Genomic DNA, 70,586 nt, shown 5'->3' with positions numbered 1-70,586 from the left:
GTCAGGATGGTCCGTCAACTAGCGGGTGTGCACCGTCCCCAGTGCCGGGTCACTGGGGGGATGTAAAGACACATAAAGGCACACTCGCTGCTCCCAGGAAGTGAGCTGGGGAGGCTGAGCGAGCTGCAATTGAAAAAGTATTCACTGTTCATCTGTGCTGGACCGTGAGTCACTGTCACTGACCCACCTGTGGGGACTTAAGTTAGAGAACGGACAGGGAACAGGTGTGGGGCAGGTTGGGAGGGCGCCAGGCAAGAAACAGCGTTTTGTCTTCTCTGCTCCTCTTGACCTGTCCTCTCTCACATGCGACGGCTGTGGGAGGAGAGTCATCACTTTGCCCCTGGCTTCGAGGCGGTCTCATCATTTGTGGTTGAGATAGCAAGAGCTCTCGGTACCTTTGAGTTATTATAATAAGAGTTAACATTCATTAGACACCTAGCTTAAGCAACTGGTGTACTGGGTGTTTTATTTTATGCAATTAAATCCTTCCCATACTCCCAGTGACGCTGGTATTGCTATTAATCCCATTTTACAGATAATGAAACTGAGGCTCAGATTGGTTAAGTAACTTCTCTGGGGGACACAGCTAGTAAGTGACCAGCCTGGGATTCAAGCCCCGTCCGAGCACGTGGGTGATCCTTGCCGACGCCCTACTAGCCTTCAGACTCAATGCAGTAGTCCTTTCCTAAAAGAGAAGTCTGTCCTCTGAAACAGCTTCCTCTTTTATAACATCAGATTCACTGAGCTGTGACTCCCAAAGCCTTTGGGTTCTGTCTCTTCTTCCAGCACAAAAACCCCAAATAGCCCATTTTCCTGAACTTCGCATCGGTCCCTCTTTTCAGAGGCTTGTTTGTCTTATAGGCAAAAATTCCTCTGGTCACTTTACCACCCAATTTTACATGGATGATGTTCTTGACTTTTTAAAAAATAAAAGCTGTTGTTCCCTTGTCCTCCACGTGGCCCTCAGTGTCTGATGCTGCCAGTCCCACATGGGATGAAGTTCCAAGTGCCCACAGCAGGCACACGTGGCAGCGCTGCCTACAGGGAGACAGGTCCCCTATCTGAAGAACGCCGTCTCCTGGAGGGGAGGCAGCCTCTCCCCCTGGGGACAAGTAGCGCAGCTGAGGAGCAAAATCACCTTCAAAACGTCCCGCGGAAGCGGCAGCAGGAGGGGCCGGCCGGGACCGCCCTCCCCTCGGCTCTCGGACCTCTGTCCGCTGCTTCCCCTCTCGGAGCTCCGGTACCCTTCTCTCCAGATCAGCATCAGCATGGTACAAGATTTTTTAAAATTTCTGGCACAAAATAGTCACCCGGTAAATGTTAGATGACTCCACACTCCTGCATAGCACGATATTAGGCTGTAGGGGCATTTAAATTATGGCCCTCAGAAACTATATCTTCATATGAGACATTTAAACATAATATTTTTAAATCATATGGTGTGCTTTAGATGCTGTGGAGCAAATGTATTTATTTCAAAGCCTGGATTACACAGCCTACAAAACGTGTTTTTTCAGACTTCAGGAATCTGAGTGTCCTAGACTCTGGCGTGCGCTGGGCTCCATTAGTAGTTTTCAATCTGTGATATTTGAGTTCTTAAAGCACTGAGGTTAGAGGAGAGGGTAGAGCTCAGTGGTAGAGCACGTGCTTAGCATGCATGAGGTCCTGGGTTCAATCTCCAGCATCTGCATTAAATAAATAAACAAACCTAATTACCCCCTGCCCCCCAAAAAACCATTTTAGGGGACATCTTGGAGAGATTTGGTGGCTGGTCTGTCCCCTTCAACTGGGGAGCTCTAATTTGATCTCTTTCCTACCCTGAGGCTTATATTAGATCTTTGTTGTGAAAAGATGTCCAGTGGAAAAACCAAGGTTGGAGCCACTGAGTAGTGTAAACGCTGTTTGCTTCAGCTTCTCTGAGCGTAAGGAGATCTTTCAAGTCCTCTGAGCTAGCCTGGTTTAAGCTCATAGCTGCCCCGGGTTAGAAAGAGCTTTACAGGAGCTACTTGGATAATGCAGAGCCATCCTGCAGAGCAGTGTGGCCACACGTGGACACTGAGCCCTCGGGGTGCTAACTGAGATGTGCTGGAAATGCAAGTTACACCTTGGATTTCGAAGGCTTAGGATGAAAAAAGAAGGTAAACTATTTCACTGATAATCTTGTTATATTGATTACATGTTGAAATAATATTTCAGATCCATAGGGTTAAATAAAACGCAATATTGAAATCCCTTCCATTTGTTTCTTTCTACATTTTTTGGTGTAGTTACCGAAAAATCGAACATTTTCCAAAGAAGAGTTACAAATAGCCAACAGGTCCATGAGAAGGGGCTCAATGTCAATAATCATCGGGGAGATGCAAATCAAAACCACCAGGAGATCGCACATCACACTTCAGATTGGCTGTCATCAAAAAGGCAAGAAATAAGTGTTGGCGAGGATGTGGAGAGAAGGGAACCCTCACGCACAGCTGGCGGGAATGTAAATTGATGTGGAAGGTCCTCCAAAAATTAAAAATAGAACTACCATATGATCCGGCAATTCCACTCCTGGTCATTTAGCTGAAGAAAATGAAGACACTGACTTGAAAAATTACATAAACCTCTATGTTCATTGCAGCATTTTTTACAATAGCCAAGACATGGAAGCACCCCAAGTGTCCATCAACAGACAAATGGATGTAGAGACAATGGAATACAACTCAGCCATAAAAAGAAGGGAATGTTACCTTTCATGACAACGTGAATGAACCTTGGGGCCATCGTGCTGACTGAAATAAGTCAGACAGGCGTAGGACAGCCACATGATTTCACTTCTATGTGAAATCTAAAAAACAAAACAAAACTCATAGACACAGAGAACAGATTGGTGATTGTCAGAAGCCAGGGTTAGAGGGGAGGTGGATATGGGTGGAGGTGGTCAAAGGGTACCAACTTCCAGTTGTAAGATTTAGAAAGATGACATCGTTGGGGGGGAGGGTACAGCTCAGTGGTAGAGCACATGCTTAGCATGCACGAGGTCCTGGGTTCAATCTCCAGTCCCTCCATTAAAAAAATAAATAAATAAACCTAATTACCCTCCCCCCAAAAAAACCACTTAAAAATAAATAAAATAAAAAGACAAAAAATGGTGGCTCATGTTATACTTCCTTTGGCAGCATAATGTAGCATTTTGTCCTCTCCAAAGGGCCTTCTGGAATACTCTTCCATTTGACTTGCAAACAGCCCTGTGTAGGACTGAGCTGTGTGAGATGTGTGCTGGGTTCTCACAAGCCGTGTGGACAGAAGGCTGAGGTCTCGTCCTGCTTACGATCCCTGTGACTTCAACCAAGTCTATGTCCGTTTCTGTAAAGTGAGGACTCCCTGGCAGCCCCGCATGATTCTTGTAAAGCTCAGGCTGGACAGCGAACGAGACCCCCGGGTGGAGTGTGGGTGCCACCTCCTTGTAAGAGGATGAGAAGGCTTTTCCACGCGGAGCACGACACTTGTCCCTGCTGGGCTGGCGTCCTCTCCTCCCTCCTGCAGGGAGTCCACCAGGAGCCTCAGGGCTACACACTCCCTCCCAACCTGCTGCTCCAGTGAGTTGTCACATTAATTTGAGCAGAGAGTCCCCTGCAAAGGGCAGGTTTGCCTGTTGGCTTACCCTGACCTTTTGGGATGGTGAATCAGGAAAATAAACAAAACGGACCTCAGAGAATCGTGCAAAATGGGCTCTGGGTCAAGGAGCTTCTTCAAGGCAGTGGCTTTTCTTGCAAATAACTAGTGGGTTTTGAATCCTTACCAGACCACTGTTTATAGTGACTCCTCTGCCCCATTTGTCCTCCCCCAGGGTGATGCCGACCAGCCTTTCCAGCTTCCAGTTGAAAAAACAGAGGAAAATAGAGGTTGAGTGTTCTGTTCACAAGCACCCAACAAACAAGGGCAGAGCCAAGGGCGGTGTCCAGGGGTACGAGGAGCCAAGGGGGTGAGGCAATGGGGGCTGGATGTGGTGGGAGGAGGGGGAGCAGCTGGCCGAGGGCCACCTGTGGGGAGGACAGGCCGTCGCACAGACGAGAGGTGGTGACACTCGTGCCCCGTGAATGAGGCCGAACACGCTCCTGTCTTGGAGAGGTCAGCAGTCCTCTTCTTGGCTGGGACCCCTTCAGCCTGGTGCACCCTCGCCGCCTTCCCCCGCGTCTCATGGGACAACCAGTGTGGGGCCGGGAGCTCCATCCCACGCAAGGGTGTTCCGTGGGTTTGCGTGTTGTTGGATAGCAGGGTGGAGCGACCCCGGGAGCAGCCACACCCTCTAAAATACAGCTTCTAAAAGCGTCCCTGAGGGCTCAGAGCTGGGTGGGGAAGATTCGTGGAATCACCAGCCCAGGGGTCCCGAATCCTAGACCTGAGCGCCAGCGACCTTGGGTGCAGGGTGCACCCACTCCACACCTCGCTCTCCTTCTTTCTGGAGCACAAGGGTGACATCACTGGTGTCTCTGACCTTTGCTTACTGGGGGGCCCTCGCTGCTGGGTCCCACCTCCGGTCTCAGCTTGGGGAGTCACAGGGAAGGATGCAAAGGCAGGGAGGGGGTGGAGAATGGACTCTGGAGGCACATAGACTGACTCCTTCGCAGCCATGTGCCCTGAGGGTTTCCATGGCCTTTTTCAAAGGTTGTACGGACCTGACAGGTTTGCTGAGAGGGCTGGCATTGCAGTTAATGCAACGGACTGAAGCATCGTCCTTAGGGACTCGGGGAGGCGGCAAAGGAGAGGGGCAGAACGAGGCTCCCCCCTGCTGGGTGCCTAAAAAGACGGCACGCAGCCAACTGTCTCCCCGCGCCCTCTCCCAGCCACCACCTCCAAGCTGACACCCAGCCCCCTCAAGAGGGCATGATGGCTTTTTGCAACTTTGTTTCCATTTTCAGGCTGCTCTGATGAGCCTTTCCTCCGCTTCCTCCCGCCTGCCACCTTGCCTGGCAGGCACCCCGCAGAGGGTTGGTGGCCCTGCACTGCCATTTCCCTGATGCCCAAAGGCTGCCACCACTGAGGGGTGGCAGGTGCCTTCTCTGGGCCACGCTGAAGTGCCCCAGACATGCCAGCCCCCGCCCCTTCCTGTCCAGCTCTGCCCCGTGTTCTGTGCCCGGCAGGTGCCAGGGCTGGGGTGGGGGACAGGGACTGTGGTGAGAAGCCCAGGGTTGGTCCCCGCGGACTCTGTCTGCCTTCCACGCCCTGCACACCAGTTCCGCTCACCTGGGCCCTGGCCCCCCTCCGACTTGGGGGCTGCTTCTGCAGTGCCCTGAGACAGACAGTGCATCTCCAGGGTGCTGTGGGCGGCAGGCAGACAGCCATTTCCTCTGGAATCGCTCACCGGGTGTCAGCTTGCATCCCCTTACCCAGCTGATGCTGACGCAGGGTCTGGGGACCAGTGGGGCTCTGTGGCATCTCTCCTCGTCCTCAGTGCCACCCTCAAGGCCCCTGGGGCCCTAGGTCCTGCGCACCTGCGTCTAGGAGACTGTTGGTCCATAAACGACCCACTTTCTAGAACCAGACCACTCACCAAAACCGTCTCCTACCTGTGGTTATCTCCCCGGCCAGGGGCGCAGGGGTGGTCTGCTCCTATGACCTACAGGAAAGAGCTGCCTTTTCTAAGTGTCTTCTTGTTCAGAAAGCACCTAAGACATGTTCCTTAACCTTTTCTGTTCTCCAGGTTTCTCATCTGCACTTGGGGTGAAGTAACAGTTCTGTGGGGACGAAGTGAGGAAAAACACAAAGCAAAGTCACAAACACTCAACGCGAGTCACCGTCACGACTGAGCCTGGCAGTAATGCTGCCTGAAGTCCACTCTCGGGAGCTTTTTCTCACCCTGAAATGTTGTGACCTCTATTTCCCGTGGCTTCGATGATTGCTCACGGCTTCACTGTATCAATTGTAATCTCACGCAGCAAATGCAATGCAGAAACACAGCTAGACGCCTCACACGCCCCGGTGCTGGGTCCCTGACGAGTCCTTCCTTCCCCGTAGGGGGCTTCGGCCACCGGCATCTGCCCTGAAGCGCTGTCCTGACGGGTAACTCATTTTCAAATGTTCTGGATTCAACTTTAGTAACACTCGATGTGGATAACAGTCTCTGCTGCCTGTGGTCTTTTTTTTTTTTTAATTGAAATACAGTCGGTTTACAATGATGTGTTAATGTCTGGTGTACAGCATAGTGATTCAGTTGTACATATATATATATTTCTTTCATTATAAGCTATAACAGGATATTGAATATAGTTCCCTGTGCTGTACAGTAGGACCTTGGTGTTTATCTATTTTGTATTTAGTAGTGTGTATCTGCAAATTCTGAACCCCCAATGTATTCATCACCCCCGGTAACCATCAGTTTGCTAAGTCTGTGAGTATTTCTGTTTTGTTTTTAAGTTCATTTGTGTCATTTTTAAAGATTCCATGTATAAGTGATATCATATGGTATTTATCTTTCTTTTTCTGGCTTTCACTTAGAATGAAAATCTCTAGGTCCATCCATGTTGCTGCAAATGGCATTATTTTATTCTTTTTTGCTATTGAGTAGTATTCCATTGTATAAATATACCACAACTTCTTTATCCAGTCATCTGTCAATAGACATTCAGATTGTTTCCACGTCTTGGCTATTGTAAATAGTGCTGCTGTGAACATTGGGGTGCATGGATCTTTTCGAATTAGAGTTCCCTCTGGATATATGCCCAGGAGTGGGATTGCTGGATCATAGGGTAAGTCTATTTTTAGTTTTTTAAAGAATCTCCATCCTGTCCTCCATAGTGGCTGCACCAAATGACAGTCCCACCAACCATGTAGGAGGGTTCCCTTTTCTCCACACCCTCTCCAGCATTTAATGTTTGTGGACTTTTGAATGATGGCCATTCTGACTAGTGTGAGGTGATACCTCCTTGTAGTTCTGAATTGCATTTCTCTGATAATTAGAAATATGGGGCATTTTTTCATGTGACTATTGGCCATCTGTATGTCTTCACTGGAGAAATGTTTGTTTAGTCTGCCCTCTGTGGTCTTAAGAATTGAGTCATATTGTGACCGACCTGCGTGCTAGGACTCTGTAACCAATAGGAATTGACAAGAGGCCAGATGAGGCATTCAGGCAAGGCTGTACTGGGACTCGTGCTACAGCAGGAGGGAGTGAAAACGAGTAATAGGTGCCCTTGCTCGCTTCCCAAGGAGGGGTGAGTTGGTTCCTTAAATGGGGTGAGGGTGGGGGCAGAGGGGTGACTTAGGGGGTCTCATAGGGGTGCTGTGTGCAGGGATCATGTGCAGTGCTTGCTTTTGCTCTGGGCATCTCAGAAGTGATAGCTGGTTTCTGCACTTTTTTATCTTGTTCATACTTTGCCCCAACTGTGCATTCATGCAGTTATTTTTAGTCTCTTATCATTTCTTTGGATTCTTCTGCTCCGAGGAGGATTGTCTGTTTGTCAGGTGCGAGCCCTGCAGTAAAGGGTCCCAGGTCCCAGCCCGTCTCATTAGTAAAGCAAAATCACCTTCCTGCTGCCAGTTAAAAGCATCCTTCACCTGCCCGTCCCCCAGACTAGAAGCTCCTTGAGGGCAGGGACCCCCCTGCCAGTCTTGTAGCGTCTCCAGCCTCCAGGCGGCATGTTTCTGGTCACCTGTCTGCTGACAAGTCGCTGCAGCTCTTCCCTTTTTCCTGCTGCACGTCCCTCACCCCCCTGGTGGGGGCGGGCGGCTGGGTGGTCTCTGGCAGGGGCAGCCTGCACATCTGCTGTCTGGATTGCGAAGGGGCTTCCCTGGGGTCGGGGGGCTCTCAGAAGGGGGCTTAGAGCTGGACGTTAGAGCTGGAAAGGGAGTCATTGATCCTTGAAGGCCTTCGGATGTGTTGGAGGTTGTCCACGGCTGGGCAGAGGGATTTGACAGCCATCGTATGGTTGAAGTCAGAGTTAGAGAAAAACTAGCCCTTCTGGATTGTGCCCAGGCTGCTATTTGGGCAACAAACAAACAAACAAAACCCTACTGTCCACCCTGTGAGCTCCTTGTCTGCGCCCACTGCTCACCCAGCCATGCACCTGCATGGAGGCAGCAGCCTTAGACAGCTGGCTGGTGTCTGAGCTCTGACCCACCCTGAGCTACCTAGTGGGCATTAATGCAAACCATGAAGGTGGGAGAGGGCCTACCGGGAGCGCTTAAGACAGCTGTGGATGAGACAGAGTGACCATAGAGCCAAGGAAGCTTCCAGTCTCCGAGGAAGCCCCGCTGGCCCTCTGTAGGCTCTAAAATCCATCAGGCAGACGGCCGCGGTACAGCGAAGAGAGGATGCCCGGCTGCAGTCCTGCTCTGCATGACACTGGCCAGCCGCCTCCTCTCCATCCACAGTTCCAGGGAAACAGGGATGGGGTTTAACCTGCAGCCCAGAGAGGGGCTCTGGAGGAGGGGGGAACTCTCCAGAATGACACGCACACTTTGTGTGTATGTACATCTTCCAGAGGAAAGGGCCAGAAACTATTCTTTTTTAGGTTCTCAAAGGAGTCCCTGACCCAGAAAAATAGGGGCCACTATGCAGGGTGACTGGAGGGTCCTTTGCATCACAGACAACCTTGATTTCTAAATGACAGGCTCTCAGTCCTGTCAGCAGATTTCTGACATGGATAGAGGTATTGTCTGAATCTGACCCTGGGTGTGACTCTGAGGGGACAAGGGGGTGACGACTCTGAGGAGAAGCTGGGATGGGACAGTCTGGGGTCACAGTTCTACTTTTCCCAGCACTGGGGAAGAGACACGCTCTCCAAAGTGCTGTGTTCTTCCTAAGTAATGAGAAGCAGATGCTCCTGGTAGAAACATTTCCTTTTGTTCCCTGTCCACAGGCTCCTGGGCGTCTCGGGCGGACAGACCGCTGGCCCCGCCCCACGCCGCCCTCCTGTGTCCTGGATGTCATCTGTTGTGGTTCCTGCCCCACGGCAGGGGGCGGCTGCCTCCTGGGCCCCAGGACTATTGCTGGGGGACGAAGACGCCCCCTGGGGTGTTTCACAGCCACCCTGGCCACGCCAGCTTCTAGGTGCACAGTGACAGTGTTGTCAATTTTCTGTACAAAACTGTTTTTCCATGTTTTTCCCTGCTGTCTTTAGGACAGGGCAGAAATTCATAAACAGAAGCCACCTGGGGCCCAGGGAGTCCATCTCACAAGCAGGATGAGGTGAAGTGCTGAATTCTCAGCTGCACTTCTACTTTGAGACCTCCTGGCCCCATACCTCCTGCCCTTTCGAGGGGACCACCCTGGCCAGGCCTCCGCACCGGGTCGACCACCAGGATGTGGAAGCGAAAAAAGAGAAATCCTTGAATCTCCAGAAGGGAATGATCTGATGTGTGAGTTCCTCAGGCTTTGGGGAGAAAAAATTCCCCCTGGCAGGCCTCATATGGGTTGTCTCTGGAAATCCAGGCTGAACCAGCCCTCAGCCCACCCTCCCCACCGGCCGCTCCCCAGCAGCCGCTGCTCCGCTTCGAAATTCACACCATCAGACAGCTGGTTTTTTATACACATTTTTCTTTATCCTGCCCAACTCCAACTTTAAAACAGGCCTGCCAGTTTGAGTAGCCTTTTGGCAGGAGAGGTGAGGAGTTCCATTCTCCACCCGAGGGCCTCGTGGTTAGTTCTCTGCCAGGTGCCTCCCCAGCCAGCCAGACCCGGCTCTCCCCGAGGAAGGAGGCAGTGTTTCCCTGAACGAGAGGAGCCAGGAAGGTTTTTCTGGTGACGTCCAGGTTCCTGAGCTTGGTGCCATGAACTACGTCTCTTTGATGACATGGCCTCCCCCTCAGCCCTGCCTGGGCCTGGCCGAGCCTCAGGGGACGGATGCGGAATTGATCCTCCAGACCACGGGGACATCTTAGACCTCAGGTGGGGTTTCTCATCTTCATGGTGAAACATCGTGTCAAGACCTTGAAGAGACAATTCCAAGCGTCCTGCCACAGGGGGTCCCCTGACCCAGGGGGCGTGACCCCCACCCCTGATGTTGCTGAGGGCCTCATGTTCGCCAGGACCATGGCCCCTGTGACCTGACAGTGCTCAGTGGGCAGAGGTATAACTTCCCACAGTGAAGGTGCCCCCCCCGCAACTGCCCCAGCCACATCCTCCATCCCGCTCAGCACCGGGGGTAGGGACTCTCCGGTTGCCAGGTCCTTGGCCTTCTGCTGGGTTACTCCCCCCACCCCTAGCACCATGGGCACATTTTCCTTCACTTTAAATTCCTTGGCTGTGGGAGAGCCCTCGAAAGCTGAGGCCCTGAATCCCCCCTCCCCGCCAAGTGTCTCGCTCCTGCTTCTGGGCTGCTGAGCAGGGCTGGGACTGCCCTGTCCCTCGGAATTCCTTCTCTTCGGGACGCCTGGCCTTCCTTCCCACAGCAGCCAGTTCACATCACGGCTCTTCCTAAGCCCTCATCCCTCCGCAGCCTTCCCTCCGCGTTTCTGGAAACAGAGTCCCTGCCTGGCCTCGGCCCTCCTCCCCTCTTCTCGCCTTCTCAGTCCCCAGCTGGGGGTGCGGGCGAGGTGTCCAGCTTCTGGTGGCAGGCTTTCCTCACCTGTAATGGGGGAGTGATGACAGGAGCTGCTCCTTGGGCTCCTGTGCGTGTTAAGTAGTCAGCACAAGGCTGAGCTGGCCCACGGTAACCGCTCTGTCCCCCAGAGCTGCTTTGTTCTGGCACTTTCGGAGGCAGAGGTGTCTGTGCAGAGCTTGTCCTCTGCTGGTCCTGTAAGCTTGTCCCTCTTACCCATGAGGAGCAGCTACTCCCTGCCCCCCCCCCCCGCTTCTCAGCCAGGGGGCATTGGGACATTGGGGTGACCAGGCCACATGCCTCTCCTGACCCCCTGGGCCAGCCCCAATGTTCTGGTAGCAGAGAACTAGCCCAGCTTCCCAAGTGCAACCTTCAAGACTTCAGTTGGGTCCCATTGGCCAACATAAAGCCTGTCCCGGAGCCATCCAGGGTCAAGGGTGAGGGCCTGGGTCAGGGGCGGGAGAAGTGGGGCCCTCATGCAGTCCATCCAGCCCAGACAGCATGGTTTGTCCACCAGCAGGAGAGCATTCATCACTCTGTGTCGCAGTTGTGTGATTATTCACCTGTCCCTCCCCACCTGGCCTGGGTTCCAGCTCCTGTAGTGGCAGGAACTATGTCTAATTCACCCAGCATCACCAGCGCTTAGCACGGTGTGGCCCCCAGAAGGTTCTCGCTGGCAGTTGACTGAATTGAGTTGGTTCTCCCATCTCCACCTCAGCCTCAAAAAGCTTGTTATGCTCTGCCTTTGATCAGATGTCCTCTCTCGTCTTTAATCACACATCTTTCCTTGTCCCTGCTGCCCACTCCGGCCCTCACTGTCACTGACGGGTACAGTCTGGAACAACCAGTCTTCCCCACGCCCTGACCCCTCCAGGCCGGGTCACCTTTTATTACATTCAAACCACTCATCAGCATCTCAAAGCCCCTCTCACCTTTTAATAACAAATAGTTGTCTCTTGTGCAAAACTTCCTCCTCAGGTGGTACAGGACCCTGGACAGAGCCTGGTCCTGCACCTCAGAAACACCCAGACTGAGCCCCGACTTAACACCTTTCAGCTGTGAGACTCTCACCCCAGGAAGGCAGCATCTCTTCACTGTACAAGAGTCTGTTTTCCTCTGAGCCTTAACTAGCGACTGGTTCCCACTCCTCGCCTGTGACCCGAGTCAAACTCCTGTTCTGAAGACCTAGAGGTTTTCTGCACGTCCAAGAGACTTTGGAGCCCAAGGAGAGGGATGGCTTGGGTTGAGGGGCTACATTTTTGTTCTGGAAGTTGAGATGGGAAAACAGAGCTTCAGATTCAAACCCCTCTCTCCTCCAACCCACGGACCCCTGGGGTCACGCGATACTTCTCAGTTCTCTCTGATCGTCTCCTCACTTTTTTAAGAAAAGCTTTTCCTTCTTTCTGTGTCATAACATCAGGTTTCTTTAGGGTTCTAGATCTTAGGTGCTCTCTTTTTACACTTGTATTTTTATAGAAGCTTGACGTTCAACAGCTTATCTGAATGGACACCTTCCAAATTCCGTCACCAGCTCTGAGATCTCACAGTCCCACGTCCCATGTCTTGTCCAGATCCTTCCATACTGAGATGCTAAAATTAGTTCAAATATCAAATAGAAGCAGGCTCCTCATCCCAATTCGCCTGTTTTCCATAGCAGGGCCGTCTCCCCGCTGTCCGACAGTCACACATCAGCCGCCCGTGTTTTCTCCCTCCTGTGATGACTTCTGCCCCTTTCTCTCTTCCGTCAGCGTTCAGACTGGCCCATCGCTTTACTCCAGAAGGCTGTGGGGACGCTAGTAAGTAATCCCTTCTTTGTACCCTTTCCATCTTCTTCCAAGGACAACACCACCATTCCTGGATTTGTGGAAATCCAAGGAAATGAGGCCCCGATGGGTTTTGATTTATCTGGGCCACGTCAGCAGCAGGGCTGCGGGTGGTGCTGGATAGTCCAGATGTGAGGGGAGCGCAAGCATTGGAGGAACCAGATTTTCTGTGCTGCTCCTTCTCCCTCGCTGAGGGAGGACCAACCCCACACCCTTGGTGAATGTCCTAAGAAGTCTTGGCCTCCGACCTTTTAGCATCTTCCGACCTGTGAAGGAGGATAGGACTTCTTCCCGGTCAAGTTCTTTCCAAGAAAATGATCTCATTTATCTTGGTGAAAGGTTTATTTTTAAAGTGCACATTTCATTTTCCATTATTTAATAGACACATAATGTGTTGCAGCTTCTTTCTAAGTGATTTCATACATAACAATTATATGCATAGTTCCAAGGCATATATGAGCCTCAATAAATCTATTTCTTTCAGTACCGTGGCCATAACAGTACACTGCACAACGTGTGCCAGTGGTATGGTTTGCTTTAGGAAAATTGTTAGTCTTGAAGAAAAAATCCTGGGACTTTGGAGCAGGGCTCAGCAGGCACGCTGTGCAGCAGATGCAGCTGGGTCTCTCCTTCCAGGTGGAGTTAGACTGGGTGGGAGGGGCTGAGGAAGGAGCTAGAGTTAAAAAAAATGATTCCTGACACTCAAGGTAAGGCAGACTTTCTTCAGGCCCATTGTGAGGGCTCACTGCAATGGGGCTGTCAACAAAAATAATCAATAAACAATCAATAATGGGGAGAAGGGAGATCATAGTGGTAGAGGGCATGCTTAGTATGCACAAGGTCCTGGGTTCAATCCCCAGTACCTCCATTAAAAACAAACAAACCTAATTACATAATCCCCCCAAAAGAAATCAATCAGTTGAAACTGACCCAAAACTGACACAGATAATAGAATTAGTAGACAAGGACATAAACACTGTTAGTATAACTGTATTCCATGTGCTCAAGAAGCTAGAGGAAAGACTGCAAATGTTAAGTAGGGACATGGATGATATAAAAACCCAGACTTCTAGAGATGAAAACCAGAATGGTTGAGATGAAATAAAAAGTACACAGAATGGGATTAACAGCAGAGTAGACACTGAAGAAAAATAATTAGTACCCTTGAAGATGTTGCAAAGAAACTATCCCAATAAAACAAAGAGAGAAAAAAGATGGAAAAATATAGAACATGTAAGCTATGGGACAACGTCAAGGTGCCTTGACATGCCCAATGCAGAAAGCGGATGAGGAAACAAACATACTTCTAAAAATAATGACTGAAAACTCTCCAAAGTTAGTGAAAACTATAAACTTGTAGACCTAAAATGTTCAACAGACACTAAATACAGAGAAACTACTAAGGCACATCAATCATAATCAGCAATAACAAAGAGAAAATTTTAAAAGAAGCCAGAAAAAAAAAAAGACACTTTATATACAAAGGACCAAAAAAAAGAGATGACAATAGTTTCCTCATCAGAAGTATTGCAAGACTCAAATTACTAGAATCAGCAATGAAAGGGGAACACCACACTGTAAACCAATTAGACTTCAATAAAAAATAAAAATACAGAAAAATGGAAAAAAATGAAAGGGCGGACATGACAACAAATGTCACAGAAATAAAAAGGATTATAAGAGAATACAATGAGCAATTGTATGGTAACAAACTGAATAATCTAGGTGAAATGAGCAAATTCCTAGAAATGCTCTATCAAGGTTGACTCATGAAGAAACAGAAAATCTGAGAACTCTAATTAGTAAGGAAATTGAATCAGTAAACAAAAATCTTCCCAAAAGAAAAGCCCAGGACTAGATGGCTTCACTGGTAAATTCTACCAAACATTTAAAGAATATCCTAATCCTTCTCAAACTCTACCAAAAATTGAAGGGAAGGAACACTTTCTAGCTGATTCTATGAGGGTAGCATTACCCTGATACAAAAACCAGACAAAGACATTATAAGAAGACACTGTAAGAAAGAGAAACTAGAAACCAATACCCCAGGTGGATATTGATGCAAAAGTCCTCAGTAAAATACTAGCACACCGAATTCAGCAGCATATTAAAAGCATTATGTTCCATGACCAAGTGGGATTTACTCCTGGAGAGCAAGGATGGTTCAACAAATAAAAGTCAATTAATGTAACACATCACATTAATAGAATGAAGGAAAAAAAATTCACAGATAATCTCAGGTGCAGAAAAAACATTTGACAAGATTCAACATAATTTTGTGATAAAGACACTCAATAAATTAGGAATAGAAGAGACCATCCTCAATGGGATAAAACCATCCATGAGAAATTCACATCTAACATATTCAATGATAAAAGACTGAACACTTTTCCCTTAAGATCAATAAGAAAAAATGTCACCTTTCACTAATTCTATTCAAAATAGTACTGGAAGTTCTAGTAAAAGCAATTAGGCAAGAAAAAGAAATAAAAAACATCCAAATTTGAAAGGAAGAAATAAAATTCTCTCTCTTGCAGATGACATGGTCTTGTACATAGAAAACCTTAAACATATTGATTGTTATATATTTCTACCAAATGTAATAATAAGTAAAGATAAATATAATGTGAGATTTCTGTGGGAACCTTTTCTCACTCTTCCAGGGACTTTTAACCAATTGAATGCTGCTTGGATAGGTTGCTTTTTAAAAATATTATAATTATTGCATACAGCAGGCATTTTCTGTGAACTGCCTCATGATTCTTTTGTGTAGGAAAAGGAACTTGCCCCTGTTTTCTGTCAAAGGTTTTTACCATAGTGCTCATTGCTTCAGTGAAGGCCCTCTGTATGCTGGAAATGTCTAGTATCTGGAAGGCATGATGCAGTCTCTGGAGCAGAACACCCTGGGAGATTGGAGCTGTGGCTGAGCCAGTGTCGAGGGCAGAGCCAGCAAAAATGTGCAGCGAGCAGCACTTCCAGCATCCACAAAGCCAAGTCTCTCCTGACTCTTCAAGGGGATCAGAGGGGCACAGAAATACATATACCGGGTCTGATGCAGGAAAATAGAGTGTGAGAGGTTGGCCCAGCACCCCACCAAGTGAGGGTCCTTGGCTTCACACAGGAAAGAATTCAAGAGGGAGCCATAGTAGAGTGAAATTAGATTTACTTATTCAGGGAAATACTCACTCCGTAGACAGAGAGAGGCAGCAGGTGAGAGGCGGCCCCAGAGCATGGGGTCATCTAGGATGGAGACGGGGGTGGGGGTGGTTAGTTTTTATGGGCTTGGTAATTTCCTATGCTAACAAGTGGGAGGGTTATTCCAACTACTTTGGGGAAGGAACAGGGATTTGCAGGAATTGGGCCACCACCCACTTTTTGGCCTTTTATGGTCAGCCTGGGAACTGTCATGGCACTTGTGGGTATGTCATTTAGCAGCTATATTATTACAAGCATATAATGAAGCTCAAGGTCTACTGGAAGTCAACCTCCCACCATCTTGGGCCTCCAGATCTACTAGAGTTTGAATTTTCCGCCATCTTGAGCCTCCAGGTTTACTGGGAGTTGCATCTTCCGCCATCTTGGTTCTAACCAGTTTTTGTCCTGTCCTCAAAGGCTGTGTCATTGTTTTTATGGCTGTGCCCTGCCTCCTTCCCTCCTGTCTCAGGTCCAATTTCCCTTCCTCCTCACCTGTGGTCCACAAACATTAACTGGGCAGAAGAGAGAGGGCCCAGCCATTAACGTGGGCCAAAGCTGTGCTGGTCACTTGGGACACACAGAGGTGGGGATGACTTGACCCTGCCTCTGCCATCACTTGCTCCTGGTCTGCAGGGGACACCGCAGTGGGGCAAGGGCAAGAGCACAGTAGAGGCGGTGCTGGCCTCCAGCAAGACCGAGAGCATGGTTCCCGGTCGGGGGACAGCCGGCCAGCTCCGGGCTGCTTCCCTGAGGACAAGTCAGACTCAGCCAGGAATGTGCTTCGAGGGCTAGCACAGCCCTGGGTTCTCCCGGGAGCAGTGAGGAGGGGTGACCATATTTGAAGCAGGAAGGTGACGTAGCTCCCATCACAGCGCTAGCTGAGTGAGTGTCAGTATTTGCAGAATGCAAACATGAAGATGTCTGTGGAAGGCCTCATGCAGAGGCAAATGCGGATGCACTTCTCCTCCACCCTGTGTTGTCAGGGAGCCCGGAGGGGAGGAGGAAGGCGTAGATTTGAGAGTAAGTGTCATAGAGATGGTGACTGAAGCCTCGAGTACACAAAATGCAGGTGTGTATAGAGGGAGATGAACAGGGGCTGAGGGCTATTCCTTGAATCTTTAAGTTTGAACAAAATGGAGAGAGCATGGAAGTGAGAGGGTCAAAAAGTGGCGAGGGGCTGGGGGAAGGAAACGGCTCAGTGGTAGAGCGCGTGTTTAGCATGCACGAGATCCCGGGTTTAATTCCCAGTACCTCCATTAATAAATAATGGAGACTTTACCAAAAAATGCTCAATATTGCTAATTATCAGAGAACTGCAAATCAAAACTACGAGGTATCACCTCACATTGGTCACAATGGCCATCATTCAAAAGTCCACAAACAATAAATGCTGGAGAGGCTGTGGGAAAAAGGGAGCCTCCTACACTGCTGGTGGGCATGTCATTTGGTGCAGCCACTAGGGAAAACAGTGTGGAGATTCTTTAAAAAAACTGAAAATAGACTTACCCTATGATCCAGCAGTCCCACTCCTGGGCACATATCCAGAGGAAACTCTAATTTGAAAAGACACATGCACCCCAATGTTCACAGCAGCACTATTTACAATAGCCAAGACATGGAAACAACCTAAATGCCCATCAACAGACAACTGGATAAAGATGTGGTGTACACACAAACACACACACACACACACACACACATACACATACACGTACACACACGTACACATATACAGTGGAATACTACAGTACTACTCAGCCATAAAATAGAATGAAATAATGTCATTTGCAGCAACATGGATGGACCTGGAGAATGTCATTCTAAGTGAAGTCAGACAGAGAAAAAAAATACCGTATGAGATTGCTCATATGTGGAATCTAAAAAAAGGACACAAATGAACTTATTTACAAAACAGAGACAGACTCACAGACATAGAAAACAAACTTATGGTTAACCAGGGGGGAAGGGGATGGGAAAGGATAAATTGGGAGTTCAGGATTTGCAGATACTAACTACTATATATAAAACAGATAAACAACAAGGTCCTACTGTAGGGCACAGGGAACTATATTCAATACCTTATAATAGCCCATAATGAAAAAGAACACGAAAAGGAATACATATATATATATATAAAATATATATATATAAAACTGAATCATTATGCTGTACACCAGAAATTAACAAAACATTGTAAATTGACTGTCAGTTTTTAAAAAGGGGGCCAGGAAGACAGGAGAAGGTGGTAACAGGGCCCAGAACAGAGGAGTCCTTCACACTGAAGGGCGTGGCTGGGCTCCCAGGGCAGCAGAGAAGTCACAGAGGGTGGGGACTGATGGGCGTCCCCGTGAGCTGGCAGCGTCCCAGCTGAGGTGTCAGCACAGGGGTGAGGAGGCCAGTTCCAGCAGCACTGAGCAGTGGCCGTGGGGACGGCCATCCAGGTGGAGGACTGTTCAGAATCTAGAAGGTAAACTGTGAGTGACAAGAGGGACAGAATTTAGAGGAGGGAGGAGCTGAGCTTGTTGACAGGCTGAAAGGAAGAGGTCCTGCTGTGGCCGAGAGAGACTGCTCTGGACAACCACGTCCTTCCCAGGACCCTGAGCCCCATCAGGGAATCAGATGAATGAATTCTCGGGCCCACCAGCCCCACCTCTGCTGCCTCTGCCAGTCTTTCCATTCGCACTTGATTTGTCTTCAAGGTCCCGGAGTTAGAGAAGGAATCATGTAATTGCACAGTGCAAGGGAGCCCAGAGAAGTTAAGTGGTATGGTTAACGTCACACAGCAAGCTGGAAGTACATTCCAGACTAACGAGTCTCCAAACTCTAAATCCAATGCCATTTCCGTTAGGTAATCATGCATTTGCTCCAGGCAGTTCAGTGACTCGCTTGCTATGTTTGTTCCCTCTCCTTGGAAGGAGAGGAACTTTTCCTCCCAGCTGAGTTCTCCTGGAAAGAATCAGATGAACTCCCTCCTCAGGAACATCCCTGGGCTGTGTTCTTCTGTCTAGAGGCGCCTTGTGTAGCAAAGAGAGTCTCTCCTCTCTCCAGCTGCATCTCTCTCTCCTTCTTGTCTCTTCTCCATCTTTTTCTCTCTTCTTCTGTCTCAGTGGATGTCACCCTGCCCCTCCCCCACCCCTCCTCCCCAGCCCCTTCAATCTTCAGAAGGGCGCAGCGGGCAGTGGGGCTGGGAGAATGCCCCAGCGGGGCATTAGGAGCCGCAAAGCCTACTGTTGATTCACAGCTGCGGTGCTGAAACAGCCTTCCCAGTGGTACTTGGCATGCAGTCTTGGCTCTCAGTAGAATGACGCTTTGTTATCGTAAATGATCCAGTGCACTGAACTGAGCTGGCACCAAAGACCTCCGTGCCCCTGCCAACCGGGTCACATGCTCTGGTACTTTCTGAAGCCGGGCCCTTCAGTGAGCCCTGTGGCTCTGCCTAGGATGGTGAAGAGGAGCCCAGGGCAGGCTCTGAATTTTAGATAAAGGTGCCTGCAGCCTGTGACTCCCTCCTGGTAGGACACAAGGGATTTGGTCTAAGGCTCTTTGGGAAAAGATTTCCACTCCCAGGGTTCGGTGCAGATTCTTTAGATGTGACACAGGACGCCATCAGACCTGGGGACAAGCCCTCCGGAGAGGGAGAGCTGAGAGGCAGGTCATCTCTGCTGCCTGAAGGAACGGGGCTGGAGGAATGACCTCTCTTTGCAGTGGCCCACAGGCTGCCCCTGCTCCATCTCAGGGCCCACGGAAGTCTTCATTTGGAGAATTTTTTTCCTTTATATGGTACTTTACTGAGGGTTTAGCATATTCTAGAGTGTCAGGCACTGCCATCCCATACACAAATTCCCATTTGTCATCCGTTGTACATTTTGCATCCAGGAAAGTTAGGTCACAGAAAAGTTAAGATATACAGATCTGGGGGTTGGGGTATAGCTCAGTGATAGAGCGTGTGCTTAGCATGCATGAGGTCCTGGGTTCAATCCCCAGTCCCTCCATTTGAAAAAAAAAGATACACACGGTCACGAGCCACGCTTTGGGTGCTAAGCTAGCCCCAGGGGAGAGGCAACTCCTGGCAGAGGGAGACAGGCCAAGCTGCAGATAAGGCTCCTCTCTGAACCTGAAATCCTGCAGCGGAATATCATTCCTGAAGCTTAAAGCTGAAAGCTTTCGTCACCCTTCAACGTGTAAGGAGGAGAGGAGATTTGTTTTCCTTTAGTGTCGTTAGTCCCTTGTACTATTACATATTATTCTAAGAATGATGCTCAGGTTATTTTATAGCCTCATTGAATCTCAAGATTGGGAAGGAGGCCACTCCCGCCAGCTGAGTCTTGAATGTCTGTGCAACTTCTGCCGGAACCGGTAGCGGTCGGCCTTGGGTCGGCCTAGTGTCCCTCGACTGTTCCCGAGCCCCTCTGAGCCTCAGTTTGGGTTGCTTTAAAATCCATTTTATAGGGAAGAGAAAACCCAACTTGAAAGATTGTGTGAATATTAAATGAGCTAATTAGAAAGTGTAACTGATCATCTGATGGAGCGAGATGAACTCAGGAAGCAACCTTGGTCTCGTCTTTCATTGTAATTCACCCACTAGGCCTGGTCCCTCCCGGCCCTGGGCGAGACATTGGGCAGGCCTCAGGCCTCCGCTGGTCCTCCCCAGGTAGCAGACAAGTCCATGGACACTGGAAGTCAAGAAGCACACTCTCAAGTCGGTAATTAAAATGTCTCATCCAAGGTCCAGATGGGCCATCGAGGTTGAATCCACTGACACAGTAACTGGACTAAAGGTCTATGTGGTAGTTACATATTTTGAATATCACCCCAAAGTCATCCCTGCAGTCAGGGGAGGAGCCGTGACCTGTCTAGATATATACCTATTGCTCCCAGTCAAGCTGAAGCTTCTGATATTAAACAATTGAAAATTAATAGACAGATGGGCCGAGTTTGATGTGTTCGACCTCAGTTCAAACCGTGTCTTGTTGAACTGGTGGTTACCACCCTAAATATGAACCCTCGTCCTGTAAAAGATGCGTGAAAGCAACAATCATTCTTGAAACTAAAGGGAAAAACACAAACGTGGATTGGCATTCTGACTGATTTAACAAAAACCAGCAGCTGTGTTAGACATTGACTAATTCAATATTATTTATCTACTTATTTTCTCTCTTACGTCTGCTCTTTATCTCATAGATCATGTACTTTTTATTACTCATTTTACTGAGGTATAATTTATATACTGCAAAACACAGCCATTATCAGTGTACAAAGAGATGCTTTCTAGTAAATGTATAGAGTTGTGCAACCGTCACCATGGTCCATTTTTAGTTCATTTCCATCCCCCCGGAAAGCTCCTTCACGCTGTTTGCAGTTAATCCCCACTCCCACTCCCAGCCCCAGGCAGCCACGGGTCTGCTTTTTGTCTCTGTGGATTTGTCTTTACTAGGAGCTTCATGGAAATGGAAGTGGAATAAGCACGTAACAGTGGTTGATTTTACAACAGTTGTAATAATTCTGTAAAGAATGCTGTTTATCCATTCCCCTGCCATGGACTGTTTTCATTTTGGGGGCTTTGTAAAGAATGGTGCTATGAATAGTCACGCACAAGCCTCTGTGTCTCCACCTTGCATTTTTATTTTTCATAGGAGGATACCCAGGAGTGGAATTGTTTATTTCTATGGTAAGCGTGTGTTTAACTTTTAAAGAAACTGCCAACCTGTTTCTCAAAGTGGCAGTACCAGTTTACATTCCCACCACCAGCAGGGGAAGGCTCAGTTTCTGCACATCTTCACCAATACTTGATATTGCCAATCTTTTTCATTATCGCCACTGTATGTGTGGTATCTCACTGTGGCTTTAAAGGGTAGGTGTGTGCATCTCCCTAATGACTAATTAATGATGTCAAGCATCTTTCCGTGTGTTTATTAGCCATTTGTATATCCACCTTGGAGAAATGTCAATTGAAATCTTTGCCCATTTGAAAACTTGAGTTGTTTCTTTTTTTCTTACTGAGTTGTAAAAGTTCTTCATATATTCTGGATATAAATCATTGATCAGACAGATGATTTGCAAATATTTTCTTCCAGTTTGTGGCTTTTCTTTTTATAATGATGCCTTCTGAAAAGGAAATATTTTAATTTCAATGAAGTCTTATTTACAAAGTTTTTTTTTTTTTAATGGATTGCACTTTTGGTGTCATGTCGAAGACATCTTTGCTTAATGCAAAGTCACAAAGACTTACTCCTGCATTTTGTTTTAGAAGGTTGGTAGTTTTAACTCACTTTTAAGTACGATGCATTTTGAGTTGATTTTTTTACATGGTAAGATGCCAATCTAAGTTTGGCTTTGTTTATTTCACATATGGCTCTGTGGGTAACCAGTCCTTCCAGCACTATTCGTTGAAAAGACCATCCTTTCCTCCATTGAGTTGACTTGGCACCTTGGTCACGTTAGCTAAAAGTGTATCAATATTATTGAGCTTTCTAAGGACAAATCTTTCATTTTCTCAATTTTCTCTGTTCTTCAGTTTTCTAGTTCATTGATTTCTGCTCTGATCTTTCTTTCTTATCGCTTTCTTTGGGTTTAATTTGCCTTTCTCTCTCTCTTTGTCTTTCTTGTTTCTTAAGACAGAAGTCATTGATTTGAGAACTTTCTGCTCTCCTAAGTCCTACTTTAGTTCCATTCCATTAATTTTGATATGCTGTATTCTTGTTTAATTCAGTTCAAAATATTTCTAATTTTCACTGATTTTTTCTTTGATTCATGGGTTATTTAGAAATGTGTTGTTTAATTTCTAAAAATTGAGGATTTCCCAAATTTATCTCTTTTATTTCTGATTTCTAATTCCTTTGTGGCTGGAGAACATACTCTAAATGATTTAAATCCTTTTAAATATATTGAAATTTGTTTTATGGCCTAGGATATGGTATAAACTGGAGAACGTTCCATATACCTTTGAAAACAATATGTATTTGTTATTTTTAGGTAGCGTGTTCTATGAATGTCAAGTTGGTTGATAGTATTGTTCAAATCCTCTATATCCTTGCTGATTTTCTGTCTAGCTGTTCTCTCAATTACTGTAAGTTGGGTATTGAACTAACTATAATTGTTAAATCGTCTCTCTCTTTTCATTTCTATCCATTTTTACTTCATAAATTTTAAGACTTTGCTGGTAGACACTATTACATTTAAATTTGTTATATCTTCCTAATGTATTTATCCTTTATCATCATGAAATGCCCCTCCTTGTCTCTAGTAATATATATTTTTTTCTTAAAGTCTATTTTGTCTAATGGTAATATGTTCCCTCTGGCTCTCTTGTTGCTACCGTTTGCATGGTATACCCTTTTTATCATTTTACTTCAAACCTATTTGTGAGTTTGTGTGTGTGTGTGTGTGAAATGTGTCTCTTCTAGACTGTATCCACTGAATCTTGATTTTTTAATCCAATCTGACAATAGCTGCCTTTTGATTATAGTGTTTAGTCCATTTATATTTAATATAATTATTGATGTGGTTGGATTTAGGTCTTCCATTTTGTTTTCTACATCTCACTTTTAAATCTGTTCTCCCTTTACTGCTTTTGTGCTAAACAGTTTTTTCAGCACACCATTTTGATTCCTTTGTTGCTTTACTGCAGTTTTGGGTTATTTTCTTAGTGCTGACCCTACAGATTACAGTATGCATTTTAACTTACACAATCTACTTCAGGTTAATTCTGACTTCATTCCAGTAAAATACAGCAATATTGCTCTAATATACCTTCATTCCCTCCCTTCTCCTTTGTGCTGTGATTATCGTGTATCTCTGCATGTGTTATAAACCCAACAATATAGTGTTAGAATTTTTTTTATAAAATCTTACATCTTTTAACAAAATTACGAGAAAAGAGAAAAATATATTTACACAATCTTTTATATTTACGTAGATACCATTTCCAGTACTCTTACTTTCTACCTGCAAATTCAAGTTACCATCTAGTGTGAGGCCAACAGATGAGAAGACAATTGCCATTGAAAAAATAACTTGTTATATTCACAGACCCCAAGAAGAGGGGGCACCCTGTGCCATGCAGGGCCACATGGGGAAGCACCAGGGTCAGTCATGAAGCAGGAAGAGTGAAGGAAAACTGTGGGTGAGGGTTTTTATTGTAGTTTCCATGGAAGGAATAGATGAGGCAGGGTAAGAAGGCTGAGGGTTGGCTAGTTTGAATAACTCCAGCAGGGTCTAGGGCACAGGGTCTGTCTCTGTTGTCCAGTAGGATTATTAGGGCAGGTGGAAGGTGGCGTGGAGTGTGAGAGCCCAATAAAAGAGGTAGTTGGGATGTAGGCTCTGGATTGGTTATTTTGCACATGAAAGGCACTCTCAGGTGAACTATTTACTGTCCCCGGGACCTGAGTAGCTCTGGGAGGGTTAGTCGCTCTGGGCTCAGAAGGCCTCAAGATGTCAAATATCAGGTACACAAACATGGTTATCACACAACACCCCCATCCTGCATCTGTTGCTGGGTGACTCGGGGAAGGATGGTGAGGGAGGAGACCACGTTGCCCTGGCCTCTTTACCCAGGGGTGGGGGTTCTGATGAAGCTTCAGTCTAACTTGGTTTCATCCCAGCCACCTCTCCCTCCATTTCGCCTCATCTGCCACAAATGTATTAATGAGAACCTGAGACCTAGCCCTTACTGAGTCCAGATCTTATTATGGTTTTTCCATTATTCCAATTTGGTGGGATGTTCCTGTTCAGTGTTAGAGGAGCTAGAGCAAGGCTTCATTCTCTTCTCCCCTCCATGGGGGAGATGAATGAGATCAAGTCTGACCTGAATCTGGACTCCCTGAGATAAAACAACATTGTATCTGGCTTTTCTGATCCAAAAGCTTTGGACACAAAGAATGTCTGGACTGGACGGAGGCTGTGGTGGTTACCAGCTCTTGGAGGAGGCAGAGATCTCCATGTTATTCCATTCTTACCACTAAGCATCCAGGATTTCCTGAGGTTTGCCCTAATGAGGAATCACGCCCAGGATGCAGAAAATGCTTACTTATGACCTCACACCTTTCCCTTCTCATCTCAGGCCACAGACACATTTAAAAAAGCATTGTTCCGTGGACGATGTTTGAGTACAGTGATTGAAGCTATGTGGAAACCAGGGTTCTGAGCACCGAGTTGCGCTTTGATGAATTAGCAACAGGAGGAGGTGGGGGAAGTGAGGGGGAGGCATCGCTGGCAATGCCTTAACCTGGATGGAAGGCACAGGTGCTGGCATCAGCCACCTCGGGGCAGTGACTTTCCAAAGAAGGCGCATCAAATCAGAGACCACAGCTGAGTTCATCTCATTCTTCCAAGATCGGGGGTGGGGTCATGATAGGGTGGGACAGTGGAAGCGGAGAGACGCCTGCGCCTGAAGGCTGTACACCAGCAGACGTTCTGAAGTTCACGGTCCAAACCAAGACTCAGCCAGACAGACTGCATCCCCGCCAGAGAAGCCTCAAATGTTCATTGTCAAGATGATGAACTGGGAATAAAAGGAGAGCGAGAGAACGGTTATCCTTCCGCTTCCTACCAGCCCGTTTGTTGACGTCACAGGAGTTCCACCAGCTGATTATTTTGCCTGCAAACGTGGACTTCTGCCTCAACATGAGACATTACAAAAACTAATTAATTAATTCTCAGCACTTGAAATTTTCCAGAGGTCCCGAGTCCTTTCCAAGCGAGCTCAGGTCAAGGGCGGATGGGGAGAGAGAGAGAAAGGTGCTTCCTCCCTGTTAAAGAGACAGCCTCCCTGAGGCACCTGCGGCAGAGCAATATAAAATCAGCATTATTTTCCTCTTGGACAAGAATGTTTTGAGGATGGAGGTGATTCTTGGTCATGGAGGGTCTGCAGGAAAGGGAAGCAGCCTGGGCGTCTGGTCTCTTTACAAGTGAGCTGGTGAAGAAGTGCATGGACTTCCTGCCTCCTCCTTCCCACCAGCTTTTTTTTTCTTCTCTTTTTCATCTTTATTTTCTTGGAATGTGTTTGGTCTTTTATGGTAGACTTCCATAACCACGACTGGATCTTGAATTTATCAAAAGCCCTTTCTACATCTACTAAAATTACCATATTTTTCTCTTTTAAATTATTAATACAACAAGTTACATTGGTTGGTTTTTGCAATGCTAAATCCAGCCTTGCATTTGGGGAATAAATCTCACTTGGCCATAAAATATTATCTTTCATTCCTGATTGTTGCTGAATTTGATTTTATAAAGAATTATTTTTGTTTCATTTCTTAATCAATTCTTAATCTGGTTCTGGCTTTGCTAACTCAGATATATATATCTATAGTATCTTCTCTTCCTTTACTTTCTGAAGGAGTTTGTAAGTTTTATAGTGTTTCTTCCTTCAGTGTTTCTGAGAACTCATCAATAGAGCTATTTGGTCTCAAATTTTGTTTGGAGTGAGGTTTTAGATACCAAATCAATTTCAGCGCTGTTCTGATTTTGTTTCTCTTGTGTGTCTCTTCTGGCAAATTAATGTCAATTTTCCCTGAGTGTTCAAGTTTACTGCCCTGGATTTTTCCACAGCACCGCCTTAATGTCACATAGTAAATGTGGCAATGTCCCTTATTTCCTTAATACTGGCGATCACGCCCTCTGTCCTCCAACTCTCCCTTCTTCTCGCCCTCCTTCGCCTCCCCCTGCCCTCCCCCAAGCCTTGCCCCATATTGAATCAGGTCTATGCATTTTATTGATTGTTTTCAAAGGGCCAAATTTTGGTTTCGTTGACATTTGCTATTATTTCTTCTATGTCCTTAATGATTTGGGGGGGGGTGTCTACTTTTCCTAACAATTCCTGAGAGAAGACTTTTGACAGTCATATGCCTCCCACCAGCTTTTTTATCGTGACAGTGCCTTGGGGGAACATGATTACGTGGGATGGTTTTCTCTCCTCTCTGCCCTCCTTCCCGGGCACTGCATGTGCCAAGGCCAGGGTTCTGGAAGGCGGCTGGATGGAGGAAGACACACAGGCTCTGGCAGCAGAGTAGCTGCAGCTGAGGCCGGCCCAGCCAGAGGAAGGCTTGGACGGTTCCCTGGGTGGAGGGGAGGGGGTGTTTAAAACAGTGGCTGTCAGTTCGGCCCCACACTGGACGCACCAGGGGAATCTTTAAAATATCAATGCTTGGGTCCCCCCTCCCTCAGAGATTTGGATTTAATTGGTCGGGGGCATGGCCAGACCTTTGAGAATCCCCTAGACGATTCTAACTTGCAGCTAGAGTTAGGGCGGCAGGTTCAAAGGGAGACAGAGAGGGTTTTTCCTGCTGTTTTGGAGAGTGGTAAGTATGAGGTAAGGACATTTGCTTACAACAAATGGCTCGGTCTGTTGAGGAGGAGGAAATGGGGACCCAGAACTCACTCCAGCCTCCACATCTGTGGACACTTGGGTTGGAAGGGGCACCTTGAACCTGAAACAATGGAATGCTGGCTCCATGAGTCTGGTACTTTGCGGTCTTTGGCTAAGAGCCATCGAATGCCAGCCAAGCCTGCCCACTCTCCCCTGCCCTGTGCACACGTGGCAACGGCCACTCTTTCTTCATGCTTATTGGTAGCAAAACTTTGCAGTAAGTGAGAAATTAAGGTGGGCCAGGGTCCCGTCTCGTTTCCATAAGGGATAGTTTGAGTGCGTACCTCTCTCAAGGGCGTCCTGGGGTGTTTTGCACACTGCGAGTTAGAGGAGTTACATGGACTGAATGCACTGTGCCTGCTACAGGTGAGAGAGAATACCAGAAAGGAGAAAGGCCCAGTTTCTGTTCTCAGTGAAACTGTAATACATCCAGGGGTCTGAGCCACCCATGAGACAATCGGTCAGCGCGACAAACTGCTAAGTTACATGAAATCATAAACCAGACTTCCGGTGTCAGAGTAAGGCCCAGCTCTCTGCAAGTGGTGAGACGGACACACAGGGCGGGCTGACTGACAGTTCCATGCCCTGTCTAATACACGCCGCCATCAACCTCCTCTTCTGGGAATAGACAGTGAAACGGTACCCAGATCCAGAGTAACTGCTGACTTTGGCAATGTGTGCAGTGAGAGCACAGACGTGGGAGGGGAGGAGAGAGGGCTCAGAGATGGGGAAAGGGTCACAGGCTGCCTGGCTTTACTGCCCTTTGGTCCTAGGAAAAGCAAAGCTGGACAGAAAGCACAGGGAGAGAAAGAAAAAAAAAGATAAAAATTACAGGACCGTCGTCGGGCAGGTACAGCTCAAGTGGTAGAGCGCATGCTTAGCATACACAAGGTCCTGGGTTCAAACCCCAGCACCTCCTCTAAAAATAAATAACTAACTAAACCTAATTAAGCTCCCCAAAAAATGATTAAAGGAAAGAGTCCTGTAGTTCCCCCGCCCCCGCCACCTTTGGGCAGAAGAATGTCTAACCAGTGTTCTCGTATGTTAGTGGGTTTAGGATTTCCTGCAGGTCCTGCTAAAATGAGATCCATCCAGTGGGTCTGGGATGGGGCCTGGCACTCTGCATTTCTTCTTTTGTTTTTATGTTGTTGATTTGTTTTACTGAGATGGAATTAACACAAGACATGGCATCAGTATCAGGTGTAAACGTGTGGATTTGAGACGTTGATACATTGTAACATGATTACCACGTGGTGTCGGCTGGCACCTGTCACATACTCATTTCTTTTTTGCGGTGAGGACAGTTAAGATCTAGTCTCTGAGCAGTTTTGAAGTTCATAACATGGGACTGGAAGGGGGCTGAGGAGCTGACGTGGCAGGAGGAGGGGAAGGACAAGCGGGCAGGGCTGGCTCGCTCACTCTTTCCAGTGATGGACCTCTCTGTGCCTCAGTAACCACCTCTGCAAAATGGGGATACTGTTAGTCCTTAGCTCGAAGGGCTGTTGTGGTCATATTGAGTGCTAAATGGATAGCACCTCAAAAAATGAACAATGTTATTATTATAACTACCCTGAGGAGAGGTGTTAACCCCCACGTGGGATCATGTATTCAGCAAGTGTTTTTGGAGTGTGGCTTCTGCCCAGCCCTGGCTGGATCCCTGAGCGGAAGTTCTGGATCGGTCATACCTCGTTTATGTTGAGATGAATGAACTCCTTGTTCTTCGTCCTGAGAGCCTGGAACACCCCTGATGGGAGAGACACAAGAAAGGCATCATTGTGAAGTGCCCTCAACGGGACTCATTATTTGCCGGCCACCGAGGGGCCTGTGAGGTGCTGCCCCATCTGCTGGCAGGGATGAGCATCCTCTAGGGCGGCCAGACTCAGGCCCAGGGAAGGGATTTCTCTCAACTGGGGGAAGCGTCTGGAATTCCTGGGATGGCAGAAGCCGGTGGCCTTAGCATCGCAGGTCTGCCAACTACCGGGCACCGCTCAGCTGGCCAGCTCCTGGACCTGAAACACCTTCCTGATCTGCACTGCAATCCGTGGACCTTCTCTCCAGAAAAAAAGCACATGGAGAGAGTTTTGCATGAGTCTTGAAAGCTGGTCAGTCTCTATGAGCCCCTGTTGAGAAGGTGAGCCCTGGATGGACCCCCACGTGGGCGGAACGTGGGTTGGAGAGGGAGTCCATCTGAGCTGGACGCCCTGCGTGTTGCACTGAATAACCTAACACAGTTACCTTCCTCTCCTGGCTTCAGCCTCCACATCTCAGTCGAAATGTGGAGCCAGCCAACCCCAGCGTCACCTGCGAGTCACCCTGGGAGATTTAAAATACAACACGAAGGGGAGGGGGCTGCCGTAGAACAAAAGGCACAGAGCCCAGCAGCCCAGCACCCCTGGTAAATCTCTTCATGGACCAGATCTTAGTGGATGCCGAGGACTTACTGAGAATTTTGTGAGGGGTGCAGGTCGACATATGGTAAAGACAAGTCTATCTGATAGGGATGTTCACAGATGAAAGGACCAAGTTTCTGGGATCTGTTATTAAGTCATTCAGGGAAAAAAGTGTACGCATTAGGGGAACATAGGAAAAAGGCTAGCAAGATGATAATTGCTGAGGCTGGGCTGGTTAGAAAGTGCTGGAACCACTGGGTTTAGAAAAAAGATGCTGTGTGCCACCCCTTAGATTTTAATTTAATTGGTCTGTGCATCCTGGTCATCACATTTTTTGGAAGCTCTCCCAGGGACTGTCGTGTGTGGCAGGATTTGAGAAGTAGGGGTGGGAGTGGGGCTCAAGGAGACTGATACTATTCTTTATACTTAAGTATAAAGCAAAATATGAGCAAAAATTTCTAGGAAAAAAGGTTAAAATCAGCCTGGAGTAAAGCCTTAGCTTTAGTGCATTTAAAGTTCTCCCAATGGTGAAGCTAACGTGAGGGTCCCGGAGAGGGTGATGTTTTAAGTCTTAAGTGCCTTGTCCCTGATATTCCTCGGTTATAAGAACACGCTGAGAATTCCCTAGAGGAAAGGACTGAGGCTGCGCAGATTCAGAAAGGAAAAGGGAAGTTGCAAGGAGACAAGTCATCACATCTCATTACAGGTTGACCACCCTGTAAGTCTAATTAAAGTGACCGCCTTTCCCGTGGAACCGAGAGCACAGACCCCGCCTTGGTTTAGCCAGTGCCTCGAAGTCATCCAGCAAACGGACTTGAGACGGTGCCAAGCAGGACTGGCTCCAAAATTTGTGGGGCCCAGGGAAAAATGGAAATTTGGAACGCCTAGTTAAAAAATTATTAAGGTTCAAGATGGCATTTAACCAAGCGAGGGCATCCTGGGGTCACCTGGGCAGGTGGTCCCCCAGGGTAGCTGCCCTGGCGCTGAGTTACAGGCCCCCATGTGCTTCGTTCAGCTTCAGTTGTGTGACCCCGCCCCGGGGATGGGTGGTAGACATAGGCCACCAAGGCTAAGGACCACCCATGCTTGGTCTCTCTCTCCCTGGGGTGACAAACCTTGTGTCAGGTAACTGGGTCGGTGTCTAGGGCTTACAAAGCCCAGAAGCGGGGGAGGGACGGGGACTGAGGGAGGGGGACTCCTGATTCTGTGTGCAGTGGTGGGATGTGACCTCTCCTCAGACCTGAGGCAGGAACCTCACCCCTACTCGGTCACCTTCCCACAAAGACACTGTGAATGGATGGAGAAGGACTGTCACAAACCCACTGCAGGGACGATGCACACATCCCAAACCCTCGTGAACCACACACGTCACCTAGATCCCTGTGCTTGGCCTGTCTGTGCTGTAATTTTCAGCGAGTTGGTTTTTTTGTGCTCCTGGAAGGCTGAGACAGGACAGAAGGGGGCGGGGCATAACCATGAAAAGAATGACACGGCAATTAACACCAAGATGGCGAAGATTCAACTCCCAGCAGACCCTGCGCTTCAATATCTGCTCATTGTAACACATTAGCTGTTAGATGTCACCCCCACAAGTGCCAGGACAGTTTCAAGGCTGCCCGTAAAAGGCCAAAACGTGGGTGATGGCCAATTCCTGGGACCAGCCGACCCTGTGCTCTGAGGCCGAGCGTGTTACCAACAGCGAAGATGAAGGAAGTTTTATACATGCATTTCTTTCAGAGAATGGAACATTTTCCTAAGATTTGGAGTGGCTAGTTGAACGCTGAGGAGTCCTGCGAACAACACCGTAAAATTTCTTAGTATGTGTCCTAGAGAAACTTAGGAGTTAACCCAAGCTTTGTGTTCTAAAGGCGAGTGAGAGAGAAGGCTGTTCACAAAGCAGAGACAGGCTTGTTTTGTCTACACAAAATGTACGTGTTACCCACTCTCCCTTCTGAGTAAGATGGCTCCATTCTGCCTATGGAATGCGTATCTCCCAGGCCTTTCTCTTGCCTTTTGAGACAGCCTGCACTCTGCCTACGGAGGGTACATCTCTCTGAATAAACCTTCTTTTACTTAATTATGGCTCGCTCTTGAATTCTTTAACATGCGAAGCCAAGGCCCCTTACTTGGCGAGGCGCATCCCAGGGACTCGACCGAGACCTGGGACACAGCCATTCTCTTGCATCCCATTTTTTCCTGTAACAAGGTGACCAGAGGGGATGGGCTCTTCCTGGGGCCCCAGGACACACAGCCCCGCTGGACACTTACGGCTTGCATTCTCCAGCCGGACCAGGCAGTTCAGGAAGTCGTCGAAGCCCAGGTGGAGCTCCTGGTCCGCACACCTGAGGACGATCTGCTGCAGGAGGGGACTGCTGAGCTGGAAGCCTGTCGGGACAAGGGAGGGGGCACGGTCACCCCAGCTGAGCCCCACAGGACGCACCTTCGGGAGAACTGAGTTGGCTGCGAGAGAGATGGGGTAGGGGGTGATGGCCCCAGTGGGGCGCTGCCCTCGTGCAGTGTGACAGTGTGTCTCTGCCTTTTGAGTTCACCGAGTTCGGGGTCATGGCTTTGACCTCACATCACCCACGGGGTCCTGCTGACATTTCAGGAAGCCTCACTCAGGGGAACTTGACGCCAGACAGCATCCAAGCCCCATGCCTGTTCCCACAGCAGCCTCCTCTGGTTCTAGGGCTGTACTTCCCGCCCCTGCTGGCCCTAGGAGGGGGGGATTCCTGCCAGGACACCCCCAGTAGGTGGGGGTTTCTCACGGGCATTTTAGCCCAGAGGCGTGGGGGCTCTGCAGACGGAGTTCCTCCAAGGGGATGCTGCCGCCCACAGTGAAACACACGCCCGAGGGAGGGAGAACCAGCCGCAGACGCTTTGCTTCCCTCCTCTGGGTCTGGGCTTGCTTGTTGGTCAAGTGAGGGGTTTAGATGAAGTAATGCTCCTTCTAGATTCAACGTTTAAGGCTTTGAGTTCAAACCAGTGCTCCCCACTTCCAGTCCACCCCCCCTGCCTGCTCACTTTCCGGGAAATGTTCAAAGGATCGCTCAGAAGTCTGCCTGGGCTCTTCCTGCTTCTCCACACCCGGTCAGAGCGAGGAGGCCAATTGGAGGCGGTTCCCGGGGTCCGCACGGTGGCGCCGGCCGCCGGAACCCTGGAGCGTGTGCCCCGCGGGGCTGGAGGAGGGGCGGGTGGGGGCTGGCCCCCTCGCCTCCCCAAGTCAGGAAAAGAAGGATGGCCACACCCTGTCTCTGAAGGGCTCCCTTTGTCCCTGCTCTGTCCTGCTCTGTCCCCCTTGCTCTAAGAACCAGGACCCCAGCCCCTGAGGAGCCAGGCCCTTCTCCTCTGTGGCCGTCTCCACATTTATAACCAATTTTGTCCTCTTTGCCCTCACAAGCTGGGCCTGATTTTGCACATAGTGTCCTTTATCAGACCACCAGGCTGACAGTGTCTCCCCATGTTTGTTTTACCTGGGAGGGAGCCGGGTCTCAGGCTCTGGCCAGTCCCAGGGGCGTGTCTGTGAAGTGTGCTTTGTGAGGGGCGCCTTGCGGCTGGGCGGGGGCTGTGGGCTGTGGTCACCGTCACATGCAAAGGACAGCTGAACCTCAGAGACTCAGGCTTCCCAGGCAGTGACTGCCACAGGGCTAGGAGTGCCACCTGGAGCCCACCCTTCTTGCAGGGAATGGGTAAAAACTACCACGGAAGCTTCCGTTTGGATTTGGTCTGCCAGTGACAAAGCCAGGGGCCAGGGCCACAGGGGCAGAGGGATACAGAGCTCTGTGCACCCCAAACCCGACGCCAAACCTGATGCCAAACCACGGGGGCGGCATGGCGTGATAATCGTCATCTGAAGGCAGAAATGAGAAGTTTGGGAACAGAGAGCTTGCCAGCAAAGTCACGTAGAACTTGGCCAAAAAACTTGGCTGGAGGCTGAGGCCTGCAGGGGTCGGGCTAGGCTCATGCCCAGTGGACACACTTTAAAGACTCCTGCCCGTGTCGCACGGTGGTTTAAAACATGCGCCCTGACGAGAGGGAGCGAGTCTTGAGTCTGAGGCCGGGCCCTGCCCTTAAGAAGCAGCAGTTCTGCTCAAAGACTGGCCCCTCCTCGGGCCGTGAGAGGTGCGCGGCCTCCGCAGATGGCAGCTGGGCCGCGGCCAGCCCGCGCCTGGCTGCCCGGGCCCTCCTTTACCTGCGGCTTTCAGGGCGGTCCGCAGCTCATAGGAGGACATGGTGCCGGATTCGTCAGCATCGAACTGCAGGAAAAGGTTCTGTGGGGAGAGAGACGCTGAGGCCCCGAGCATCTGAAGGCCCCGCCGAGGCCCCTTCGGTGGCCCGCGCAGGACCGGGACTCCTCACCAGCTGGAAGGGGCAGTGGTTGCGTTAGGGCCTCCAAGAAAGGGGTCCCTTGGTTTTCCTTTCATTTGGGGTGGAAGCACCGCGGTCCTTCCCTCGGTATTGGAAGTAAGTACTGGCGTTCCACCATGACTTCCTCCCTTCCGCCCTTTCTGGACACATATCCACTGGCCAGCAGCACCTCGGTCTTTAAAACCCCCTTCTGCTCCAGGTCTGTCCGGTCCCCCATGCACTGGCCGGGTTACGTACTGTCCACATCTTCAGCTTCTCCCAGAACGCTTTGAATTCCCTGAACTCTAACTTCCCATTACCGCTGGTCTGTGCGGAGTGCATTAAGGAAGAGAAGATTCGAGAATCATTTCACCCCAAGCCTCCTGGGGCTGCAGAGGGGGAAGGGGAGGGGGAGGGCTGGCATGGGTGCTATTCAGGCTGTGAGGGAAGTGGTTTAACTATTAAGCCATGAATCCCATGAATGAGGGGTGAGGTGGGGACGGCAATAGAAAGGTTGAAAACACACACACGGCGGAGAGGGTGCGGCTCAGTGGTAGAGCGCGTGCTTAGCATGTGTGAGGTCCTGGGTTCAGTCCCCAGTCCCTCCATTAAGAAATAAATAAACCTAATTACCTCCCTCCCACCCTCCAAAAAATAAAAAAAAAAACAACAAACAAACAAAAACCACACACACAAAAACACTTCATTCGCTTGGACAGGACTCCAACGAGGCACCAAGATCCCCAAGTTCCTTCAGAGACATTCCCCCCACTGGACAATCTGCACCTCCTGATTCTGTTCCAGTTCAGGCACCACGGCCTCCCAGGCTTTGGCCATTCTATGCGAAGAGGACTATTCTGCTGCTTGAGGATGCCACGTTCCAGGAGAGCCTGCCTCAACATCTATTTCTGCCCACATATTTGGAAGGATACGTCCATTAGAGAAATGATGTTTTTACAGGAAATTAGGCTGAGCTTCTTGAATTTGATGTTCTTTTCTGAAATCACACAAGAAAGCAGGATTCAGTTGACCCCTGAAAAGATCAACCTACTCCCTACCTGCAGTGTGGTTAGACCCGGGCTGGTGAGGGTGGTGACGGGGTCACCATGAAGACACTAATGAAAGTAGAACATGGTCTTTGGGGAGGAAAAATATTTCAAAAAGCCTTAAAAATGGGCATATCCTCCCTTCCTTTTATCCTAGTTTTAAGAATCCCAAGCAAATAATTCTAAATTGAGATTTTTATCATCAGGTTATTCATACTGGCGAAAATTTAGAAATGATAGAAATGACCAATGGAAGGGTATGGACAATCAGTTAGGTTATGTTCACATGATAAATTATCACCCAATCCTAAAGAATCATGTTTTTGAAGCACATTTAGTGATCTGGGAAAACGCTCTTAAAATTGAGTTTAAAAGGGAAGATTCAAAATGACTGGAGAAACGTGAACACTCATACACTGCTAGTGGAGAGGTTAAACAGCCACTTTGTAAAACAATCAGGCAGCTTCTTAAAACAATAACTATAGATGTACCACGTGCCCCAGCAATCGTCTTAGCTACACACCCCGGAGAAATGAACACACATGTTCGCACAAAAACCGTGTACACGACTGCTCATAGCAGCATTATTCGTAACAGCCAACAAGTGGCAACACCCCAAATGTCCATCAATGGATGAACCAAACCCGCTGTATTCACACAACGGAATCTTATCCAGCCATAACAGCAAGTGGAGATGTCCTGACACACATTACAACGCGGGTGGACCTGAAGGACGTCCTGCTAAGTGAAAAAAGCCAGCTCAACAGACCCACATTTTATATGATTCCTTTCATATGCGAACAGGCAAATCAACAGAGGCAGGAAGCAGATGAGTGGTTGCCAAGGACGAGGGGAGAGGGAGTGACTCTGCCGGTACATGGTTTCTTTTTGGAGTGATAGAAAAATGTTCTGAATCAAATGAAAAGTGATTGTGGTGACGGCTGCACAATCTATGGACATGCTAAAATCCACTGAGTTGTATACGTTTAGAAAGTTTTTAACTTTTATACAATTTTTAAAGTTACACTCCATTTACAGTTATTACAAGACACTGGCTCTATTCTCAGTGTTGTGCAACACATCCTTGCACATAGCCTGTCTTACACCCAATTCTTCGCACCCCCCACTCCCCTCCCCTACCTTGGCCCACCCTTCCTCCCCACTGGTAACCACTGGTTGATTCTCTGTATTCTGTGAGTCGGTTTCTTTCTCATTGTATTCACCAGTTTGTTTAGTTTTTAGATTCCACGTGTAAGTGGTATCACACAGTGTTTGTCTTTCTCTGACTTATTTCACTTTGCAGAGTTGCGTACTTTCAATGGGTGAATTGCGGAGTATGTGAATTACATCTCAAAGCTTTTGTATTAAAAAATAAAATTGTGGTACAGCTCAGTGGTAGAGCGTGTGCTCAGCATGTGTGAGGTCCTGGGTTCAATCCCCAGTACCTCCTCTAAAAATAAACAAACCTAATTATCTCCACCCAAAAATAAAATAAATAATACAATAATAAATACAATTTTAAAAATAAAAAATAAAATTGTATCTCTGATTTTATATCTATCATGTGTGTGCATATACATACAGAGACACACACGCAGACTGCACTGATGATACACAGACACACACACACACACACACACACACACGTCTGATAAAGTCCTTACTTACAGATGGTGAGATATTGGTGGTTTTTGTCCTTGTCATGAGGCTTTTCTGCCTTTTTTTTAGAATTTTTTCTTATAAACTTGCATCATTTTTGTAATCAGGAAATAAGCAAGGAAAGCAATTTTTAAAGTTTGTCTAAAGTCAGCCCTGGAAGGCAGGTCTGTGGCTCTGAGGAGCTGGGAACCCGGGGAGGGGGCAGGTCTGGAGGAGCCCAGGCAGCAAGCCAACCATCCCACGGCCCACGGTCCCTCCAGTGGAGCTCTGAGGTCCCCAAGGGGTGGGGGTGGGAGCACTTACTTTTTTGCAGCACAGCATTTAAAATATATTGGAGTTCCTCTGCTGTCACCTCCATGTCCTGTTGAAGTGGAGACAGTTGCTTTTTATGATTTTTAGTGCCTTGTCGGGGACCTGTGGGCCCAATCCAGAAGGATGGGGATACGGGGCCGGGCAAGGCTTCCCCATCCCTGAGCTGAACCTCCCCAGATGATTCTTATGTCGGAGGAAGTTTGGGTCAGAGTCTCCCAGCCTCTGCACAGCAGAAGCACTGGAGAGCCTTAAAAAATTCCCCACACTGGGGACTCAGCCCAAGGCCTGTTTCAATCAGAACACTTTGGAGTATGACTCACTGGTTATTTTCAAAACCTCCAGGGGTGAACTTCAGAGCCACTGATCTGAGGCAGAGCACGAAGAGCCACAGCTCTGAAAAGCTTGTTGGAAATGCAGAGTCTCAGGCCCCACCCAGCCCTCCCGACCAGGAGAGCTACATTTCCAGGATGCTTAGGGGATTTTTATGTCCAGGGCAGTTCGAGGAACACCGCCAGGAGGGCTCCTTTGGCCCAGGGTTTTGAACCAGCAGTGGGAAACGCAATCCCCTGGGGGGTTACTTTCACAGGCACCTGCCCAGGCTCCACCTCCCAGCATCTGAGGCTCAGGGAATGGCGGTTGGGGGTGTTCAGCCCTAGTGAGGATTCAGCGATGTGGTCTCAGCCCTGTCAGAACAGGGGAGGCGAGAGAGATGGAGCCCTGAGCCCAGTCATCAGCTCGTCCGAAGACAAGCAGGGTCAGGACTGAGCAACTGAGCTCTAGAGGCGCCTTTTGGTTGCTGCTAAAGGTTGAGTCAAGTTGCAACACTCCCCTCCTCCCTTCCAAACCCGGGTCTCCTTTTTTTGGCAACTTCTGTGGCTCGCCCACATGCCTCCTCTCTCTGGGGCTCTCCCCGAGGCCAGCCCTGCAGAGAGCACCCCAGCTGGGAGCTCACCCCTCTCTCCCACACCTACTCTGCCCAGCACGGGGCTCTCGTCCAGCCCTGGTCCCCAGGTCTCCCTGACCTGACTGTTCATTCCAGTGCCTGAAACCCCACTGCGAGGGATTCATCCCCAGGGGTAGGCGTCACCCCCCTTCCACAATTAAGGTTCTGGTCTGGGGAAGGAGGCTCACACAGGCATTAGCACCTTGCCCTGAACTGGTTTACCAGGCTTATTTTATTTATGGTTACCAACTGAGAGGCTTCCAGGGAACACAGAGGGAGCAGTTTCCAGGAGGATGGGGGCAGGGAAAACCCAGGTCCCTCAGGAGCAGTCAAGGTCCCTAACAAGAAAGCAGGGCAGCCGAAGACAGGAATGGGGGGTGCAAAGGGCTGGAAGTGGGGCACAGACAGTCTCTCCTTCTGCAGATGCGCCCGGCCCACAGCTGCTGCATGTTTACAAGCTAACGATGGCCCCCCAGAACACCACCACCTCCGGCCAGAGCAGAGAGAGCCATCCAGAGACTGATCTCTGGGCAGAGTTCAAAGGCGCCACCTCTTCAAGGCTTCCGTTATCGGTCTGAGCTCTTTGGGGTACCACTGTCCCACTGACAGCACAGACGGGTGGGAGGTGGCGTGGAGGAGACAGTCTAGGGCCTCTCGAATGACCAGGGATGCTCTCATCTTCTGACTAGCTCTGCCAAGCCTCAGGGGGCCAAGGCTCGGGACCCAGGCTTCAGGCATCAGGCATCATGCCTCTGGGAAATGTTGCAGACAGAAAAAACCTTCCTACCTCCCCAAGCCTAGGCCCCTCAGCTCTGCAGAGGATCCAAGGCAGCCTACCTCACCAGCGATGTTTTTAAACAGGGCCCGGAACTGTTGTTCCTCCTCCGTCTCTTGGCTGGGTGGACTCGGCTTTGGAGGCTGAAAATTAACCAGAGGAACTTGCATGGAGCCCCAAGAAAAGACACTTGACATGTGCTTCCCCAAAGAAACAGCAGGAGAGGAGACCCAGGCTGGAGGTGGGAGAAGCCGGCACCTCCCAGCCACGCAGGATCGCGCCCTCTTTAGTGGAGCTCAGAGCTGGCTGCTGCCCGTGGCGTCACGAGTGTGGTCCTCACTCCTTGTGAAGCCTTTTTAGGAGACTCTGGAAGGACTTTATTAGTGGGGCTCTTAAGCCTCCTTCCCTAAAAAAAGCCTGGCTCCTGACTGAGTTAGGGTCCCTGCACCTCCTCTATCTTATCATCCACTTGACTAATTACTTGCTTAATTATCTGTCTTGACAGGTGGTAAAATCTTTGAGGGCAGGAATCGATTTCTCGCATGAAGCACAGGAACCGGTGCACGGAGAGCTCAGTAAGCGTCCTGGATGCTTTGTCTTCTTCTGATTTTGGCCCCACAGGAGCACGTGGCAAGGTTGGGAGCGTCAGACCGCTCCCGCCGCACCTCCTAGAGGTCTCACAGCCCTCGGCCAAGTGAAAAACCTGCACCCCCCCGCCCCGACACACAACCCAGGGAAGATACAATGTGTTCCATCAAGGATTTTAAAAAGAAATCTTTTAGAAAAGAATCTTCCTGCCTCTCTTGTTTTCTTCCTATCCTTTGTTTTTCTTAAATTGGATACATTTTAAAGACACTCCCTTCCCTCCAGGAGCAGCAGCTGGGAACAGAGCAAGTCAGTAGCACAGAGAAACATCACTCCAAACAGAGCTTCCTAGCCAGCACCTCCTTCATTCCTGCGCAGGGTCCTGTTGGGCTGGAGGATTTTGGAAGTTTGTTCTCCAGGAAGTTAGAATCAAGGTGCTTACCTGATCGCACATAACCATCCCCTGAACTTCACAGTTTTAAATGATGCTCTGGTTAGAGGGACAGGTTGGAGGGTGTCACTGAGTCCCACCCTCCAAGGTAACGCGAGAAGGCTCACCTCAGGAAGGTGGATGTCTACCCTGCCATCCATGTCCCTGTGAGGGCAGAAAGCACCTGGGTCAAGGTGGGTTAACTTCCTCCTGAGGATCTGCAGCGCCAAAGGGCCCCGGGCTCTGGGGAGGTTCTGTCCCATTGGAGCCCTCCTTGCTCAGAGCCGCGCGTGGGTCTCCCCCACCCTCGTCCCACAGATCCTGCCTGGCGTGAAAATGAGAGGGAGGTGGTTTAGCCATCACCCAGGGAGAACTTGCAAAGCCTGGACTTCCAGAAGTGACAGAAGCTGGACCAGCAGTCACCCCCTATTTCCTGGATGCGCTTTAACCAGAGATGTTGCTGAAGTGGGATGTTTACAAAGTGTTGTGTTAAATAACAGAGCCCCTGAGGTCTTGTCAGCTGAGCGGTTTCATGACACCCTCCCCCAGAACTGTGCATCGTGGGAGACAGTCCGCCTATGGAGGGTTACCCAGTCGTGGTGGTTTTAAAGGAGTCTAGATCAAGTTATGCTGAACCAAAAAGACCAGCCCTGGAGCTGCATCCTTTGACCCTGCCCCTCCCTGCGGAAGTAAACCCCCACGCCCGCTGCGGGTGGGGCAGGCTGGGGGTTGTGCGCTTACATTTGGGAGAAAATAGGAAAAATACTGGAAAGATGTTTACATCACTGTTCGTATCTTTAGGGGAAGCTGTAGTGTTTGCAAAGCAGTAATGTTGGAGCAGCCTTCCGCTTCTGTTGATGCTGAAAGCATGAGGAAGATGAAAGATGAAAACCTGAGGCAGTTCCAAATAAGAACTGCTGGATGCTCGAAGGGGAGAGAAACAGGCAGACACTGGGAGGGCACGGGCATCTCCCTCTCCTCCCCACCCCTGGGCACATACCACAGGGCCTGCACGGCTTCCTTCCTCCCTCCCTCCTTTTCTTTTCTTTTCTTTTCTTTTCTTTTCTTTTTTCTTTTCTTTTCTTCTTTTCTTTTCTTTTCTTTCTTTCTTTCTCCCTTTCTTTCTTTCTTTCTTTTTCTTTCTTTCTTTCTTTCTTTCTTTCTTTCTTTCTTTCTTTCTTTCTTTCTTTCTTTCTTTCTTCCTTTCTTCCTTTCTTTCTTTCTTTCTCTCTCTCTCTTTCTTTTCCTTTCTTTCTTTCTTTCTTTCTTTCTTTTTCTTTTCTTTCTTTCTTTTCTTTCCTTCTTTCTCTCTTCCTTCCTTCCTTTCTCTCTTTCTCTCTCTCTCTCTTTCTTTCTTTCTTTCTTTCTTTCTTTCTTTCTTTCTTTCTTTCTTTCTCTCTCTCTCTCTCTCTCTCTCTCTCTCTCTCTCTCTCTCTCTCTCTCTCTTCTCTTTCTTTCTTCTCTTTCTGTCTTCCTTCCTTTCTCTCTCTCTCTCTGTCTCTCTCGTTTAGGACCCTCTCTCAAGAACTAAACCAGCGGGAAAAGGGCTTAGTGCGGTTCTTCTGTTACTGACGACAAAGCCGATCCTTGTGCTCAATATCACAGCAGGTCAAGTACCTGGTTCAGAGCAGGCATGAGTAGTCAGTTGGCCTCGCCACCTCAAAGCCACCAATGTGGGGGTCTCAGGCCTCACCCCACCATGAGACAGAGAGCACGGGGCACAGCCTGGCTCTCTCTTCTACCCACAAGACTAGCCCATCCGCCTGGCTCCGTGTGGAGGGCTTTTGTGGGAACAGACATTGGGGGTTCACCCTCCGCTTGTCCAGGTGTCTGGGGGAAGCCTGGAGCACAGGTCTCCAGCAGCGGTTTTAAAAATTAGAGACTATTGCTTCAATTTAGCTGATGAGAAAAACCCATGCCTTTGGTGTCAGTTTGGGAAACTCAACCAGACTTTAAAAGAGTTGAGCCTTGAGCAACATAGGTTTGAACTGCTCAGGTCCAAAAAGGTAGGTTTTTTGCAATAAATATAGTATGATGGTTACAACCAGTAGTTGGCTGAAGCTGCAAATGCAGAAGCTGAGTGTGTGGAAGGCCAACTATGGGACGCGAGTGTGGGAGGATTCTGGTATCCGTGCCGGTCCTGGAACCAATCCCCGCCTCCAGATACCGAGGGATGACTGTATCCTCAGTGCACACCACCGACCCGTCTCCATCCCACTAGACAGAAGGAAAAGCCAGCGCAGGCTGCGTGGTCACAACTGTCTCCTCCTGGTTGTCTCAGGCTGGCCCTCTGTTGGGGACTGATCTGGCTTAAATACAGAACTCCCAGACCTTGCCATTCTCTGTGATCCCCAAAGTGTCTCCACTGAGAAAAGAAGTAGGTTGCTGTCTCTTGAACCATTTTTTTTCCTTCCATCACAGAGCTACCAATGGTGAACAGGCAGTAATGGGAAATTTTTTCCATAGAAGTAACCGATACAAAATAATTTTGCTAAGACACTGCAAAGGAGAGATGACAGAACACCAGGTGTACAGAAGGCAGCCAGACTAGTGTAAGTGCCAGGCAATTAGCTTTCTAAAACAATTATTATTAAAAAAATTTTTTGCAGGGGAAGTTAATTAGGTTTGCTTGTTTATTTATTTAATGGAGGTACTGCGGGTTGAACCAGGACCTCATGCATGCAAAGCGTTCCCTCTACCACTGAGCTACACCCTCCCCCTGTGTTAGCTTTTTTGATTGCAGTGTAAGTGCCTGACATTAAGCTTCTGGTTGCCGAGTTGTCTGCTCCAAAGACATCTGTCTGGAATAAAGACATTGCCAGCTACAAAACTGGACAAAAAGCCAATGGCCCCACTCTGATAGTCCCTTCTTTTAAATGAAAGCTCTGGTAGACCAGACAACTGTTTGACTAACCACTTCCCTTTCCCTTCCCCTGCTCTTATTCCAGCTCTTATGTTTCAGATTCACCCAGAGTGAACCCATGAAACTCTAGGCATCCCATCCTTGACCTTAGTAAAGGCAGAAGCTGGGGTCCTCTCCTCCACCCCCTGCCCCTGTGTGGCCCTGGGTGGGCCACATAGGGACCCACGAATAACACATTTTATTTTTCAAAGTTCCCTGATGGCTGTTGCTGAGGTGTGTCCTGCAGGCATCACAAGAACCATAAGGGCTGGTCCGGCCACGACGCTGGCTGGGGAGAGGTCTGAGGGGCTCACCTCCAACAGTCCAGATCTAGGTAGCGCCTCAGGCACTCAGCTCATAGCATCACTGTCAGTTAAGCTGAGACCAGCTCAGAACAACCTGCTAACATTAACTTAAACTGGAAGGGAAAGAACATGCCATTCTTTTTTATTTAATGGAGGGACTGGGGATTGAAGCCAGGACCTCGTTCATGCTACACACGCGCTCTACCACTGAGCTGTCTCCTACCCCTAAACATGTCATTCTTGAAACTTGCAAAATCCATCCCTTTCATCATGAACAGAGGTGAGTCTCTCATCCCTCAATGTGGCTTTTACTCCGGGACCCTCTGGGCTGAAGGGTCTGGAAAATGAAGGGCTCTCCCCAGGGGGGTCTGGTGAGCATGATTGGGGAAGCAGTTGGAGAGAGCAACTTTTTAACGTTTGTTTGAGGGACGGGAGGAGTGGGAATGCAAGGGGCATGCCTCCCGCTTTGCAAATAGATGAGGAAAGCCTCCTGCCCAGGTTCTCGTGGAGGTCACGGAAAACGGGAGGATGGAGACGCCTCTGTGAGGGGACCACTACGTGACGAGGGTTTCTCCATCCTGTGACTCACCGGGTAATGGCTTTCTTCTCCGAGAAGATCCTCAGGCAGAAATCGGCTTCCTGATGGGGCTCGAAAGTGCTGGGGATGAGGATGTAGTCCCCGGGGGGCAGTGAGAACCGGTCGGAGACTTCTCGCAGGTTGATGAACACCTTGCTTCTGGCCCGGGAGGCGTGGTATCTGAAGAAGTCTTTGTTCAGGTGTTCGTCTTGGCCGGGGCACTGCAGTGGGGAGGAAGGGGGCGGTTTCTCTAGGGAGGGCCGTTGGTCTTGGCTGTTTGGATGCAGTTTGGGGATCGGCCATTGAATATCAGGTGTGAGGCCAAGGAGGAACCAAGAGTCTAGAACTTGGATGGGGGGCTCTGGAAAGGAGACTGGCCCCCACCCACCCACCTGGTAAATGGCATAGCCGATGGTCAGCACACTGGCACCAAACCTCTTGAGTTTTCTTCGGTCTTTCTGCATCAGGGCTACAAGGAATGTGCATTCCTCCCTTCCATCATCTTTCTCAGTCAGGGACAATTTTATTTGTGGGTTGGTCCAAAAGGTATCTGTCATTGGAAAGAGGAAGATTATTTTCCCTTCCTTAAAAGAAAACAAAACAAAACACAAAACACAAAGGACACACACACATCCCTGTCCACCCACGCCATGGCCCCCCAAACCTGAGAATAGAATTTCTTCCCTTTCTGTTCCAATTCCCTCTTGCCCTCCTTTCTTATAACCCTCTGTGAGAATGCAAAGTGTCCTCTCTTCCATTTCCCACACAGCTTTTTATTTTTATTTAATTTTTTTTATTGAAGTGTAGTTGATTTACAGTGCTAGTTTCAGTGTACAGCAAAGCAATTCAGTTACACACATACATACAAATATGTATATTTCATATTCTTTTCCCTTAAGGCTATTACAAGATATTGAATGCAGTTCCCTGTGCTACACACTAGTAGGTCCTTGTTGTTTATCTGTTTTATATATAGTAATTCCCATGCAGCTTTTTAGACCTTCTTCTGGGGCTAGGCGGCTACAGCATGCACCATCTGATTTTTCCACGTGGCATTTAAGAGAGTGCAGAGCATGTGTGGTTGTCCCCGGCATCCGTTTAGTGGCGGTGCCATTTGAGCAGAATGGACCTCACTCCCAGCTCCAAGGGTGAACCCTGACTAATCTGTGCTAGTCCCTCTTGCCACCGAGAACTGGAACAAAGCCAACGATCCCACAGCATCTCCCAGGACATCAGCTCCAGGAACTCCCAATTAGGGGGACGTTGAGACTTTTGCTTAATGACCATTAGAAGGTCTTGTGGTGCATGTGAGTGAGGCCTCAGGAAGCCCTATGTGCTGCTGGCTGCCCTCCTGTGAATAGAGAGGCCAACAGAGGGAGGAGAGCAAAACAGAGAATCACAAACAAAAGGGTTGACAGGAGGAGAGAGAAAAATATCACAGGACGTCACTTATATGTGGAATCTCAAAAAGTGACACAAGTGAACTTATTTACAAAACAGAAACAGCGTCACAGACATAGAGAACACACTTATGGTTACGGGGGGAGGGGGAAGAGGGCGGGACGGATAAATTGGGAGTTGGGGATTTGCAGATAGTAGCTACTGTATGTAAAATAGATAAACAACAAAGGCCTACTGTAGAGCGCAGGGAACTATGTTCAGTATCTTGGAACAGCCTATATTGAAAAAGAATATGAAAAGGAATGTATATGTGTAACTGAATCACTCTGCTGGACACCAGAAACTAACAGCGCATTGTAAGCCGACTCTACTTCAACAAAAACAAACAGACAAGCAAAACAAATGGACTGGTAGAACTCCGCCTGGTGCCTGACTTCTCCTCGGACCCTTCCAGTGATGGAGAACAACACAGCCTTTTTATTAACAAATGAGCGTGAGCTGTGTTTTCTATCACTTGTGGCAGAAAATAACCTCAGTGGTAAAACGTGGGAGTTTCCCTGAGCGGTTCTTATCCGGCTTCCTGCTCAGTCTTTGCAGCCCTCTTCTCCCGGTGGCTCCTGAAATCTTGCTGTCGACATGCCCCCTTTCTCCAGGGTCCTGGCCCTGATGCCCTGAAGTCGTCTGTTTGCACTGGCCCCTGGGGAGGGACAGAGAGAATGGCAGGCAGGCTACGCACCCAGGAAGTTGCGGCAGCCGCCGGCCGTGGAGCCCCGCACCCAGCTTCCCTGGTGGACTGTCACCTCCCACCTGTGGACAGCCTCCTCTCCCAGGGCGTCGGGGGTGAGGTTGCAGACCTCCACCTTGTCAAAGTGGGCCCGGAAGTCCCGGAACGCCATCCTGCAACACAGCGGGGACACGGCGTGTGGGGCGTGGTGTCGACACCCACCACGTGGCTCATTCACTCAGTCACTCAACTAACAAACAGCCATGAGTGCTGGTGCCTTCCCCAAGGGGCCAGGAGACCTCAGGCGGGGGGACACAGCAAATACACACCAAAAAGTAAAAAAGAAAAGAAAAGAAAAGGCTAAAAAGTTTACAAAAGTGAAAAGGAAACAAATGTAAAAATGCAGGTTGATTATATAAAAGTACTTCACAGAAAGAGGGGTGGAGAGATGGGGGGGCAATTTTAAATGGGAAGGCTTCACCGGTCAGGTATGGAGGCCGGAGGCATGGGGGACGGGACAGGTGGCTCTCTGGGGCTCCAGGCACCTGGAGAACAAGGTCCTGATGCAGGTAAGTGCCTGGCATGCTCTCAGAACACCAAGGAAGCCCATGAGGTGGCGGGGGTGTCAGCAAAGGGTACGATGCAAAGGTAGCGGATCCGGGTGGTTCTCATGAGGCTTCTGGCTTTGACTCCGAGCAGATGGACCCCCACTGGAAGGAGCCACACAGACAGAGGACGCCACCCGGGCTTCCGTGCTGAGAGCAGACTTCAAGGGGCACAGCCTGGAGGAGAGCCCCCTGCTAGGAAGTTAGTGCCCCATCGTCCAGGAGAGAGGTGAGGCTGGGTCCGTCCAGGCTGGTAGGAGGGAGGTGGTGAGTGGGGCTCAGATGTCAAATGTCAAATTCTGAAGGCAGATCTCACAGGACCTGCCGATGGATCCGAGGTGGGGGGACAGAAGGAAAGGAATCAAGGAGTTTGGCTGGAGTATCTGGAAGCTTAGAGATGGGGTAGGGGGAAGGATTGAAACAAGCTGGGAGAGGTCAACCTGAGCTGTGGATCAGGCATCCAAGGGGAGGTGTCAGCAGGCAGCTGAGATCTGAAATTCCAGGGACAGGAGCAGAAGGTGTAAACCTGGAAGTTATCAGTGTGGAGACAGTCTTTAAACTCATGAGACAGGATGAGATCACCTAAAGGGGAGGGGCACAGATAGTGAGGAGGGGGTCCACAGATTGAACCCTGAGGCCCTTCAAGACTAACAGGTTAGGGGGCTGGGCAGGGACCAGGACAGGACCCTGAGGAGCCCAGGTAGCAGGAGGACCTGGAATCCAGGATGCCCAGTGGCAACCGTGCCAAACGCTGCTGGCAGACTGAGATGACATGATTTAGCAGAGAGCCCGTGGCATCCTCAGTGCGGGCAGGTTCAGTGGGATGGCGGGACACACGCCGCGGTTGAAGGGAGCCAAGGGTGGAAAGGAAGTGGTGAGTTTTGCTGCAGCAAAGCAGAGAGAAATGGGTTGTTGGTTTCAGTGGGTCAAGACAGGCTATTTTTCCTTTGAAGTAGGTGGAATGACAGCAAGAGTATTCAGATGAAAATGCTTCAGTAGAAAGGGAGGAATTCACAAGTAAGGAGAGAGGAGAGAGCTGCAGGAGAATGTCCTAGAGTGGGTGAAACATGATAGTGGAAGGAGACTGGAAACACTTTATTGAAGTCGATACATTTTGAGTCTACTTGTTACTGCAACTGGCGTTACCCAAGGTCAATGGTGCCTTGAAGTATGGAAACATCTTAAGAGAATCTAAAATACACAAAAGCAGCTTAATAACTGGCCAGGAGGCTGCAGGGAAGTGATGGAGCTGGAAAATAGACATCCATGTATGAACAGCAAAGATATTTGCTCCAACTGTCAACTGTACAATATGCAAAAATACTAAAGATGGAGGGGAGGGTAGAGCTCAGTGGTAGAGTGCGTGCTTAGCATGCACGAGGTCCTGGGTTCTGTCCTCAGTACTTCCACTAGTCTCCGATGTCAAGATTCCCGGAGGAAAGGCTCCGGGCTCAGGGGCCTGATGGTTTTGGTCCCACGCGTCGCCGCAGCCAGTGTCAGCCCCAGGTATCAGGTGCAGCTGCATCTGGAAGGGCGGCCGGGGTGGAGGGCTGGGCGATGGGGCATCCACAGGGCGCTGCTCTTTGCTGGGTCTCTCCCCATGGGTTCCCTCATTTCTTCAGCCCTGTTTCTCCTTCTTTCTGTACCTGACCTTCTTTCCACCAGCGTGGCCTCAGGCAGCCTCTCAAACTCTGTTCCTACCTCCTGCTCATATTTGGCAATTCCTGGGAGGATCTGGATTCCTACCTCCGCTCTCCTCTGTTTTTCTCTTTCCATGACTTATTAACCCAGAGTCTCTGTACTCAAAATTCAAGGTCCATTTGTTGCTAATTTCCAGTTCAACAGCTTGTCAATCTCTCAACGCCCTGTATCTTTTCCACAAATTTCTTCGCTGTAGGAGCTCATGGTTCCTGAGACAGAGATGGCTTAGCAGGCCACCAAGATCACCCACCAGAACAGGATCTTCCACCCAGGGTGGGATGTCAGCACTGGCATGTGTTAATTCTGGGTCAAGGCTTTTAGGAAATGGGGATGTCTTCTCCCAAGGTTTTATTCCCCTCTTCTTCTGCTGGCTCCCTGCAGGTGACGGTGTGGCTCCAGGGGGTGCCAGAGCTACAGGATGTGAGAGGCTTGAGTCCCTGAGTCACTGCATGGAGACAGCCACCCACAGAATGGAAATGGGCTCCTGGACTGTTACAGTGAGTGAGAGACACACTTTATTGCATTGGAGTCGATACATTTTGAGTCTATTTGTTACTGCAACTGGTGTTACCTAAGGTCAAAGGTGCCTTGAGGTATGGAACCATCTTAAGAGAATCTAAAATACACAAAAGCAGCTTAGCAACTGGCCAGGATTCTGCAAAGAAGTGATGGAGCTGGAAAACAGATATCCATGTACGATCCGCAAAGATATTTGCTCCAACCGTTGCCTGTACAATATGCAAAAATACTGAAGACGGAGGGAAGGGTATAGCTCAGTGGTAGAGCACGTGCTCAGCATGCATGAGGTCCTGGGTTCAATCCCCAGTCCCTCCACTGAATAAACAAATATAAATAAATAAATCTAATTATCTCCCACACCAAAAAAAGTAACAAAGTAAAAAATGTATTAAAAAAAAAAGAAAAGAAAATATATAAAAAAGTACTGAAGATAGAACAGATGTCTCAGAGATTGTGCTCAAGAGGAAAAGACCAGAAGAAACTGAAATATTTGTGTGTGCTGGTTTCTGCTTGTTGTATTTAATAAGGTCTTAAAGAAAGAGAGGCGCTCAGGCAAGAATTGACTGGTTTGAGCCCACGGCAGGGAAGAGAGTTAGAAATCAGAAATGCACGGTCTGGCAGGGTTGGAAGTGCCACATGTTTCTGGACCCCACAGGAAGAAAGAAGATTGAAAAAAGCTGTTGGAGATGAAGGTCCCTTAAATTTGTCAGCTGAACAGAGATGCAGCGCTGTGGGAAGTCTAGGTGAGAAGTGTTTCCTTCTGCACTTCTAGATGCTCTCAGGAGCCGTTCTCAAGGGTGCCCGGGATCAAGCTGGCTGTGGAGGCGGGGGGCCTCTGAGCAGCAGGGCTGCCTGCTTTCAAATTTATGTGCAAACAAGGATGATGGGGAGATCAGAGGCAGGGTACTGGGTTGGAGACAAGAGGCTGAATCCTGTGTCTTCTGGATGACCCTGAGATGTTTAAACTTGAGATGGGATGAGTTCCCCAAACATCACGTTAAATTCTCCACCAACTGGGTTAACACTAGGGGTATGAGATGGATGTACTTGATTATCAATAAAATAAAATAAAATAAAATAAAAGTAAAATAAAATAAAATAAAATAAAAAAGAAGAAGGAAAAAAAGAGCAGAAAAAACCAGAAGCACCCAAGGGCAGACGAGCACTCACACCTGTGAGGTAGTTAATGTGGAAATGAACACGGAGACGGGCACTGTACCAGAACTCCCCGTTGTCCAGAGCGGTGTGACACAGGCGCCTTTGCTCAGCGGGGCCAACAGAACGCCACTCAGGAGAACTAGGAGTGAACAAAGTCAGCGTCAGGCGCAGGGTTCTGGACGACGGTGGTGGGAACGACGCTGGCCTTGGCCGGAGTTGGTGGGGGGTGCCCCTCCCTAGGAACCAGGCTGTTTTATGTAGGGAACGGACCCTGGTCAGGGACCTGGAAATGTGCCAGGGGAGCTAGAGGCTGGTGGGCAAGTACGCCTCCAAGTGTAGCTGACGGGAAAAGGCCCTGGGGACCACCGGCCCCTCCTCCGCGGACTATCCAGGGACCGCCACAGGGAGCTGAACACCCACAGAAGGAGCCACAGTGGGCTGAGAGGCGTGGCCCGGAGCAGTCCCTTGACCTCCCCTCTTGGTTTATGAGCTGACACTTTGAAGAGTGGTAATGACACCTCATGCTCGCCAGTGCTTAACACTGGACGTACCGAGAGCCTTCTTCACCTGACCTCACTAGGGAGCCGGGGAGGGCTCGGTGAAATAGACGTCTGTGGACACGCGGGCTCAGGTGAGCAGTGCCGAGCATCCTGCAGACTCAGGAGGCCCACCTCCAGGGCCACTGCATTTCTGGGGCTCCTCCATGGCCGCCCCCAAATAGTTCAAATTGAGTCACCGCCATGGTGGTGCTGTAAGTGATGTGACCACTGCATGGCCACCCTGTGGACCTGGGCTGGTGGGGGAGACTCAGGACAGCCCCTTCTCCAGTCCCTGGTCTGGGGTCAGAAGAGCAGAACCTGGGTCACTATCTTCTAAGCCGCTCTCACGTGGACGCGGCAGTGGGCTGGGGGCGCTAAGCCACACTTTCAGGCCTGTTCTCACGACAGGCAGACTCAGGGTCAGGGATCAGGGTGGAGACCCACCTTCCGTCACCCCGACGCTGAGTGGGAGCAGGAGGCAAGCTTGTTTTCAGCTTTGATCCAGTAAAACCATCTTGGGGTGATTTCCTTATTTCTCCCCTGCGGGTTTACCAGGAGGAGGAACAAGGCACCCGGCCCTTTCACAGGGGGCTCTCCCTAAATCAGGGACCAGACAAGTGCATTCGCCAGAGGAAGCAGTCTCATCGATTTTGGTTTCAGTGTCTCTGTTCTCTCCCTTTCCACCAGGACAGGGAGGCTGACTTTGATGAGACTTCCCTCCTTTGATGGCGATCAGGTAGGAACCAGTCTCCCGAAGACCCTGGGGCTGAGAAGGCTGAAGCAAAGCTGGGGGCGGGGATGGGGGACCAGATGAGGGATGGGGAGCCCGGGCTGTGTGCTGCGCCCTCTGGTGGAGGCGGTCGGTAGAGCACCCACACAGGAGGGGTTGGGGGCTGGCGGCTCTGTGCCAGCTGAGGACAAACATCCCTCAGTTTCACTGAAGTTCCAGACTCGCTGCTGGGCTCCTCAGAGCCCCACGAACCTTGGGTGGGCAGGAGAGGGGACAGCTAGGGGGACCCTGTCTGAACATTTGGGAACATCTCTGATCCCAGTCAACTGAGCCATTTCCCAAAGGAAGAGGAGGGGCCACATACAAGACAGGCAGTCCTTTCTTATAACTGGGGCCAAATAAATAACCTGGGTGATTGCTCTGTGGGGGATGGATTTCCTGTTCTGCTGCCTCTGTTTCTCTGGGCGCCACTAGGCCTCTGGCCAGCGGTCAGTGACCATGAGCGAGAACTCTCTAGTGACCTGCTTGGCCACGTTTCAGAGATTCTCACACCCAAAGCACTCATTGCCACCCCCACCCACACCCAACACACACACACACACACAGAGGTACTGCCACTCCTCATAACTGGGACAAAGCCTTCACAATATCATGGGATATAAAACTCCCCTTAGGAGGTAATACATTCACTGACATGAATGTAATTATATGAAAGTCCTGGGCCCGCCCCCTGTGAACCCCAGGAAAGTGGGATGGGTGGGAAGGATGGGGAGGGGACTGACCTGTCGCTCCAGGACCCGTTCCACTCAACTTGGCCCCAAGGGTTCCGGACTCGGATGAGCTCAATTTTCTGGCCATGGACATTTACCTAAAAGGGAAAAGCATCAGGGAAACGTGAGACGATAAATCCACCCGTGGCTCCCGGGTGATCCCTCTCCAGCCACGGCTGGCTTTTCCGAGAGCTTCTTGATTGCGACATGCGAAGGACATGTCAAAACTCATCCATTTTTAACTAGCCCTCGGAGTTTTCTAGTTCCTAGAGAACATAATGGCTGGCATTACCAGTGATGTTGCATTAATCACCCCAGGATGGTTATGCTGCATCTGGGAAATAAAGGGGAACTGAAATTAACAAGAAATGAGTCCCCATGAATCTTCAGATGAATGAGTTTTCTCTCTAGACTGGAACTCCCTGGAGGCAGGGGACAAGTCTTACGTATCGTGTGTCGTCTTCAGCATCTGGTACAGGCAGTGGACCTAATACTGAGTTTTCTTCCTTAGCATCTTACTCACGGATGAATGATAAAGTTGTAAACTGATACTGAGAATTTAAACAACACCAATAAACAAAGCTCACTTCCAAGTCTTCTAAATCCGATATTCTCTCCCATTCAGTTGTCACAGGAGGCTCTCTGCTGCCACACTGGGAGCCCTCGAGCCAGTTCAGAAAGAGGACCCAGCCCTTAGGCTCTGCCCAGAGCTGGAAAGAGGACCAGTGGGTAGAGAGGTTTTGGAGGAAAGAGACTGGGAGTACAAGACTCCTACTTATCAACTAACCAGGAATTTTAGTTCTTAGGACAATTTATTCTCCTGCCTTTGTCACGAACTGTCCTTTTTATGTGTAAAAATAATTTCAGTTCATACAAGCTTTCCAGAGTCCAGGCTCCCCAGGTAAGAGGTCCATTCACTGAAATGTGTGAGCAGGTGGATCCCTTACAGATGGAGAGAAAGCAAATGCAGTTGAACAGTGTCATGTGACCAGAAGGTTTCTGTCATCACTTGGAATAACACTTAGAAGATCTGACATTAGGAGTCACGCTCCTGCTCTAGGGAGGGGCTGGATGGCCTGTGGCTGGCGGGGGTGGGGAGACAACTAAGGCAGAGAGCTAACATTCTGAAGACTCCAACTGCGTCTCCCACTTGGCCACATTGCCCGTCCTCCCCCATGAGGGGGGAGGAGGACTCCCTCTGCACCCCATGCATCCCTCAAGAGCTCTCCTCCAAACCAAGTGCTTGCCAAAAGTCAGAGTGGAGGTGTGTGGTGTCTGGGTGGCCCTGGGGATCAGGTCTACCCCCAACTACAGCTGTAGAGAAGAGGACTTGTGATGATTAATTGTTTAATTTGCTTATTTTGTCTTTTGGGGGGGGTAATTAGGATTTATTTATTTATTTATTTATTTATTTATTTATTTATTTATTTATTTATTTATTTTTAGTGGAAGTAGTGGGGACTGAACCCAGAACCCCGGGCATGCTAAGCATGTGCACTACCACTGAACTATATTCTCTCCCTGTGATAGTTAATTTAATGTGTCAAGATGACCAGGCCATGGGTGCTCATAAGTTTAATTGTGCATGATTCTGTGTGTGTCTGTGAGGCTGTTTCTGGCCGAGATGAGCATTTGAATTGATGCACTGAGTAAAGCAGATGGCCTTTGCCAATGTGGGTGGGCCTCGTCTAATCAGTTGATGGTCCGAATAGCCCAAAGAGGCAAAGGAAGGGAGGCTTTGCTCTCTCTGCCTGACTTTGGTCCTCTTCTGCCCTCGGACTGGGACTTACTGGTTCTCCTGGTTCTCAGGGTCTGGGACTTGGACCGGAACTACGCCACTGCCTCCAGCTTGCCTAGGTCAGATAAGCCTGCATTCTTTGGATAAGATATCCTCTGTCATGTCGGAAAGTTCAGTTTAAATGTCAATGCATTAAATAGCTTTGTCAAGTCTGTCCCCGTAACCTGTCTACAGGGGTCCCTGTCACCTACCTGGTCAACCCCCGTCACGGTGTAGGCATGACCCTTAATGAGACCAAAAGGTGTCCGGGCTTCAGATTCTGCAGCATTTCTGATCTGAAACATAAAAAGAACAGTGTTTAAGTCAAACCAGCCCTCCACCCTGCCCCCAGCCAGACTCAGCTCTGTGTCTGGCCCAGCCCCTCCTGTCCCCAGGCGAGGGCCCTGTTCCTGGGCACATAAAACAGGTACACAGGACACCCTAAGTGGTTAGCACTGACATACAGCAATTCCCCACCTCTTCCCAGAATTGGGGGGCGGGGGGCGGGGGGGAGGTCCCTCATGCCCTGCTTGGATTTCACTGAAGAGTTAACTTTTTTGCTTCCAAACAAAACAACTTGTAACAAGAAACACACACCAGAGAGGAAATAAGAAGCATATACAGTATTCCATGCAATTCTATGTCACAAACTTGAAAGGGCAGAGGAAATGGATAATTTCCTAGCAAAGAAAAAGTTCCCCAGGTTAATCCAAGAGGGACTAGAAAACCTGAGTCGGTTTCAAAAAACAAATGAAGTAACATGGTATGTGAGTGTGTCTGTATATATAAAGAAATTAGAAAAAAATACTGTTAGATTTCTATCCATGGATATACTTTTTTATGATATATGAAGTGAGAAAAAAACAAGTTTCAGAAAAATCTATAGTAAGATTCCGCTTAGGAAAATCAAACCGACCCACGCCTATGTTGGGGCATAGACGCGTGTGACTGTCGTGTGAGTGAGGTAGGAGGTGTGAAGGGCACGGGTGAGGGGTGGTGGGGTTGACTGGGGGAAGGAGATAGAATTTCGCCTCTAGGTATGATTTCAGGACTGTTCCACCTGATACAGCAAGCATGCCTTCCTTTTGTAACTTGAAAAACATTAAATAAAAACTTTCATTTTAATTAAAATAAATAAACACTGCCCCTGCCCCCCCACCCCCCACCCCGCCCCGCTACACATGCCCCTCCTTGTGTGCGGCCTGGCCACCCGGCTCAGGCCTCCAGCCCGAGAGCAGCGCCTGGGGTGCGGGTGAGCCAGGGACTTACATCGATGGAGCAGCCCACCAGCGAGCCCCTCTTCAAGGCCTTGTTGAGAATCTCACAGAAGTTCCGTGGCGCGTCTTTGGTTGTGAAGGTCTCTGCCACGCCCCCGGTGAAGTCTTCCATGGCCTCGATGGCACTGCCCCCCTTCAGAGCCTCGTAGCTCCCATTCAGCCTGTGAGGGCGGCAGGGAAGCAGGGAAACGGCTGCAGGGGACCGGGAAGGCCACCAGGTGGCGCCCCTCAGCCAGCGTTCTAGCTTTTCTAACAAAACCAATTCGTGTCTTGCCCTGGCTGGGGGTGGGGAGCGGGTGTGTGGAAGAAGGTGGGAAGAAGGCATGGGGTTTACCCGGAGCTCTGAGGACATGAGAGCTCCTGAGAGTTCCATGCGGGAGGCAGTGTGGGGTGCTGCAAAGAGCACAGATGCGGCTCGCTGACTGGCTGCAGGTTCGAGGGCCAGTGCCATCGCTGACAAGCCGAGTGATCTTGGGCCGACTCACTCAGTGCTCAGCTCCCTCGCTTCCCAAGTGGGGCTGTAGCCTTCCTCCTAGGACTGCTGGGAAGTTTAAATGAGCCTCTGTCTCATCTCACGTGGAACGGGGGCCTGACCACGAAGCTGCTAGCTGTGTCAGGCCCACAGGGAGCTGGAGACATCGCTCTTGCTTCCTGCCCCGGGTCCTCCGGCCGCTCTTCTCAGAGTCGGCTCCTTATCGCGAGTTTGCATATGAACTTCTGACACCGGTGTGTTGCATCTGTGATGGTGACTGGCCAACGTCCCCATCATGAAAGCCCCTGCCTTATTCATATTTCACCTCATGCGCTTTTTCTGTTGCAAGAGCCCATCCGGGACACCACATCACGCTTGGTCATCGTGTCTCCTGAGGCGCCTCTGCGCTGTGACAGTTTCTCGGGCTTCCCTTGTTTTTGACAGTTGTGAGGAGCAGTCAGGTGCTCTGCAGAATGTTCTTCGGTTGGGATCTGTCTGCTGGGATGAGCAGACGGGGGTGATGGGTTTGGGGGAGGCAGACCACGGGGGTGAAGTCGGTTCTCATCACATCATATGGAGGGTACATAGAGACATGATGACTTGTCACCGGTGATGTCGCCTTGATCACCTGGCAGAGGTCTCATGTCTATCAAGTTTCTCCTCCGTGACGTCACTGTCCTCTCCCCTTCCATGCTGTCCTCTCTGGCAGGATTTGGGGGGCAGGGTGTGCTCCGCCTTCTTGAGGACAGAGAGTCTGCATAAATTATTTGGAATTCTTCTGTATAAGAGACGTGTCTCTTCTCCCCCACTTATTTCTTCAATCATGGACTCATGAATATTTTATCCTTTGATTGATAATCCAATACTGCTTTAGACTTATTTGTAAATGTGCTGATGGTTCCAGCTTTGGCGATTTTCAGCTCCTTCAGTGGGCTCCTGTGTCCCTTTGACATAACCCTCTCAGTGTGTGTGCGCGTGTGTGTGCGCGTGTGCGTGTTTAAAGCACGTTTTCACTTCCTGGCACTACAATTTACTCAAGGCTCATCTTAAGTGTTTCCTGCCCCCGTCCTAGAGTCAGCCTTATCCCCATGGAGCCCTGCTTCCGCTGACTGGAGAACGGGATTAGAAACTGAGACCTGAGGGGCAGGCGTGCTTGTTGCTGTGAGATTGTCCCTGCTGCTAAGCCCTCCCGGCCGACAAAGCAAGGAAATAGACACACGTGCGTGCGTTCTGGTACGTTACACTTATCTGTCTGTAACCACCTCTGTTAAACTAAACCTGCGTTCATACTGATTCACTACCACACACATCATTCTAGCCTCCTCCCCCGGCTTCTTTGCAACCACTCCCTCCAACAGTGAGAAATCAGCTTCCACCATCTGCCATCCATTTGCTTCATTGTTCAAATCAGCATATATACAGAATGGCATTGGAACTGTCGTCCTGTGCCCTGTGAGAAACAGCTCTGTCGGCTAGAGTACAGTGCTTGCGTACAATCTCTCTCGCTTTCAGTCTTACAGACTCCACTCATTGCCAAAGATCCTTAGGTCAGCACCTTTCCCACCCATCCCTTCAGCACATTGTTTCATGGGTCTGAAATACTATTAGACTGGTCACAGGCTGTTTTTCCTACTGGGATTCCCTCACTCTCCTAGATCAGTTTTCAGTTCACATATATTAAGGCTCATTCTTTATGCTGTGAAGTTCTATGGCTTTGATAAATGCATGGAGTCATATATTCACCATTCTGGTATCATACAGAATAGTTTCACTGCCCTAAAAAAAAATCCCTGTGCTCTACAAATCCACCTTTCCTTCCCTTCTTCCCTCCTTCCCTCCCCGATGAACCACAGGCAACCACTGACCTTTTTACCACCTCCACAGCTGTGCCTTTTCAAGAATGTCATATAACTGGAATCACACAGTATGTAGCCTTGTCAGATTGGCTTCTTTCATTCCACAGTATGCATTTAAAATTCATCCGTATCTTTTGATGACTTGGTAGCTCTTTTTTAAAATCACTAAATAATACTCCATTGGCTGGATGTACCCCCCAGTTTTGTTTGTCCATTCACCTTGAAGGACTTCTAGGTTGCTGCTGGTGTTCGGCAACGATGAATGCTGGTGCTGTAAACATTCGTGTGCAGGTTTTTGTGTGACAGAGGCTTTTGCCCAACTCACTTGGGTAAAAGTGAGTGTTTGTCCAACCCATTTACCAAAGGGTACAATTGCTGGATCATTTGTAAGAGTGTTACATTTTGTAAGAAATTACCAAGTGGGCTTCAAAGTGGCTGGGCCATTTTACATGCCCAGCGGCGGGGAATGGGAGTTCCTCTTACTCCGCATCCTCGTCAGCATCTGGTGCTGCAGCTGCGTAGTGACGTTTCATTACTGTCTCCATCTGCAGGTTCCTAACGACAAATGACACTGGGCGTCCTTCCACGTGCTTATGTGCTGTGAAGAGGTGTCCTCCCAAACCGCGTTTGGCCTCTTTTAATGACCCCAAAACGAAAGGTTCCCTTTTTAGGAAACCTAGCCTGACCGAAGCCTTTCGCACAGCTGCAGGGGTGGGTTGCCCATTGCTCGGCTTACTGAGGACGAAGCCACCACCTGCCCAGCTGGCCCTGAAGAGGATCCCCCAGGGTTCCTGGATGGGGAGGGGGGACTCAGCGAGGGGCAGAGCTGGGGCTGGGTTCCCCACTGTGCCTGGAAACAAGGCCCCCTTGCCCGCCTCAAGCCCGTCTGGTGGCACTGAGGGTGTCTGCACAGATCTGGGTGGGGCAGCGGCCAAGGCGGCCACCTCTGGCTCTCCTTTAATGGCTTTAATCCTGTCCTGATGATTTTCGGGGTCAATTGAACTTCACTTTCACATTATTTTGCCACTTGTATGCCCCACTTGGAGGTACAAGCACCACCATGCTTCCTGGTTCCTGTCTCTGAGATCAGAATCCCCACAGCTTGAAGATCTCGGCTGAGCCCAAGAGGGACTCCCGGGGGAGCTCTGCTGTCCCCTGAGCACAGAAGTCAGGCTGCTGTGGCTTCTTGCTGACGAGCTGGTGGCTGGAAGTCGAGGGTCCTGGGAGGGACCTGGTGCTAGGGCTGAGTGATTGAAAACGGTCTTCTCGATTCTGCTTCTATGAGATTCCTGGGCTGGTCAAGTCCAAGAGAACAGAAAGTAGAAAGGTGGCTGCCAGGGGCAGGGGAGGAGGAGTGGGGAGTCGGTGTTTAATGGGCACAGAGTTACAGTTTTACAAAATGAAACAGTTCTGGAGATGGATGGTGCTGACGGTTGCACAAAAATGGGAACGTGCTTAATGCCATGGAACTGTATCCTTTAAAAAAGGTTAAAATGGTACATTTTACCAGTTTTCTTAAAAAAGTGAAAGAAGGAGCATTCTGAAGGGGTAAAAACTGATGTCTCACTATCCACATGGTTAATAACCCAGGTGTTCGAGCTACCACTGCAGGGTGGGGAGTCTGGGGAGCCAGGTTTTGTCCACACATCCAGAGTTTCCCTCTACTTGCCCTCCCTGCTCTTCCAAAGGCCAGATTTGTGACCAGGGAGACAAACGGGGACACGTGCCGCCGCTTCACCACAGTGCTGGAGGATGGGCACACCTGGGCCCTGACAGGAAGACTGTCCCGGCGGCTCCTTTCCCATCCCTGACCCTGACCTCCCCCGAGCAGGTGGGCCCCGGCGCACCTGCGCCCCCAGAGCCTGTCTCCCGCGCTGCAGAAGCTCTAAGCAAAGCCGGCATGCAGGGGTCGGGGGCGCGGGGTGTCGGGGTGGGGCCGGGCTTCCTGGGGGGTGGGGGTGGGCCCGCACTCACTTGGCGTAGGCTTTCTCCAGCAAGGCGCTCCAGAACTCGCTGTGGTCGGCGGAGTGCAGGAACACCAAGCGGTCCCTGAAGGTGGGCAGTCGGTCATCGATCACCACGTCCAGCCACTCGCCATGCTGCCAGAACTGGTGCCGGGGTTGAGGCGGGAATCGTGGGAGCTGGGCCTCGGGAGGCCCAGCCCACCTGCCGAAGCTGACAACACCGCCTCCTCTCCCTCGGACCCAGCTGCCCCGTGGTCCTGAGGGAAACCCCAGCTGAAGGCTCAGGGTCCCCATCAAAGGCAGGACAGGTTTGATCAGCTCGCAGCCGGGCCTCCACCTCTCCCTCCGTGAGCGTGTGCATGTCTGCACGAGTGCGTGCGTGCGTGCGTGCGTGTGTGTGGCACATAGATCTATAGGAGGAAGCAGGGGCAGAGAGGCGGGTCCCCCGTGGCCCCGGGACCCTCAGCGCTGCTGGGGATACTGAACCTCAACTGTCAGTGCCTCAGCCCAACCAGACCGGGCCAGCCAGTGCCTGGCAGAGCTGCGTGCACTTAGGGAATACGCCCCTCGGGGCTCTGGGTGATGCGCCCAGCGCTGTGTGCAGGGTGGGGAGCACAGCCCGGAGAATGCCGCCAGCCCCAGTGGGGCTTCTCCCTCCCCGTGCGTGTCACTTCAGGCTTTCTTGGGGGTATTTGTGGCTTGTCCGCAGAGACACTGTGGGGCAGCGTGCAGATCAGCCAGGCCAGATCTCGGAGCGAGGGCGGGGTGGGATGGGGCCGCTCAGGGCCCGCCTTCCAGGGGACCCTCTCAGTTTTCAGTTTTTGAAACTCATTCATGTTTCCAAATCTGTATTTCTTTCCTAAGGAGAATCCCTCAGTTTCTGAGAAACACTCCAGTATCCAAGACGTATAATCATTTTACACCATTTATGCTTAAAGCCCGAGAAATTCCACGTACTAAAACTCTTAACAAATGGACCCCCTGATTTGCCAAAATAGCTCTTTGAGTTTTCCTGGGTGCTTCCTGAAATGGTTCCACAGAACGCCTGCAGGGCGGCCATCACGCTTTTACGGCTACTGCGTAACGAAGTGGGGCTTGCATGTGGTTGGGACGAGCTCTGACCCAGATCGGGGCTCTTTCTTCCAGGATTCCCATGGCACCAAGGGGCCCATGGCGTCACACTGGGCCCCTAAGAGGTCCCCTGGCCACGGTTCCCCCTTACCTGGAAGTGGAATATCCCGGCGTACCCGGGGCCAAAGCTTTGGTCCGGGGGGACGACTCTAGCCAGCGCGCTTTCATTTAGCGTAAGGGAGGCAATGGCAGCTAAAAGCCAGCAGTCACCTGCGAAGGGAAGGCCGTCGTCACCAGCAAGTCACACGAAATGGGAAGGCTCGAGGCCAGCGCGGGTGTGCGGCCTTCCAGATGTGGCCGCATCTTTTCTGCACTTAAAAAAAGGACCAACAGATACCTCCGTCCTCCCTTCTGCCTCCCCTCCTGGCTCTTCTGCTGCCCAGATGTCGAAGGGGAGGGTATAGCGCAGTGGTAGAGTGTGTGCTTAGCATGCATGAGGCCCTGGGTTCAATCCTCAGTACCTCCATTAAAATACATATATATATACACACACACAAATATGTAGCTCCGTGGGTATTTGCTTTCAATTATCTTGCATTTTCAAGATTTGTTGACTCATTTCCCCAGCTGTGTCTCCATGTTAACCAACATCCAGAGGAAAGCTCCAAATCGAAGTCAAAGTCAGACAGTGTTTCATCTGTGTCGTCCCAGACTCCCGCTGCATCCACCTGCCCGTGGTGAGGACGCAGCCAGCGCCTCCTCTCTGCCCAGCCGTGTTTAGGCGCTGCCTGTGAACCACGTGTTAGCAGGGATCTGGAAGTGTCCAGCTAACCAGCTGGGCAGGACCGCTCACTTTTATTCCCAGATCTGCTTTCTGTAGCTAACACCACTGCCAGTGGAACTCAAAACCCCATCACACTTGGCCTCCTCAGAATTCACATCCCTGGAAAGTACCATGTCCATGGGACTTAGGGCATTGTCACATGACCCCTTCTGGATGTCATCGCTGGCAAGGGACTCACAGAGGGTCAAGTATCAAGAAAGCCACTTAGGAGTCCCTCTGCCCCTGACCTTCCCGAGGATGTCACCAGAGGCGTGATTGTCGCCCCCACGCCACCTCGGTTTCTAATGCATTGGCTGGTCTTTGGCAGCTGGGTCCGGCTTTGGGGAGGTGCTGAGGGGAAGGGACACAGGCTGGAGGCTCTCAAGGCCATTTGTTCTACGAACTTGACTGTGCCCTGCAGGTGTGGTCCCTGCTTTCAGCTCTCGGGTGGTCAGGGCAGGCGAGAGTTGGAAAGAGCGGCCCCTGCTGTGGGCTGACCGCCCCTCTCTTCTCCATGTAGGGAAGTGTTTTTCTTTTCCTGGCCTCAGAATGCAGCATTCAGTGTCTGTTCAGCCAGAAATGCACTGAGCTTTTGAAGGGAGAGAGTCAGATGCCAATGTTACTGACATAATTTAAAACAAAGGGAAAAACCAGATCGCTTTATCTCTGTCGGGTGGAACTGATGGGCCACCACAGGTCAGGAGAGGGACCCCTGAGGGTCGCTTTGTTGGACAGCTGGATGGATGGCGGTGTGCAGGGTGTTGCGGGCGGGCAGGACAGGCGACGGGGTGGTGATGCTCTGGTTCTTCTTTTGGGTGCCAGGGACATTTGGTTGTGTTCCTTCATAGGGTACACATATGTCATGAACAGTATTGGATGCCATAGAAGAGTTACAAAATAAAATTTATAATCAACCTGCAACCAAGGTTAAATATGAACCAATGTTACAAACTCAAAGGAGGTCAACCCCGAATTTTCTACTGCGGAGAAATGGAGGGGGCTGCGGGGAGGGCAGGCAGAGGGAGAGGCGGGTCGAGAAAGGGGAGGCGTGGGGAGGGACAGGGAGAACCTCGGTAAATGAAGGCCAATGTGAACACTGTCTCTTAGAAAGGTCAGTTATAGCTAGCGTGTGTAATTCTGTCTCGCCTCTCTCTGCCTGTGTCCATCATCTACCTGTGACCCACCATCTGTCTGCCTGCCAGCTGTCCTCACTCCAGGTCTGTGGCCTCCGGGCTCTGTGTTGGGGAGCTCGGTCACTCAGCAGGGAGGTTCCAGCTCGGGCCACTTTAAGCATGAGACCACGGTGGTAACTTTGGCTGTAAGTGAGTTTGCTCCACTGGTAATTTTTTTCAGGTCTCTCTCTTCTTTTTTTTCTTCTTTTTTTTTCCCGTAGATAAAGGTAAACCTAGCCCAATTTTGGAGCAAATTCTAAAGTGCAGGATTCAGTTTAACTGGCCTGGGGACACTCTCAAGTCAGTAACAGGAAGGAGATTGTCTTGCCCTGGTGGGGGCGAGGGCTCCCCCAAAGTATGAGCCCCCAGGAGGCAGGGTGGCACAATGCTTAACAGCCAGCTGGGATCCTGCCTCTGCCTACCCGCCCCCCAACCCCGTGACTTTGGAAAAGTCATTTCACTTCCCTCAGATTCGGCTTCTCATTTGTAAAACCAGGGGAGTGGCTGGGAAGATGAAATGGGGCCATGTGTGCTTAGAGTGCCTGGCAGGTGACCGAGTTCATGTAAGTGTCAGCCCCGGTCACAGTGTAAGAGAGCCAAGACAGGGCGCCCGGAACCTCTGTTCTCTGTAAACTCCTGGGCTGCGAGCCTGGACCACAGGTGCATCTGTCACCGCCCCCACCCCACCCCGCCAGGAGGGGAATGAGGGCAAACGGGACTTGGAGTCAGCGGCTCCGTTCAGCAGGGACCAGACCAGCAGACTGGGGAGGCGGGAGGGAGGGAGGGAGGAGGCAGAGGGCGGCAGCAGTAGTGTTGTCCCAAACCCTATGCCCTGTGGGTTTTCAGGGACCTGGTTCTGCTCCCACTGGACCCCCCGACCAGGACTGTCCATTCAACCCCATCTCTCCAAGCCCTGTCCCCTCACACTTACCAAGCTCCCCCTGGCAGATATCTGTCCTGGTGGCCCCTCCAAGAATAAATTCTGGGTTTTTCACTATTTCCTGGAAGAAGGAGAGCGTTATCAGAGTGAGGTCCTGCCACGTGGTGGGCCGGCAGGACGCAGAAGGCGCAGGGGCTCTCTCCTTTCTCGGCCCAGGGGGCTTTTCCCTATATTTGATTTTTTTTTTTTACCCCCAAGAAGGGACAAAGAGAGCTGAAAGGCAGCCATGATGCTATACCCTGTGGATTTGACCACAACTTTTATGTTAACAGAGTACAATGAAAAGTTGACATTTAAACCATTCATCTGTGGAACCAAAAAAAAAAAAAAAGACATAAATGAACTTATTTACAAAACAGAAAAAGACTCACATAGAGAACAAACTTACAGTTACCTGGAGTAAAGGAGGTGGGAAGGGATAAATTGGGAGTTGGAGATTTGCAGATACTAACTACTATATTTAAAATAGTTAAACAACAAGGTTCTTCTGTATATCTTGTAGTAACCTATAAAGAAAAAGAATATGAAAGCAAATGTATGTATGTGTATTTATGACAAACATGATGCTGTGCACTGGAAACTGACACAGTGTAACTGACTATATTTCAATTAAAAAAAATTTACATTTACTTCCATACGTTTTGTGAGGAAAATCTCTACTTCTATTTCTATATAGGACAGCTAAAGAAAACCGTTACAGTTTTGTTACGTAAAGATGTTTTTAACACCAAGCGGTATAATGTTTCTAGGTATTGAGAGAGAGAAAAAAATTTAAGTAACCTGAGAAACGACCTTGGTGAACGTCAGGGACTCATGACTTGACTTTAAAGCCCCTTCCAGTCTTACTGGCTCACCGCCTACAAAGATGCGTCATGTTCCGAACAACCTAATCCTCCCACCCCTACCCGCCAGTCACAACCTTAGAAATCACTGTGGATGTTTAACCTTCAAAATGTAATCAATAAACCTCAACAGTGCTTTTCCTTCTCGTCTCTTTGAAAGTGTCAAGAAACCTCATGTTATTACAGAGCAAACTCTCCTGCCAGCAGGGGGAGCCAAGGAGTCACTGAGACAACGCAGAGAGTGAAGATACTCTTGGGCAAACTGGTTACTTCTTCCCTTTCAGGTCGTATTTTACCTTCCAGAGGACCAGTTCCACACAGGCGGGTTTGTTTGTTTGTTTGTTTTGGTTTTTTCCCCCTTAATTCCTGCATTATTGCTGTTTGGTTGGAAGGGAAGCCGCTCTGGGCTTGTCCCTGGTAAGTCACACCCCTGGAGAGAGGTCCTGCCTTCTGAGCCACGCCTCCATGCCGCCCTCTGGCCAGATAGACCCCGCCCCTCCTGGCTCCCCCGTTGCCACTCAGGACCTGGGCTGGGAGCTGGGGGCTGCGGGTTCAAGTCCCAGCTCCGCACTTGGGAGCTTTGAGCCCCTGTGGGCTTCGAAGTCCACCTCTTAGACTGAAGTAATACACACACCACAGGCCAGTGCCTGGGAGTGGGCACAAATCCCCCCTCAGCCATCTCCAGCTTCTTTCTTTTTTAAAATATGTGTTTTGGTGAAATTTTTTATATATCTGTACTATATACGAGAGATTATGTGTATTGATCTCTCATATAATTTTTTAAAATTGTTATTTATTTTTTTGGGGGGGCGAGGGAGGTAATTAGGCTTATTTGTTTGTTTGTTTATTTATTTATTTAGTGGAGGTACTGGGGATGGAACCCAGGACCTTGCGCGTGCTAAGCACATGCTCTGCCACTGAGCTATATCCTCTCCCATCTCTCAAATAATTTTATCAAAGTGCATTCTGTATCTTATTATATATTACACATCATCATGTATTTCCATATAATATAATCATATATGTATAATATAGGGGGATACATATGAAACACGAACAAAAAGTGTTTGAAAACAATTACGTAAGAATCGTATCTTCTTTCCTTTTTGGGGGAGGGATGGGGTACCAGGCTCCGTTCCCTGGCATGGGCTACAGCAAAGAATAAGAGGAAGTGTCTGCCGAGTGTCTGGGGACAGACCCTGGAGAAGTGAACAGACGTTCAAGTTCGGGAGGTTTGAGCTCCAAGACAGAGTGAAGGTGAGCGATGGGGTGTTTCAGCCGGATAGGTTGGGGGTGCCCCCCGGGGACGTGGGAGCTGAGGGGCATCATGTAAAGGTCCAGGAAGGGGAGTTGGCAAACGAGAAGGCGCCGATGGAAGCTCTGTACACAGCGGCCGCCCCATGACTTTAACTGGATCCCAATGCGCACTGAGTCAGAGACTTCCCCACCTATTTCCAGAAAGCAGGGCTGGAGGCAGCCACTCCCCACCCGATCGGGGTGGACGGGTGCCTGGGGAAGAGCTTTGCCCTGAGCTGTCTTCCTCAAGCTCCCCAGGACTCTGCTTCTCCTCTGCTCTGGGTCCTGAAGGACCAGAGGAGGATACTGATGCCTTTGAAGGGAGAAGGAGTCCCCGGGACAAAGAGCTGAAGTGCAAAGCACTCTCTCTGCATTTCCAGGATGTGCCAGCCCGTGGGTTTGTTAGTTTTAACAATCTTTCAGCAGACTCAGCCGGGAGAGTGTCCGAAGTATGCTGTGCCATCCGTGTACCACAAGCCCAGGTCTGGCTGGGGTCTGACGGGCATCCTGAACAGCAGCCCTGGATCCCCGCCTCCGCCCTGGCAGCCTCAGGAGTCTTGCATTAGCTGACCCCCATCTCCAGTACGGCAGAGCGGGCAGTTGTAAATGAGGGGTGGCTCCTCCGAGTCTGTCTTGCCCATGAGGACCTGCCCCCACCACGCGTTTTCTCCTCCTTGACCTTGGCTCCTAAGGGCATCTGCAGGTGGAAAGGCACACTGAGGGCAATGGGAGTGGTCCCAGCAAGCCCTCTCTGGTCAGCAGAGGGGTCTGGCAGGCATAACTTCTCCCGGCTGGGTCCCCATCTGCCATGTGGAACACAGACCGCCCTCCTCCAGTTGGGACATTTTGGCTGGTTGCCAAATCTGTATTGGAGCCCCTGCCCCCAAGGGCACCCCAAGAGTCCCCACGGTGCTGCCTGCACAGCCAAGCCCCTCTCAGGGGAGTCTCCCCAGGGGCTGAACCAGCTCTGCTCCCACTCCTCTGGTGCATGGAGATGGAGCCTGAAGACTGGCAGATCCCAGCCCTGCACGGGGCCAGACGCTGGCCTCCTGGTGCCAGATGGGCTGTGGGCGTGGCGGCCCCTCCTCCCCACCCTCGCTGTCAGCTGTCAGCCCCTCCCCGCCTTCTGCTGGCCTGAATCCCCCCCCCCCCCTTCGCCAACTGCGCCTGCAGCTGCCACTGCCTCCCAGCTCCCATCTTGCAATTGTTGGTTTCATCCGGGAGAATTTTATCAAATTGCATCAAACTGTGGATGGATAGAGAAAAACACGAAAGGTGAAAATGCAGAAATTCTCACCAAGTGAATGCCAATTAGCGATTGGGTATAAACTGGTGAGATCCCGGATGTCTGACTGTCCAGCGCTGCTGTGGGTCGGTACATCCGTGTACCAGTCACGGGGTTCTGTGCACGCGTGTGCTGTGAGCGGGGGTTAAATGCCCGTTAGCACGGATGCCGGCAGGTGCAGGTCAGGTGCGGGTGCCGCCCGTGCGCACCGTGGGAGTCGTGCAGGCATGGGGAGTGCGTGTGCCCTGCGTGCATGCTCCGGTGTGTGGCACGTGTGCCTGGGTGTCCTGCATATGTGTGTGGGGCCCGCAGGTGTGTTTGTTCACATGAAATGCTGTCTGCAGGCTTGAGGATGAGCGTCCCCTGACACTACAGTGCTGTGAGAGGAAGATCAGAGGCATCTCCCCAGACCGGAGGTGACCCCAGAGTGTGGTTCAGGGGCCCAGGGAGGGAGGCCAGCCTGGGCGCCAGCAGGTGGGTTTCCTGGAGGACCGGGGGCTGAGCATCTGGGAATATTGGCTTTCAGGACCTGTGAAGCATTTCATTTAAAGGGGGAAAAGCTGAACATATTTATACAATAGAGTACAGGGAACTATATTCAATTATCTTGTAGTAACTTATGGCGAAAAAGACTATGAGAACGATTATGCGTATGTTCCCATATGACTGAAGCACTGTGCTGTGCACCAGAAACTGACACAACGTTGTAAACTGACTAGACTTCAATAAAAATATACTGAAAAGGGATAAGCCATATTTCTAACAAGATATGAGAAGCTGAGCCCTATGATCCACAGCCGTGTGCAGACCCCAGCTGTGTGTCCAGTGGGTGTCCTGGGGTAGCGCCAGCCTCTGGGGACTGGGAGGAGCCACACGGGGACACCCAGGCCACATGGCCGGGGCTAGAGGGGTACCCGTGCCTGCAGGGGGCCGTGTCTGGGTTTAGGCTGAGAAGTTGAGGCAGGAATGGCATGGATGAAGGCAGGTGGGACCAGGCAGGGAGTCTGGGAGAAAAATTGAGGCCAGCGCACTTGGGAGCTGAGTCAGGCTACAGGCCCGAAGGCAGGCCCTCAGCTGGACTGCACCCTGGCTGTGGCCCATATGGCCGGGAGACCCCCACCCTCCTCACTGAGACGCACACCTTCTCCACGAGGCCTGGTGCAGACTCACCACTGGGTGCCCTCACCTTGTCGCCCGCCCAGGCCCAGGTGGGCACTCCCTGATGTCCCCTGACTTTCCTGCTTCTGCTTGTTCTCAGGCGCCACTCCCCCGCCCCCACGCACAGCTGTGTTTGACAAGAAGGTGGTGCTGGCATGGCGCCCGCCCCTGTCACGGTCTCACCGGGTGGCCGGGCTCTTGCTGCTGGGACAGGCACCACAGACGTGCTGAGCAGAAAAGCAAACAGCGCCCGAACCACAGAGGCTTGCGGAGGGACACTGGAACTCAGCGCTTCCCTGTTGCTCCTGCCCGTCCCCATCCCAGTGACCGTGGGCCCCCGTCCTGTGAAAGGGACCTCAGCCCCATCACCCCCGTGCTCCTGACGTCACGGGCGTCTGGGTCGTGATGCTAAGCCCCTGCCTGGCCTGAGGGGGCTTCTGGGAATGAAGACGGAGGGGGTGATGTCCGCTGCAGACAAGGCAAAGGGGAGAAGATTCTGAAAGAGGCTTCGGTTTCAGGACGGACGGCAGCACAGCTATGAGAAATCAAAGGACCATCCGGCCCTCGGCAGGCAGTAGAAGGGTCCGAAGCGGCAGGGCTGTGGCTGGGGGCCTCGCCTGCCATTCGGGGCCACACTGAGAGGACATCAGGGGTAAAGAGGACCACCTCCCAGAGCTGGGGTCCCCTGGGGTCCTGCAGGCGACTGGGGGACCAGGGAAGGCTGCACACAGGACAGGGCTGTGGGGGAGCCTGGCCTCATTCCTGGGCAATGCCGAGCCCACTGAGGGTGCCGAGCAGGGGATGGCCAGACCCCTGGATGCAGCAGGGGCGGCCTGACAGACTAAGGAAGGAGGCAGGGAGATCAGTAACAAGCGAAGGAAACTGCAGGAATTTCTCAGAAGGAAGGCTTAGCCATTCCGTGACAGCCTTGTTGGAAAATACTAGACAACCAGAAGCAGCTTACACCTGACCCAGGGCAGCACGGTACGTAGGTGTGCACGCACACACACATGCGCACGCATGGCCCACAACAGGAAACAGCAATAAGGAGCTTACCTCTGCGTAAATAACGGCTTGTGTGTGTGCTTTGGGCCTGGCCCTGAAAAGCCCAGAGGTTTTTGTGTTTGTTTTTTGGTTTAAAATAGACGTGTTGTGGGGGTTGTGTGCAGCTCAGTGGTAGAGCGAGTGCTTAGCATGCATGGGTTCAATCCCCAGTATCTCCATTTAAATAAATAAAATAAATAAAATTTAAAAATAAAATAGACATGTCTAGTTAAAACACCAACACTGTTTAAATGTAGGGAGATGGAGAGGCTGACATGGTGAACCCTGTGCCACCTGTCCATGAGATAAGATTCAGAGCTGAAGGTGGTGATGGTGGTGATGGTGATGAGGGTGATGGTGGTGATGAGGATAGTGGTGATGGTGATAGTGGTGAAGGTGGTGATGGTGGTGATGGTGATGAGGTTGATGGTGGTGATGGTGGTGATGGTGATGATGGTGATGAGGTTGATGGTGGTGATGGTGGTGATGGTGATGATGATGGTGGTGGTGATGATGGTGGTGGTGGTGATGATGATGGTGGTGATGGTGATGATGGTGGTGGTGGTGGTGGTGATGGTGATGATGATGGTGGTGATGGTGATGATGGTGATGAGGTTGATGGTGGTGATGGTGACGATGATGGTGGTGGTGATGATGGTGGTGGTGGTGATGATGATGGTGGTGATGATGGTGGTGGTGGTGGTGATGGTGATGATGATGGTGGTGATGGTGATGATGGTGGTGGTGGTGATGATGATGGTGGTGATGGTGCTGGTGATGGTGGTGAAGATGGTGATGGTGGTGAAGGTGGTGATGGTGGTGATGGTGGTGATGTTGGTGAAGGTGGTGATGGTGGTGAAGGTGATGGTGGTGGTGATGGTGATGGTGCTAGGAACAGCAGTGACAACAAGAGCAGTCATTTGTTGTACACCTTCTGTGTGCTGGACATTAGACCTACATTGGTCATTATAGTTCACACCTTACAGGTGAGGTGACTGAGGCAACTTTCATGACAAGACCGCAGTCACAGGACACATTAGTGGCAGAGTGGCACCAACACTCAGGGTCCCTTTTGGTCCAGTATCCTGTGCCTTGCCCACAGCACCCTGGCCCCACAGCAGCCACGCCCAGACCAGGGCCCACCCGGGGGAAGGAGGTGGAGCCCTGACTCATCCAGCTTGGCAAATATTGACTCCTCATTCCAGGCACCAGCTGGTGCTGTTTGGGACCAGCACCTCCAGACTGTGGGTGGTGTGGGGAGGTGTGGTGTGGTGTGGATGCTGGCCCCCTACCTGCCCCCACCCCCAGGAAGGGAGACACACAGTCTGGGGGGACAATCTATGCTTCATGTGCCTTCTGACCACTGCACGTGGCCTGAGCACTTGCCCAGCGAGCTTCTGTCCTCACCAAGCACCCTGGGCTCCAGCCCGAAGCCCCTGCACACCTCACATGCATCAACTCAGCGTCAGCACGAGGGGTTTTGCGAGGGGGCTGCCTCCCGCCTGACTCTGCCTGTTTTCTCTTGGGCACTGGTGGAACGTGTCACCTGACACTTCTGGATAAAGCTTTGCCTCCCGCTTACCACCTACAGACAAGATCCTCTCTGACCCTGGGTCCTGGGCTCTGGGGGGAGTCACAGGGCTGGGGGCACCACTGGGAGCATCCTGCTGTCCCCGGGGCATCATTCCTGCCTTCAGACCTCACTTCTTCTAGACAGCGGACCTGGCAGGTGTGCCTGAGTCCCGTTTGTGCGTAGCCCACCCCTCCCAGCCCGTCCTTTCCTTGCTGCCCCCTCCTTGGGCAGCTGAGCCACACACCCCCTATCTGCTGACCCCACCGCACCTGGTAGCACTCACCCCTGGCCGTTTCCACACGAAGGGGATCTGGGGCCTCTCGCTGTAGAAGAGAGAGGAGCTGTTAGCTGGGAAGTCTGCATCTTCAAACAGGACTCCCGTCTGCAGGCACGCCCGCCTCAGCTCCTCGAAGCTCTGGCCGGAGGAGTGGGTGATGCGGGCGTCCTTGGGGGTGGGGGGCTCTTGAGGCCCTGGGGCCGAGTAGAGGTAAGGCATGGCTGTCCTCAGGCCAGCGATGGATGGGAAGCAGCAAGATGTGGGTGCACTGGGCTGAGTGGCCCCTGGCCTCCACCTGTTTTCCTGGGCACCTCCCTGTTAGACGGAAATGGGGCACGCCCTGATGGCAAACTTTCACAGGGCCCTCTGCCCTCGCAGGGGCTCCCCTAGGTGCAGAGGGAGCTCCGAGGCTGGGCCAGTTCTGGGCAGAGGCAGTGC

General features: G+C 50.3%; 1 protein-coding gene across 3 annotated transcripts; it reads right to left on the bottom strand.

The window, feature by feature from the left end:
* Nucleotides 1-24,880: 24,880 nt before the first annotated feature.
* On the bottom strand, nucleotides 24,881-70,367 carry CAPN9 (calpain 9). Of its 3 annotated transcripts, XM_064488607.1 has the most exons (20): nucleotides 70,155-70,367; nucleotides 62,665-62,734; nucleotides 59,890-60,008; nucleotides 58,678-58,811; nucleotides 54,368-54,536; nucleotides 53,311-53,394; nucleotides 51,334-51,419; nucleotides 49,344-49,421; nucleotides 45,312-45,472; nucleotides 43,567-43,724; nucleotides 43,187-43,395; nucleotides 39,519-39,555; nucleotides 38,438-38,518; nucleotides 36,649-36,706; nucleotides 34,573-34,637; nucleotides 33,899-33,967; nucleotides 33,486-33,564; nucleotides 31,562-31,678; nucleotides 28,589-28,647; nucleotides 24,881-25,037 (listed from the first exon to the last, which is right to left on the bottom strand). In XM_064488607.1, the coding sequence occupies exons 1-20, from the start codon at nucleotides 70,365-70,367 to the stop codon at nucleotides 25,011-25,013; spliced, it is 2,073 nt and encodes a 690-aa protein (XP_064344677.1). In that variant the 3' UTR covers nucleotides 24,881-25,010. The 3 variants fall into 3 exon arrangements, with proteins under 3 accessions (XP_064344677.1, XP_064344678.1, XP_064344679.1); XM_064488608.1 differs by lacking the exon at nucleotides 49,344-49,421; XM_064488609.1 differs by lacking the exons at nucleotides 59,890-60,008; nucleotides 62,665-62,734.
* Between the last annotated feature and the right edge of the window lie 219 nt (nucleotides 70,368-70,586).

This window comes from Camelus dromedarius, chromosome 8, assembly GCF_036321535.1.
Source record: "Camelus dromedarius isolate mCamDro1 chromosome 8, mCamDro1.pat, whole genome shotgun sequence".
NCBI classification, from domain to species: domain Eukaryota; kingdom Metazoa; phylum Chordata; class Mammalia; order Artiodactyla; family Camelidae; genus Camelus; species Camelus dromedarius.
This window is presented reverse-complemented; position numbering and strand designations above follow the sequence as displayed.

Excerpts from the sequence above, each read along its gene's own strand:
- CAPN9 (XM_064488607.1), bottom strand. The coding sequence starts at position 70,367 with ATGCCTTACCTCTACTCGGCCCCAGGGCCTCAAGAGCCCCCCACCCCC. Across the intron at positions 62,735-70,154 it reads TCGTGTGGAAACGGCCAGGG|GAAATAGTGAAAAACCCAGA; the intron begins GTGAGTGCTACC and ends TCCTTCTTCCAG. Across the intron at positions 45,473-49,343 it reads CTGGACAACGGGGAGTTCTG|GATGGCGTTCCGGGACTTCC; the intron begins GTACAGTGCCCG and ends GCTGTGTTGCAG.